At 35.1% G+C, this 64,176-nt stretch overlaps 1 protein-coding gene and 4 long non-coding RNA genes across 7 annotated transcripts; 3 read left to right on the top strand and 2 right to left on the bottom strand.

Moving 5' to 3' along the window:
- Window positions 1-5,319: 5,319 nt before the first annotated feature.
- On the top strand, window positions 5,320-7,762 carry LOC122308844. Its single transcript, XR_006242253.1, has 2 exons — window positions 5,320-5,895; window positions 7,267-7,762. It is a non-coding gene; the product is annotated as an uncharacterized LOC122308844 (long non-coding RNA).
- Window positions 7,763-21,912: 14,150 nt separating this feature from the next.
- On the bottom strand, window positions 21,913-22,642 carry LOC122308846. The gene is made up of 2 exons (XR_006242256.1): window positions 22,318-22,642; window positions 21,913-22,232 (listed from the first exon to the last, which is right to left on the bottom strand). It is a non-coding gene; the product is annotated as an uncharacterized LOC122308846 (long non-coding RNA).
- Window positions 22,643-22,810: 168 nt separating this feature from the next.
- On the top strand, window positions 22,811-31,718 carry LOC122308843 (rust resistance kinase Lr10-like). 3 transcript variants are annotated; one of them, XR_006242252.1, is made up of 7 exons: window positions 22,811-23,811; window positions 25,055-25,102; window positions 26,326-26,361; window positions 28,942-28,986; window positions 29,210-29,239; window positions 29,503-30,649; window positions 31,704-31,718. XR_006242252.1 is itself a non-coding variant. In XM_043122112.1 (7 exons), exons 1-7 carry the CDS (start codon window positions 22,965-22,967, stop codon window positions 30,585-30,587), a joined length of 1,695 nt encoding a protein of 564 aa, XP_042978046.1. In that variant the 5' UTR covers window positions 22,811-22,964; the 3' UTR covers window positions 30,588-30,813. The 3 variants fall into 3 exon arrangements, 2 of the variants coding, with proteins under 2 accessions (XP_042978046.1, XP_042978045.1); XM_043122112.1 differs by lacking the exon at window positions 31,704-31,718 and having other exon boundaries at window positions 22,811-23,170; window positions 23,567-23,811; window positions 29,503-30,813; XM_043122111.1 differs by lacking the exon at window positions 31,704-31,718 and having other exon boundaries at window positions 29,503-30,813.
- A 4,765-nt stretch (window positions 31,719-36,483) lies between these two features.
- Window positions 36,484-38,387, bottom strand: LOC122308848. The gene is made up of 3 exons (XR_006242258.1): window positions 38,159-38,387; window positions 37,811-38,076; window positions 36,484-37,665 (listed from the first exon to the last, which is right to left on the bottom strand). It is a non-coding gene; the product is annotated as an uncharacterized LOC122308848 (long non-coding RNA).
- A 16,138-nt stretch (window positions 38,388-54,525) lies between these two features.
- On the top strand, window positions 54,526-59,675 carry LOC122308847. Its single transcript, XR_006242257.1, has 4 exons — window positions 54,526-54,734; window positions 54,885-54,966; window positions 58,125-58,190; window positions 58,346-59,675. It is a non-coding gene; the product is annotated as an uncharacterized LOC122308847 (long non-coding RNA).
- The last annotated feature ends 4,501 nt before the right edge of the window (window positions 59,676-64,176 follow it).

Raw genomic sequence — 64,176 nt, 5'->3', positions numbered from 1 at the left:
ATTCTCTCTGTTCTCAATGGTCTCAATTCCTCTTTTCACTCTTTTGTGACAACATATATGCTTCTCGCCAAAGAGAAATCTATGTCATTTTCGGATTTCCATGCAGAGTTACTAAACCATGATTTAATGCAAAAATTTCATAATCAGTCTCTCCACTCTGAGGCCGTTCCCTATGCTCTCTACTCGCATAAACCCGGTTCTAAACCAGGTTCTCAGCACAAAAGTAACAAATCTCGTTTCTCAAGAATATCTAAAGGCTCGAGTAATTCTCCTACCCAATTTCGATAGCCATTATCTCACCTACCATCCTCGTCTTCAGCTGCCCATGCTCCATTTGAATCGCATTCACGATCCCGATGTCAGATCTGCAAACGCGAGGGACATCAGGCCTTGGATTGCTTTAATCGCATGAACTACTCCTTCCAGGGACGTCATCCTCCTACTGAATTAGCTGTTATGGTTGCTAAGGCTAATACGACTTATTTAAATCAGCATCAATGGTATGCCGACAATGGTGCTAATATTCATGTTACCTCCGATATTGCTAATCTTACGACTTCTCAACCTTATGAAGGTGATGACTCCATGGGCGTAGGTAACGGGACAGGTTTGCTTATATCTCGTACTGGAAATGCTTCCATTAAAACATCTTCATCTACGCTTGCCTTGAATAATGTTGCTTATTGTCCTAAAGCTTTCGCTCATCTTCTCTCTATCAATAAATTTTGTAACGATAATAATGTTCTTTTTGAACTCACTGGTTCTGATTTTTCTGTGAACGAAATCCTGACGGGGGACACGCTATTGACGGGACCAAGTGATAATGGATTGTACTCGATCAACCTTCGTCAACTATCATCACCAAAACTGCATGCTCTCACAATGATTGTTGGCGTCAAGGCTTCTACCTCCACTTGGCATTGTCACTTGGGACATCCTTCCACAACAATTTTTTATCGTGTCATTTCTAATTTTTCTCTTCCGGTTAGTGATTCAATAAATAAATCGTCCATTTGTGTGTCTTGTCAACTTGGAAAGTCAAAACAGTTGACATTCGCTGATTCTTCAAGAGAATCGACTACTCCTTTGGAACTAATTCATTCTGATGTTTGGTCAACTTCCACTCCTTCTTTGAGTGGTTGTCGCTATTATATAATTTTCATTGATGACTTCACTCATTTTTGTTGGATGTTTCCTATTTCAAATAAATCCGATGTTTACTCTACATTTGTTAAATTCAAGCTTTTAGTGGAAAAACAATTTAATTCCACCATTAAACAATTCCAAAGCGATAATGGTGGTGAATATTGTTCTACCATCTTTAAGCAATTTTCTAAGTGATAATGGAATTTTTCATCGATTATCATGTCCTCATACGTCTCAACAAAACGGCATCGTCGAGAGGAAACATCATCATATTATGGAAATGGGACTTACTCTTCTCGCTCAATCAAGATTATCTAAGAAATTTTGGGTTGATGCGTTCTTAACCGCTACTTATATAATTAATCGCTTACCTACTAAGGTTCTTGATAATTTATCACCTTATGAACGGCTTTTTCATCTCCCTTCTGATTTCACATATTTTCGAGCATTTGGTTGTCAATGTTTTCTGTGCCTTCGTCCTTATACAAATGATAAATTATCATATCATAGCACACCTTGCATTTTCATTGGTTATTGTTCTAATCATAAAGGCTTTCGGTGTTTTGACCCTTCCTCTAGACGTGTTTATATATCTCGCAACGTGATTTTTGACAAAGGAAAGTTTCCAGCTCATGTACAATCCAACGTCACTGATCCTACCAGCTGCGTACACCCTTCAGGTAATTCTCCAAGTTTACTTTTCGCCCCTCCCTCATTTTCTTTTACTTCTTCCCCTGTTTCGTCTAATATTCCAAAGACTTCTTCCCCAAATATCTCGCATGATACTGACTCACCCGATACCCATCTCCACTCTTCTCTCCCATCTCTCAATTCTGACCAAACCGAGACTTAGATTACCTTTCCCCCTTCCACTGCACCTTCTTCTTCTCATCTCCCTGAACCACAAAACAGTGCATCTCCTGAAACCCAAATTGATGGCTCACCTATTCCTATGGCTCCCTCACATCAAGTTACTAGATCCCAAATCGGTCATCTTAAGCCCTGTAGCTTTCCTGATTTTAAGTTATATTCTACTCGTCATCCTCTTCAAGCATTACATGCAGGTGTAGTTATCTCTGAACCTTGTTCCTATGCTCATGTGGCGTCTCAACCCAAATGGCTTGCAGCAATGGAAAGTGAGTTTCAGGCCTTATTAAAGAATGAAACATGGTCATTGTGTTCTCGACCATCTGGTAAAAACGTGGTCCCTTACAAATGGGTCTTTAAGCTCAAGTGGCGACCTGATGGCAGTATTGAACGTCACAAGGCCAGACTAGTTGCTGTTGGTTATCTTCAGAGAAGTGGTATTGATTTTCATGATACATTCAGCCCAATCATCAAACCTGCCACTGTTCGTATGGTTCTTGCACTTGCCGTTTCTTTCAATTGGAAAATTAGGCAACTTGATGTTTCTAATACTTTTCTCCATGGCATTTTAGAAGAAGAGGTCTATATGACTCAACCGAAAGGCTTTGAAGATCCGGTCCATCCTTAGCTTGTTTGTAAACTTCATAAATCTCTCTATGGGTTGAAACAAGCCCCTCGGGCTTGGTTTAATCGACTATCCACGGCTCTTTTGGCATTTGGTTTTCAAAATTCACAAGTTGATCCTTCATTATGTGGATGATATTCTTGTTACCTCAAATGATCAGGCCTTCATTACCTCTCTTATTTCTGAATTACAACTTGAGTTTGCTATGAAGGATCTCGGTCAGTTGACGTATTTCTTGGGTATGGAAGCCACAAGCAATCCTTCAGGATTACATCAACTGCAAACACGGTACATTATTGATCTTTTGGACCATATCGAGCACCTTGTGTCTCAAGGTCCAAACTGTCCAAATATGATGGAGATGCTCTTCAGGATCCTTCTGAATATCGGCAAATGGTGGGGGCTTTACAGTATGTTACTCTCACACGCCCTGACATCTCATACTCAGTGAATCAACTCTGTCAACACAAGCAAGCTCCAACCACGGCTCATTGGATAGCAACCAAACGTGTGCTGCGATACTTGAAGAATACACTTGATTATGATCTTTTCTACAAACCTGGTTCATTTGATATTAATGCCTATTGTGACTCTGATTGGACCGGTGATCCTAATGATAGAAGATCAACATGTGGTTATGGTGTTTACGTTGGACCCAATCCCATCTCTTGGTCGGCTAAGAAACAACCTATGGTGTCTAAATCGAGTACTGAAGCTGAATACCGTTGTTTTGCTCTTGTTACGGCTGAAGTTTATTGGTTGCGCATGCTTTTGTGTGACCTAAAGATTTCCCTTGATTCTGCTCCCGTTGCTTGGTGTGATGATATTAGTACTTTAGCTCTTGCCTCCAATCCAATTTTTCATGCACGATCTAAACATATTGAAGTGGACTATCATTTTGTCCGTGAAAAGGTGGCCAATCGAGATATTATTCTTCAACACGTTCCCAGTTCTCTCCAACCTGCAGATATCTTTACCAAGGGACACACAGCTGATCGGTTCTGTTATCTCCAGGAAAAGCTCTCTATTTTGGATCTCCTTGCTAGTTTACAGGGGAATGATAAGGATAAAGTTCAATCTATAATAAATGATATTGAAACTACGTAACTTACCGAAGATATCGTAGTTTGGTGGTTGACGTTGTTCTCTGTTTTTCACGTTGCTCTGCAACAGTTACCTTTTACACTTAAGTTTAAATTCTTGTAAATCGTATCCTTTGTAAAAACTTTAATTATATATATGAATACGAATGCATACGTCTCTGGTAAGCAATTCAAGAGTTCTTTTAGTTCTTTCAGGCATAAGGTGTACTTATCTTGCTGCTTCGTCCATTCTGACATTACCTAAGCAAAGGAATTATTATAGCCTTCAGCTGGAATGTTGACTAGCGAATCAATTAATTGCTCAACATTAGGGGAACTCATATGAACCTGTAGTTTAAAGTAAGAAATATTCCAGACTCAATCCATAGAAAATATGAGGGGGAACCTAACTTCTCAACGACACCAGTAATCAGGCAATGTTGAGGAAATTTGACAACCAACTCCACCAATGATAAGGTACAAACCTCAAAATATAAGAGTGAAGCCCCATTTCAGCAACTTAAAAACCAGTACAGCAAAGAATGGATGCGAATAGCAAGGAATTTCACTTTTAGAATTTTCCTCATGAATTTTTTTTTTTTTCTCCTCCAACGGGCTTTGAGCTATACATGCAACTACCAGGGAATAATAAATGTGTCAAACAATTCAAAAAAAAATAGCAATGAACTTCTCAATCCCACTATTTGAACAGATTGCATTTGTCTAACAAGAGCAGCAACCAGGTTTCGAATATCTTGAGGCTTACCTAGAGACACAGCCGCTTGATGTTGTTATTTGCCCAATTGCCGAAACTTAAGACATAGAGACAGAGAGAAAGGCGAAGGAGAGGGATCCTCACCTAAGACGTTGCCGTTGAACGATGGCCACAAAGAAGAAGGCGCGCCACCAAGGGGAGCGGACGTTCGGCCTGGGCTCGACTTGAGGGGGGCTTCTGGAGAGAGAGAGAGAGAGAGAGAGAGAGAGAGAGAGAGAGAGAGAGATCGTCAGCGAGAGTAACCTGTATTGGACCGTCGTCGTTGACAATGGCTTTTGGGCGCGGAGGGAAGAGCTTGGGCGCAGAGGGGGAGAGCGAGACGGTTGGGTGCAAAGAAGTGAAAATATTGGGTCCTAGCTTTCTCAAAACTAGAAGTCAGAAGAAGAAAATAAATAAATAAATAAGTCGGTAGTAGACGGATAGTAGAGAGTACAAAGGGTATCATTACCCTTAACTTAAACTATTCTTAATTTAAATTACCCCATTGTTATTTACAAACTATTCTATTATTATTTATAAAATTCTTATCTTATTTTATTTTCTAAACTTTTTCTTAGTTGTTGTCTACATTTTCATCACTATACAACGTTGTTTCACTATTTTTATTATCTATTTTTTTCATTTGTTTTGTTATATGTACTCTTTATTGTTTATATATAAAATAAATAATAAAATCTCTCTTTTTATCAGATTAAATTTTTGAAACAAGTGGTAATTTTATGTGGTAATTTTATGTGATATCGGAGACAAATTTGAACTCTTGTAAAACAGAGTGAGTATATATTCAAAGAGACAGACTGAAAAGGAAAGGAAGACTTGTCAAATATAACACCTCGTGACACATAGAATTTGTTGCTAGTAGGATCAAAGCACTCTGCCCCTTGCCCTCTGCCCTAACCCCTTCCCCTCCATCTCAGTCCCTCACCGCTCCCCCTTTGTCTCTGCCCTAACCCCTCCCCCTCCATCTCAGTCACGATTCTAACCCTCCCATTTGTCTGGTAAGAGTTGATCTTTCGTCCTATCTGTGTAGCAAAATCGGCCCTTCTGAGTTGATCTTCCCCTTCTATCTAAATCTCGAGCCCTCTCTCCCTGACTTGTTTATTTTTTCTCTGTGGCTGATCAATTTTCTAACAGTCTCTTTTTACTCCACTTGGAGAAGTATTTATCGAGAAAAAATAGACCAACGAAGTGTTGTTTGATTTCATTGTCATAATCTCAAATCTCTAAATGTCCTCATAATACCCTCCATTTCTCCTTCTCTCCACTTCACGAGGGCAGCTTTTCGCACCTATAACTGGCTTCTTCTGGATTGCGGACATCACGCTACAACCTGATAGCAGAAGCTTTTTGCAGTTGATCCAATCAATCTGATCCAAACTACCGAGAAGAAAACGAATTTCGTATGTAACTCCCGAAGCCACTCTTCGTCGTCGTCTTCTTCTATTAATTTCTTAAGATTTATTCGACGATTCTTTGAGTTCTGATGTTTTGAGACTAACTTCGATATTTTATTTTCTTTGTTATTAAACCTAGATAGCCTCCGAATTCACTGTCGTAAGAATACGATTATTATTTCTACTGCGTGCTGTGTTTGAAAGTCTATTTCATTGTTATGAAGATCACATTTACTTATGTTGTTCAGCTCCAAAATGCCAAATACTGCTCTCAAAGCACTGGCGAAAAAGTGCCTTTCCTAGTCTCATGCTTTTGATTTCTATTCATTGTGATCACTGATAGTAATCCCTTTGTTCACTTGGAATTGCCGATAATCATATAAATTTGAGGATATGATTAAAAAATCCCCAATTAGTTGTTTTTACTCACAACGCTAGTTTTACAAGTACATTGTTGATGTTATAAGATTTGCATTATTTACTGTTTGATGCTAAATTTTTTAGGGTCTGCATGCAAGAATTAGTTATTAAAACTTTGTTTCTTACTTGAATTGTAGATTCAGGGGAATGGTATGTAGTTCGTTCAATCAACGCCTGAATTTTGGAGAGTAGAAAGTTTTAGTTTATTTAAGATGAACAAGATTGGAAGAGAGAGAAGCCATATATTTGGAATCCCCACCCCTCATTTCCATAGCCAATTAATCAACTGGCACGCCAATTGATCATTAGGTGAATTTCTAAGGGAGGGAAGAAAATTGCTAACTGATTATTATTCGAGACTTTACAACTAGATAAAGAAAAAGGTCAAGCAATCCCATTTTAGATTCTTCAGTCACATTCAGTTGGCTCCATTGAATTTGTTCATATTCCCTTTTACAGTGGGATATTTGGCTACTCCTGGATAATTATGGCGGAACCCATACTTAACCACTTATTTTGAAAGATGCAAATGCAATGATAGGTATTGAACTGAATAACTAAAGCTTTCTTGTAATAATGATTGGTCATATTTTTCCCCATGAATCTGTACTAGAAACTTATATGCTGCCAAGCTCTTCTTTAGTTACTTAATTTATGCTAAAATGTAGAATTGTGTTACATCTTGGAAGGGGAGGGTTTTTCATCCACCATCAGTTTCTATTCTATGTGCTGCAAACATTTTGTCTCTTTACTGGTATATTTAATGCTGTCGTGATTGGTACATTGAATGTTGTGGATTTTCCTTCTTTCTCTCTCACCACTCAGCATTCCCTCCTATAAATGTTACATGATGAGATCTCTTTGATCATTATCAATGGTTATATGGCTAAATGTTATTTCCCTGCTTAATGAACTAAACTCCTAAATTTGTTTTTCCTTCATTGATTATTGTTGTAGAGTCTGAGTTTGGTTCCCATCCTATTGTGGAATAATGGATATAAGTACAATGAACCCTGGACAACTGACTCTCTTTGGATCTGCATTTTGTGTGATGCTTACAATGCACTTCACAATACAGTTATTGTCGCAACATCTCTTTTACTAGAAGAACCCAAAGGAGCAGAAGGCTATTATAATTATAAGTTATCCTTATGGCTCCCATATATGCAATTGACTCATTTTGTGGGTTTGTTAGATATCGAGGGAAGCAAAGCGTTCTTGGTTGAAGAAGGAAAAGCGAAAATTATTGTGTTTGTACTAGGTTATCACAATTGTAATAGTTTTGGCTTGGTTCGGATAAATTGTATGTAAATTTACACGTTGTATGGAGTAAAGCGTTTTTAAATAGATTAATTGTAATTGTACTCCCCTTATGTTTTGGTTATGATGTACAAAAGGGGTATATGTAGGTACATTAAATTAACCTGTATAATGAAAAGTTGAGTTTAACAAACAGCTTGAGCACATGGTTTGATCTCCTGAAATCTGAAGCCACTCTAATTATAACTTATAATTGATCTACACACTTGGTAGTGGTGTTGTGGATCTTAATCTACATGGCTCTTGTGGATCTTCTTGCAACTAATTTTATACGTCAAATTCTTAATAACACAACAGACAGCATATAAAATGCAGCACTAACAACAATATAAGGTCTTGAGTATTGAAAGGTGAGAACTTCCATATAAAGCTTAACAACTTTGATTGGTTCAAACTTAAAGCTTTGAATACAGCTACCTACCATTGTATACTAAAACATATCTTAGACAATAAAGCAAGGATGCAAAGGAAATTGAGCCTTTTCAACCCCGTTGTAGATTAATTAGTACCACAAAAATCTGGCCATGAAGGTGAAGCACCGGAAACATGATGGTCATGAAGGAAATAGCCATATGGAGACAAATATCACCAAAAAAGTTGCCAAATTTCCTCATCATTTTCACACGGAATTAATGTACAATATTCATCTACATAATAGAAAATCATGGTCTTCTCTCTCTCAGTGTATACAGAGATCAGTGCATGCTTAGCAAACACATAGGATGCTAAAGTTACATGAACTAAATATATAGCAAATGAAAATCAACATCCTATCTTTGCTTCCAATCTTGTCAATTTTAGTCAATCTGAAGTTTGTACCACAAAGCCATTCAGAATACTGGGTGGAATGTTTACCAAAGTTCAAGACCATACCTGAAAAATGGCAGAAACAGATACATCAGATATTGAAAGTCAAAATGAGGAAAATATGTCTAATGATAAACTAGAAAAGGAACACAAAAAGGAAAAGCACTTATTGCTAGCTACTTTATTCCTTTTTTTTTTTTTTACGGATTCTCTTTTAGCAATCAAAAGATCATAGAGATGACTTTAGGTGTTGTGATGTGTTTTCCTTTTGCAGACTGGCATTGCTTCTGTTTTGTTAGAAGCCATTGGCTAAATCAGATTTTTTCTGTGTCAAATTGAGTTGATGTTCCTTCTATATATTATACTTTGCAAGAGACTTGTAATCCAAAAAAGCATGCAGTTAGCAGTTCAAATATTCATGCTTTTTTCTAAACATTCTTTAGTCATGGAAGTACTCATAAATAATTTTATTCTTTTTTCTCCCCCCTGAATGCAGGCCCTCAGTTCCCTTTACTTTGATAACTCATCAAACAACCTGTGCAACCAGCAGTGTGTAAGTACCCATGTTTCTTGAAGCATAATCTCTAGATCTATAAATGATGAGAAAAATTGTTCTAGAAATATGGAGAAAGAAACTGCATATTTCCAGAAGACCCCGGACAGGTATGCTTCATTGGATCTCTCACCTCTTTAAAAGCAAGTAGAGGAGGCTTTGCCATTGGAAAGCATCTTATGAACTTAAATTTTCATAAAGAAAAGCATTGAAACAACAAGGTTCTCAGCTTTATAAAACAAAAATATTCATAAAGAAAAGCACACTCCACTTCTTTACTAACCTGTTCAGTGGCATACATAAGAAACATCAAAAGCATTACACCTCAATATAGGACAATTTCACTATCAAGCATGTCAGCCAACTGGCACAGACACTTCTTCTAAGAAGTTGTGACTGTCTGTTTAACAAGACAACACAACCAAAAATCTTTTGAGTATGAATTTCAAAGATTCACGGTAAAACCCTGCCTTAATAATTGTGATAATTTATTTTATGCGGCTTATGGACCAAATAATTCCCTCACCAACCATCTTATCTCATTCATACTTTTAACTATTTTGGACAAGAATATGGAGTGTTGTTCAAAGGCCAAAATAAATAAATATGGTGCTTCCCTACTCAAATAGTGCAATAAAAGTTTGAGACCTGCTACACAACCTCCCCTCCCTCGCAACCTCCGCACACTGCGTCCCAACCCCTCCCCAACGTTTTCTTCTGTACAGATTCATCACACAGGCCGCGGTGTTGCTTCTCACTGCTTGTCTTCCAAATGGAGCCATCCGGGACTGCCGATATTGGTCTTTTATGACCGAAGGGTTTATGATTTTCTCTCCATTCCATTTTCGTTTCCCAACATCCCGTATATTGTGTGTTTTTGTGTTTATTGAATCTGCAGCTTTGTGTTTTTTGGATTTCTGTTTTTTTATATTATAATGGTTGCTGATTTTGGATGAGAAACTTTCATTGTTGGATATGTGTTTTTTGAGTCTTTATTCTTCCCCTGAATAATCTCATTCACTGTGTATAGCTTTATTTCACAGCACATAAACTAGAACTTGTGTTGTGCAAAATTACCGTGGTACTCTACCAGCATAGAGTTCATAGCCAGATAAGATGCATTATTGGCACTCTTTCCGTGCAAATTTCTTGATTTTAACTTTCAACCTTTGGATTAAAAACTAATTTTAATGCATTAGCAGCTAATCTTAAAACAACAAGACTTTGCTCAAAGAATGTGTGTGTGTGTGTGTGTTTGTGTGTGTGTGTGTGTGGGGGGGGGGGGGGGGGGGGGGGCAAGATATTGCTCAAAAAAATAATTAAATAAAAAGCATGAAGTCTTATAAAATTGTCACCAAGGAACATGATTATTTTCATTTTCATTTTGCTTGAAATTGCGGATGTTATTCAACGCTTAGCAAGGGAGATCAATTATATCATGTAGTGTAAAATAGAGAGCATTTTATAATTCTATAGTTAAAATTCATGGGTGCTTTTTATATTTTGTGAAAGTGAGTAGATGAGAATGAAAATTATTTTTTTGGATAAAAATTTGTTAGATATTTTTGGTATTAGATTCTTGGAATGTTATTTTGGTTTTTTGTCACAAAATTAAAGACCAAGTTAGCATTGATACAAATGGTATTAGAAATTATGACATTGATCACAAATATGGAACATAGAAAAATATTCCACCATTAAAGAATGAATAATAATGTGGTTGAAGAGTCACATGGGTAGATTTAATTGATAGATATGAAAGGTTAATATGGGCCGCTCTCAAAATTCGATGGTTTAATTAATTTGAATCCATACTACCTAGTATGTGATGAAGTATGTCCCCGAGTGTGTACGTGCCACTGTGAATTTGCATTACTGTTAGTGTTATATATTAGTAAATATGAGTTTTTTTTTTTTTTTTAAACGGATTGAGGCTACAGATATATACGTAGTTGTTACTGTATGTATTATTGTCATGGCTTTTTTTCCCCCTTTGTTGATACATGTATATACAATGAAGTCTCAACATGCAAAGACACTAGACAGAAGGAAGGAAAAAAACAAAAAAAATGGTGGGTCAATAGCCAATGGTGCATTGAATTCTTAAGAATACTCTTGTCATTCGTCACAGTTCCAACACTAATTTCTTCTGCAAATTGCTGAAAAAGAACACAAACGAACAGATCATTTTCGGAAGTACTCATAGTGTCACAATTCTTAAACAGCATGTCTAGTTGCTTGTACTGTAATCATGAATAAAAAGAAAAACGCTCTGGAACGGTACGGGCTGATTTCAGCCTTTTAACAGCAACCAATATAAGGATGCCATCTGAGCATTACATAAATTAACACCATGAACTTCAGCCCATGTGATTTCTACCTAGAATGAAATACACTGCTAAAGGAAATGTTCTTCCCTTCCCTCTGCCTCTCATAGCCGACGAGTTGTATTGCCGCCACCAGTTCCACGCAGCCAGTTCATCATCGAGCCATCCAAAATGTTACAGGAAGCTGAAGCTCACCTTCTCCACCACCGAGGAATTGCACAATTTCTTTGTCGATCAGCTAATCTTAGGCGCAATAGAATTAGAGGCTATTCAGGATCAAGGAACAACAAAAAACAAAAACCCAGTAGTAAGTCTTCAACAATAAACCACACAAGGATAGGATTGGTCAGAAGTCAGAACTTAGAGAGAGAAAAAAATAGAGAAGAAGATAAAGTTCCACCTCTACGTCCTAACAAAAAAAAAAAAAAAAAAAAAACCAAAACTTGTTAAAATTGGCCTAAAAGTTCGTTGAATGTTAAAGACTAGACGCAATCAGGTCCACCAAACAAGTAAAAACCTAGGAATCCGGCAATCTAATTCACCACCACCTCCATCATCTAACTTTGACTTTGACGGAGAGCTTTTTCTTCTCCTTTTTTGGTGCTTTGTCCTTTTGTCTTTTGCTTGCTTTTTTATTGACTTGGCCGAAAGTTCGTTGAATGTTAAAGACTAGACGCAATCAGGTCCACCAAACAAGTCAAAACCTAGGAATCCGGCAATCTAATTCACCACCACCTCTCATCATCTAACTTTGACTTTGACAGAGAGCTTTTTCTTCTCCTTTTTTGGTGCTTTGTCCTTTTGTCTTTTGCTTGCTTTTTTATTGATTTTGCAGACAGAATATGCCACCTGTTTTTAGATTCTCGTAAACATTAAGCAAATTGCAAAGAGCAAATCTTTTCACCGGTAAGTGTTTTTAATCGTGGATTCGGTGAGAGAAGAGGGTGAGGGGAGGGAAGAACCCACGGCGTCAAGGGTGAGTAAGGAGAGGGGAGGGCTCTGGCTTCGTGAGAGAGAGACGAGAGTGAGTGAGGGGAGGGGAGGGGAGGGAGAACTGGCTTCGAGAGACCAGGGTGGGAGAGAGAACTGGATTTGGTGTGGTGTGGGTGCATCTTAGATGTATTGGGTGGGTTACGTGGCAGGTGTAATTGGTGACTGATTTAAGCTCTTTGATAGATCTACCGGTTAGAAGTTATTCTTTAATAAAAAAAGAGTTTTGCTACATATAAATAAAGTTGCGTATTAATCTGCGTATCAATATTGATTCATTCTAATAATTATACTATTTTTAAAAAATCTATTTTTAATAAAATTTATTTTTTAACTAATCACGTCAAATTAGTGCGTAAATTAGTACGTAATTATATTGTAATTATATTTTTCCATAAAAAAGACCAGCTATTCCAGCCTTCAAACTGCAAAAGTGAAAAGCTATGATACCATCCAAAAATGTATGAGCAATGCTACATACAGTCGTGGAATTGTAAACGCCGCACAATTGCTTTAAAAAAAAAGTGGGATCCACGATTAAAAAGTTAGTTTTTTTTTATGTGGGTTTCATATTAATTCATTTTTTTCAAAGCGACTGCACGTCGTTTGCACAATCACAACTGCAAATATCATTTCTAAAAAAAGTATATATATTATCACACAGACAGAGCACCTATCTATTGAGGATAGTAAAGATGGATGGCATTCAGGTGGCATATCACATCTATCACAGGCTGTTGGCCTATCATAATTACCAGATAGTACGTACGGTTCGGATGAAAAACAATGTCAACCAGATGAACCCTCAATTATGAAAAAAATGATATTTTACAGATCCAGTATTAGTAACAAATAACAATGATCAAGAATGCTAGAACCAGCCACTTGGCTCTCAGCCACAAAATTGTTTGGTCACAACTAACGCTCTATCTAGGACCATTCTACAATATCACAAGGCATGGGAATCTTCACCTTCCACTAGAACCATACCCACAAAGTCAATAGTCTTCAACAATCGACATTATCTCGCATAAGCAAATGGATGCTTCACTATGCCAAAAAGTCCTGAGAGAGTCTGTCAAAAGTACTCCATCCCAATTTTTAATATGGTTCATAGGGGGCCGGGAGGGCGTGTAATCTGGATAGAAAAAATGTGACCGAGTGATTGATCTAATCCAATTTCTGAACAAATAAGTACATGTCGTGTATAAAACGATGCATTAACATGAGCTGATTTCTTTTTGTATTTTCTTCACGTGAATCACACGACAAAGGCAATTGACTCCAACATGATGAGCTGTCGTAGCCGACAAACCAGTCCTAGTACCACCAATAATAATTTTGCATCGTCTCTCACACTACGCGCAATTGACTCCGTCTACCCATGTAATTCTTTTTCTCGTGAACTTCTCTTGAACGCGGGCTTATGTTACTGATTACAGTTTATATGTATTCTTTTCTTCTGGTCACGACTCCTATGAATTATTCTAATATTAAGAATGGATCTAGGTTAATTTTCAAATTCTTCTTTATCTCAATATTTCGAAAAGTACATATATATATACATATATTTCTTTTTTCTTTTTTCTTTTTTTACCGTGGAGCGAATGTGATGGATGTGTAGCCTGTAGAGTCGTGCACGATAGAGTAAATGTCTTGGATATCATTACAGGACATTTTTATAAAGATCCTAATATTTCTTGTACAGACCTCCGCAATGTATTGTCATAAGGATCGGATGTGCAATCCCCATATAATATTGTTCGGAAAAAGTTGGCCCCACCTTTAAGAAGTGACTTTCTCATATATATAAATAAATATTATATATATAACGGTTGATGTGCTATATTTCTCTAATCATACTAGTTAGCATATCACATTTTAAATGTTTCCATTTTGTTGAAATTCTATAAATCCCGGTTTGGCTCTTAAGAATTCTTATCTCAAACTCAAAATTCTCATATCATCATTATAATTTTTTCAAATTATCATACAAAATATAATAAATAATTCAATTTTTTTTAATTTTTTTAAATCCCAAAAAAATAATATTATTAAAATATAATATTTTAATATTTTATCTTAAAAGTCAAAATTCTCATCTTAAAATTCTCACTTACCAAACCATACCGCAACAGATATTGTGATTGAGGATAACAAAATACCATATGAGAAGTAGAAATATTGCTAAACAATAAACAAATACCAACAAATTAAAGCTTTGAAAGTTAGGTAGTTATAAAGTGTAACTATAATTCCAAACAAATCAAAATGGGGACGATAGGTAGTGAAACAATAGCAAGCATTGTTTTCTTTTCATTATTTTGGTGATTTTCTTTCTAGGATGGCATGGCACGTGGCCGCAATCCCGGTATTAATTTGTAATAACATTTTTTATATATAAATGGTGAAACTATGTATCCCAATATTGTCAATATTATCACCAAGTTAATGGACCGCTGGGTGACTGCAAGTTATTTTTGTGTAAAATTGCAAGGTCGTTTTTGGGGTTTAGTCCGTATGGATAAATTGGATATTCCTTACATTTGACACCGATGTAATTTTTTTCTTGATTTGTTGTTTGGAAATTGTAAATATAGTTGTTCTTCCATTACAGCAAGGAATTCTCAATAATGAGAGGCCGTGACCTCGCCCTGTTTTTTATTAAAAAAAAATCTTGAATTCTTTCAAATCATTACTGCTCTTTATTTAAGAGTTGATCTTTTGCTTCCAATTTTTGCTTTCCTCACATTTTCTCCGTAACTGCTCGTATAATATACAATCTCCTTGTATTAATAGCTTGTTTATTAGATTTACTCATTTCTGATTTGCTATTGTGATGTCTATGGAGAATTTGATTCTTTTGCATTGATTTGGCTTTGTTCTTAATTAAATAAAATATAAATTCCACCCCATCCATTTCTTTTATCGTTGCTAATAGTGAAAATCACATCCCTTTGAAGCAAACACATTGTAATAATCATTTTTAAAATAAATCAGACTCTTTGGCCTGTACAAAAATCTATAGTGGCATCGAGCCAATTCAAAGAAATCTTTCTAGGATATGAGGATATTTTGAATGATTCCAATTAATTTAATTGTTAAACATAAAAGCATTTCATATATTTTAATTTTTAACTGTGTTCTTTTCTCATAAGCACCCACGGTTTTATAAGTATTGCAAAAAACTGCATGTATAGAAGGGTAATTTCTATTTAATTTCCATTGTTGCTTCTTTTTTCCAGCCGTGTATATGCATTTGTTTTGTTCTTATTTCAAATAGAACTTTGCTACATACAAACGCAGTTGTGCACTAATCTGTGTACCAATACTGATTTATTGATACTTAAAATTTAAATTAATATTGTTTTCAATCAAATCTACTTTTTGACCAATCACATCACATTGGTGCACAGATTAGTGCACAACTATACTTGCAACTATATTTTTCCTTTCAAATAAACATTATTTCCGTCATTTGTGATTTCTATTTTAATTACTTTTTTTTTTTTTGATTGGTGGTTTCTGTTTTAATTACTTAGATAGTGTCTTTTGTCCAACTTGGAAGTTTAGCTTTCAACTGAAGAAATTTTACAATCAAACATAAATAACATGTATTTAAATACAATCTGGCTATCTCTTAAATCTAAATGAAACAAAGAACACCCACCAAATTGTACCATTTATATTTATTTAGCATACTTCCTATTTTACCTGGTTTATCATATTTTATTTCTATGTTAATAATGCAAAAATTCCAAATTTTTTCCATGCAGGACCATTTGCTCTATTTGCAAGGCATGGCAGCCCAGACTTAAAAAAATAAAAAAAGAATGGATTTTCAACTGACTGCAGACCTAGACCAGTGAAAGCACCAAAGCAACAAAAAATTCAACATCATTTCCATCCATGTAGTAGACGAAACAACATGACTCTGGAATGCATACATATATTTGGTGAGAGGAGTGAGAAATGAATACCGTAGTGTACATTTGGCTAAGTTACTATACATCCACATATTTGATAAGTTACAGTAGAAAATGTCTAGATCTATATAGTGTTGGAAATTTGGACCTCCAAATTCACCTCCCTAGGATCTGCCCTTTGCAGGAATAATAAGAAAAATAGAGAAATAATAACACAAGAAATTTACGTGGAAACTCCAAAATAGGAGAAAAACCACCAGACCCAGAGAAGAAAATTCACTATATGAAAAATTGTTACAATCACACAATTTTTCTCCTTACCACACCCACAAAGCTACTCCACTAGTAAAACTTTAACTTTACACCTCTTCCCCTTTTACAAAAGGCTAATAAAGGAATTTAACTAAAGTCAAAAGTTACTAGATAAACTTTCAACTGGTGCACTTAAACTAAGAGGTTAAACCTCTTATTTATAACTTAGCCTAATGCATATTTGTTTACATCCCACCGGTGTGGAACTAAAAAGTAGCAATTAGTCAACAATCTCCACCTTGCGGTTTTGACTAGTCCCACAGCCAAGTTTCACCTCAATGAAGATTTTCATAGCTTCCATTATCATGTTTCACCATAAAAGCATACCCACTCAAAATAAACTAATTCCAAGCATTTCACTTTGGCCTATGTCGAAAAACAACGTTGCTGAAAATTATGGTGTAACTTCCACGTTTGGCTCTCCTGGAAGTTCATCAGCCATCGATATGAATTTCCACCACACACCCTGCATCAATGCCAAACCAATGCCTGTGTGCAAACTTGTGGACCCGCTAACATTAACACATCCTCTATCATGGCAACTTTGGGAATTAGCGGTATGCCATGAGGATGTACATGTCTCTTTTTAAAGATCAAAATCTTCCATGGAGAGAGACATGACAACATCAGCATCATTTCCAGTATCTCCATTTACTGACTTGGAGCTATTTGCCCAACCTTCTCCAGCTTATGGACAATTTTTCTTGACGTGTCCAGATTGTCCACACTCCCAGCAGACTACTTTCTTCTTCATGGAGTTCTTCATCTTCCCATTTCCAGCTGCTACCATTACTAAGTTCTCAAGTGGAACATTACTTCCACTACTTAGTATTCTCTCTTCATAAAAGATTTTATTGGTAACCTCTGAAAAAATTATTTTCTCCTTCTCATGTATCAAAATAGGCTTCATGTGCTCATAGGAAGGTGGAAGAGACCAGATGAGTCTTAAAGCTTGATTTTCATCATCAATTTTAACTCCAATAGCTTCTAACTCAGCGACAATGCCATTAAGAACGCTTAAATGATCTGAAATAGTTGTACATTCACTCATCCGCAGTGTATGAAACTGCTCTTTTAGGTACACACGATTTGAGACGCCCTTCATCTGATATAACTCTTCAAGTTTTTCCCAGAGTTCTTTTGTCGTAGATATTCAATGCACATTTACAAGAACATTTTTGGCCAAGCATAGACGTATCGCACTTGCTGTTCTCAAATCCAGATCTTCCCAATCTTCATCGCTCATTTTAGATCTGTCATTTCACCAGTCACACTAGTACCACTTCATGTGTTGGTTGCCCTTCAATGTCTTGTGTAATCTTGATTGAATCAAGACATTCTTGACTTGTACTTGCCACAAGCCAAAATTGATTCTCCAATCAAATTTCTCCACCTCAAATTTGACAAGATTTGAAGCCCTACTTCCTGACATTGCTTTGATGAATTTACTGTAGAAATGAATAGTACCTCACTAAGTCAGTTTCCAGGAAAGATTGGAGGGTCACAATGGACACATTTAAAATTTCCAATCTCCTAGACAGAACCTCCTTAGACTGTACGTATCCACACTACCACACCAAAGCTCTACCCTATAAAAAGAACCTAGTGGCTCTGATACCAATTGTTGAAAATTTGGACCTCCAAATTCACCCCCTAGAATCTACCATTTGCAGGAATAATAAGAAAAATAGAGAAATAATAACAACACAAGAAATTTACGTAGAAACTCCAAAACAGGAGAAAAACCACCAGACCCAGAGAAGAAAATTCACTATGTGAAAAATTGTTACAATCGCACAATTTTTCTCCTCACCACACCCACAAAGCTACCCTACTAGTAAAACTTTAACTTTACACCTCTTCTCCTTTTACAAAAGGCTAATAGAGGAATTTAACTAAAGTTAAAAGTTATTAGATAAGCTTTCAACTGGTGCACTTAAACTAAGAGATTAAGCCTCTTATTTATAACTTAGCCTAATGCATATTTGTTTAAATCCCACCGGTGTGGGACTAAAAAGTAGCAATTAGTCAACATATAGACATGTTTAATTTGATGTGGGGTATTTTAAGTGTCTTGTTAACTATAAATTTGATTAAAATTGAATTAACCAAGCCAATGAGAGTGCTTTACAGTCATTTTCAGGGTCCTAAAATATTTGTATATTATATGTTGCTCTTAAGATTTACTTATCAAAAAAAAAAATGTTGCTCTTAAGATTTAAAACTACAACTTATATTTTTATGTGTTGCTGTTTTTATTAGACTTATATCAAGCTATAATCTGTTTTGATATACCTATCTTTTACTTGGTATACAAATAGAATGAAATTGTTATGTATTTCAATCACATTTTCTTTATTAATCACATTTTCTTTATTAGTAAAAAAAAATTATTAACACTAATTTTTCCTCAACTAGGAGAACGTGACGTGCACGATACTGGACCACTAGTTTTATATATGAATAATGTTACATATAATCGTGGAATGTACAAATACAGCGTAATCATTTTGAAAATGAGTGGGGTCTACGATTAAAAAAATTAATTCTTTTAAAAAATTAAAAAATGAGTGAGAATGTTTTATTAAATTTTAAAAAATTAAAGAAAAAAAGTTAAATAAAATAATTTTTAAACTAAGTATTATATTAGAGTTTGTGAAAATAAATAAATAAAATTAAAAGATTTTTTAATATAATTTTATTTTAAAATTTGTCCAAATTGTATTAATTTTTATGTTTGAGTAATGATTAAATAAAAGAATTAAATTTATTAATAAAAAATATTTGGTGTTTGAACAATATTTAATAACAAAGTTATAAAAAAAATTTAAAATTTTAAAAATTTTCATATTTGCGACAGGAGAGCGGTTGAAAGAATATAATCGCGTGATTCTTATCCAATTACTGAATAAGAAAAAAGCTAATCTGCCGCGTAATACATACAGTTCCAGGTTGACCGTTGGTGTAAAAAAAAAAAAGATTTTATGTGTATTGATATATTTTTTTATTTTTTTAAAATATTTAAATATATTAAAGAGACGTGAAAAAAAATAAAAGAAGAGTTGAAAAAGCATCTGGCGTGTATAAAACGAGGCATTAACAGCCAACAGGAGCTGATTTCTTTTTGTATTTTCTTCACGTGAATCGTGAATCACACAACAAAGGTAATTGGCTGCAACATGATAACAGTCGCAGTCTACCTAATTTCGTAGCAAACAAGTTGGCCGACAAACCAGTACTATCAGTAATAATTTTGCATCGTCTCTCACGGTACGCGCAATTGACTCCTTCAGCTCATGCAATTCTTTTTCTTGTCAATAGGACGCGCGCTTATGTTTACTCCCCCTCTTGTACCTACCTGCGTGCAGTTACCCCTATATCTGCATTATGAAACATATCACATGTTTCTCTACAGACGGCCGTGGAAACAACGGCCTCTCTCCAATTTCTGAACAAAAAGGTATGCGTGTATAAAACGATGCATAATTAACAGCTATTTTCTGTTTCGTTTTCGTCTCATTCGAATGATGAATCGGCACGAGAAGGTAAGTGGCTATAATAATATCATGAGTAGTCGCAATCTGTATAATTTCGTAGTAAACAAGTTGGCCAACCAACCACTTTCCTTACCTACCGCACCAGTCGCTAATAATTTCGTTTCCTTAATGGACTAGTATTAAAACGAGATTGGGCCTTGGGCTTAGGGTGGTATTATATATATAGTTTGAATCTTTGATATGACAAATTAAATTAAAAGTTAGTTGAGATGAAATAAATTAAGATGAAAATTAAAAATTAAATAAAATATTGTTCGAATATTATTTTTTTAATATTATTTTTGTTTTAAAATTTGAAAAAATTAAATTATTTATTTAATTTTATGTATGAATTTATAAAAATTATAATAATTAGATAAGATGAGATGAAATGAATTAAAAATATTTGTGAATCCAAATTTAGCTATATTTAACTATTCAATATTCTTATATCTTTCATAGATATATAGTTTTGTCAGGTGTACGTAAGCACGTGGTACATCTCCCACAAAGTCAATAGTCTTCAACAATCGACATCATCTCGTATTAGCAAACATTTCTTGGATGCTTCACCATGCCAAAAAGTCAAAGAGTCTGTCAAAAGTACTCCATCCCAATTTTTAATCTGGTTCATAGAGGGCCGGGAGGGCGTGTAATCTGGGTTGAAAGAATGTGACCGAGTGATTGATCTAATCCAATTTCTGAACAAATATGTACATGGCGTGTATTGAACGATGCATTAACATGAGCTGATTTCTTCTTGTATTTTCTTCACGTGAATCGTGAATCACACGACAAAGGTAATTGACTCCAACATGATGAGCAGTCGCAGTCTAGATAATTTCGTAGCAAACAAGTTGGCCGACAAACCAGTCCTAGTACCACCAATAATAATTTTGCATCGTCTCTCACAGTACGCGCAATTGACTCCGTCAACCCATGCAATTCTTTTTCTCGTGAACTTCTCTTGAACGCGGGCTTATGCCACTGACTACAGCTTCCATGTACTCTTTCCTTTTTGGTCACGACTCCTCCGAATTATTCCAAGGATAATGCTTTGGCTATGGAGCGAATATGATGGATGTGTAGGAGTCGTGCACGGTAAAGCAAATGTCTCGGATATCATGGCCAGGACATTTTTATAAGGATTCTAATATTTCTTGTACAGACCTCCGCAATGTATTGTATCATATGGGTTTGAGCTTTCATGGTACCTAATTTATTCTGATCTCCAACTCGATCTTGGATTAAACCTCTTTTACATCTCAGAATCAATGAACAAAATGATTATATCGACTGGCTTTGGACTTAATTTTCAGATTATGTAAATCACTTTCTATATAAATTAACTGATCACTAACCTTTATTTCTTGTCGGCAATGTACGCAGCTTATTATATATATTGGATTAGGGCTCATTGGTAAGAATTTATCTCTCTCTAAATCTATTTCTCTTCTTTCATCTTTTACCAGATCATTCCTTTAAGCAACCAAACATGATAGTAGTTTAAACTTGCAGATAAGATAAAGATATATACAGAAAATGATTTGTTCACGCATAGGATCGGCTGTGCAATCCCCATGTAATATTGTTTGGAAAAAGTTGGCCCCACCTTTAAAAAGTGACTTTCTCATATATAAATAAATATTATATATATAACGGTTGATGTGTTATATATTTCTAATCATACTAGTTAGCATATCACATTTTAAATGTTTTCATTTTGTTGAAATTCTATCAAGTCCCTTAAAACTTATCACAACAGATATTGTGATTGAGGATATAACAAAATACCACATGAGAAGTAGAAATATTGCTAAACAATAAACAAATACCAACAAATTAAAGCTTTGAATGATGATTTCCTCACTCAACAGGAAGTCACCAAGTTACTAATCGACCGCTTGGTGATTTCCTTGCTGCGCTAAGACAGGACAGCGTCAAGTAAAAATCAAACAAATAAAACTTGAGGTCACTTCTTGCTCCAACTCGATTACACCCATGTAAGGGACTGCGAACAAACATTACCAGTAAGACTTCCTAGTACAAACAGATATACCAACAATCATACTAATTCCAACAAAAAAAAATACCGTATCAGTTGTTCAAAGCTTCGAACATCATTCCAGAACCAGAGACAATATCTCTAGTCCTGTACACAGAAATTGCAGCTTGTACATTTTAACAATCATGGAAACTACAAAACAGGATTCATGGAACACAGTTTTTCAACTTACCCATCAAAGCTTCACAGAAAGATAACGAATGGCTATGGACCAAAGAAGGCCGGCCCCACATATTATGCGGGTAAAGACACCTTTCTAATTGGTACCTTTTTGCCTTCGCGTGCCTGAGAATGGACCACACAAAGCCCTGAAAATTACGGGGGTGAGCGTGTAAACTGGGTTGAAGGAATGTGATCCTGTACCTGAATGTTGAAAGAGTGTGATCGCGTGATTCTTCTCCAATTTCTGAACAAAAAGGTAGGCGTGTATAAAACGATGCATAATTAACAGCTATTTCCTATTTCGTTTTCGTCTTCATTTGAATGATGAATCGGCACGAGAAGGTAAGTGGCTATAATATCATGAGTAGTCGCAATCTGTATAATTTCGTAGTAAACAAGTTGGCCGACAAACCACTTTCCACTACCAATAATAATTAATTTGGACTCATCCCTCACAGTAATCCCAATTGACTCCGTCAACCCATGCAATTCTATTTCTTGTGAACATTAATTCTTGAACGCGGGCTTATGTTTACTCCTCCTCCTGTACCTGAATGTTTGTCTACAGACGTACGCTGTGGAAACTACGACCTCTAGATCTCCCTAATCCTCTCTCTTTCTCTGATCTCCCTCTCTGGCTCTCTCTGTTAATTGTTGATGACAAGAGGAACGACAGCCTTCCCTGCTGGACTCATGGTCCTCCTTATAACTGTTCTGGTCCTAATCCAGCTTCTTCCTCCAGCTTCTAGTCTTAATGATACTCATGATAACTACTCATGTGTTCCTTCTTCCTGTGGCAATATCCCCAACATCAGCTATCCGTTTCGACTGAAAGGGAATCCACCGAACTGCGGAGACAAAAGGTATGAGCTCTCATGTGATGACAACAACCATACGTTGTTATCTTTACATGATGGTAGTAAATACTACGTAAGCCACATCAATTACAACAATTACACAATCCGAATTGTAGACGCAGGTATTCAGGATGATAATTACTCCTTCATCCCTCGTTATTTTCTAAACGAAGGTAATTTCAGTAGGCCGGATTGGGATTCATATACAACATATTATGATGAATCAACAAGCCAGTACCAACAATCCACCAGTCTATTGACAGTTGTGGTTATTGTGAACTGTGAAAAGCCAGTGGCTCCGGGTTTCCCTTTCCATTTCGTCTCGACTTCTACGAATTGTTCTAATATTAATAATGGATCTGGGTCTACTTCCAACTCCTCTTTGTCTCAATATTCCAAAAGGTACATATATCTTGTTGGCAATGGAGTGAAAGCGATGGATGTGAGGGAGTCGTGCACCATAGAGCAAATGTCTCTGACATCGTGGCCAGGACAAATTAATCCTAATATTTCCTGTACTGACCTCCGCAACGTATTCTCACATGGTTTTGAGCTTTCATGGTTCTACCCACTTTATTGTAGAAACTGCAGTGCCTATTGCCACCTCGGTGACGATAATCAAGCTCATTGCGACCCATATAATTGGAGTGAGTAATAAATTTGAGATCTAAATTCTAACGAGATATATCTAGTCATTATATATGTTGGTTTGGCAATTATTGAAGTACTTCTTTCAATTCTGATTAGCACCGTACGTTATTGTGATCTTCGACAATATTTATAGCACTTATGTTTATTAGGACGAAACATTTGAAACATTCTAGGGTTGATTTTCATAGTGATATATTTATTGGTGTTATCAATTTTACTATTTTTAATTTAGTGCTAGCTGATGGATATGTTGATTTTCATGTTAGAATGATTGATGTATATTGCCTAGTAGGTACCCGACATGACAATTACTAATTTAAAGGGATACGTGATAGGGGCCATAATTAATATTTTTATTTGCCGGAGTTCTTCTGATATTTAATTGAAGATTCCAAACGCTAATCATGTTATAATTAATGACCTGATTTTTATAAATTGAAGATGATTGCTTAGTCTACATAGGACTAGAATTACAAAAGGGATTTTATATTATAATGTGTCGGTCAGTTTTCTTTTATATTATAATGTGTTTTTCTAATTATTAAAATTGAACAAAATTTATAAGGAGGGAGTTGATTCAAAATCTGAGATCGCAAGTAAATTCTTTCATCTTTTTCAGTTAGGTAAACATGGTCAGCCAATTATTAATGCATGAGCGAGAACGACAACTACCTAAGCTAGTAATCCTTCGAGTGCATTCTGGGCAGTGAAATTATTGATCTCGTTGAGAATGAAATTGTAAGCAAAGCTAAAAAGAACACTAATTAAAATAAAATTAAAAATCATTGAATCGGTGCTGGTCAATCAAGCATCCGATGCATACAATTTCTTCCACCAAAAACATATTGAAGAAGATAAAATTCAAAGTTCTTCTGTCAGCATTATTTCTCACAAGATTTTCATCTTGGTTCAACTGTGTCTCATTCAAATTCTTGCATTTGAAGTATCTTTATTAGCTCTGGGCTTTTTTTTTTATTAGATTTTAGTCTGTTGTGAGCATTCTTTGAAGTCACAGTCCTATTTTTAGTCTATTAATTTTGATTCCATAGTTGACCAATGCCATATATATGTAGCCCATTGTCAGCTCAATTGCCTTCGACCTATTATTAGCCTTTTGTTGGCTTTGACCTATTATCAATCCATTTTCCACAGTTCTGATTAACTAGCATTGTAATGACTTGATTTTTAATTGAAGATTCCAGACGCTAATGTTATACCATTTTTTGTCAAACCATGCAGGCAGATTTAATTTCGTTAGTTTCTTACGAGGTCTGTCATATATTATAGGTGAGTTTTCTATCTCTATATATAAGATGTTAGATCATGTATAATATAGCATTGATTGGTGATTTGGTGGTAACACAAGCTGGTACGTATAACTTTGTGCATGGGCATCAGTGATCTCATCAAATTGTTGGATTAAACCTTTTTAACATCCGAGAAAAAAATGATTAACAAAATGAAAGGACAATTTTCAAATTTATGAAGAAACTAGCTAAAAAAAATTACTTCGTCTAAAAAGGGCACTACCATGTGACTGATCTTTTGCCATGGAACTACCATGTGATGTCAAGTGATTTATTAAAAATAAATTAAAAATACAAACACAAAAGGAGCAAAGAGACCTAGAATTTCAGTCTTACTCTTTTTATATTTTCAGACACCCAATTTTTGGTTTGAATTTATTTTTTTATATTTTTTATTTTTAATAAATTAATCACGTGACATTACGTGGTAGTGCCCTATTAAGAAAGTCATCTAAACAGTAAGTTTCAGATTAAAGGTTCCTTAGTGTGTAGTAATAACACAAGGTAGCTAGCTAGGTAGGTATAACCTTGTGTGTGGGCATCAGTGATCTCAAACTGTTGAATTAAACTTCTTTTCCACCTAAGAAACAATGATTAATAAAATAAAAGGACAAATTTCAAATTTATTAAATAAGTAGCTTCTCCTCTTTAATGAAAAATTGAAGATTACCTCGATTACGTTTGGATATTGAGTTGAGTTGAGTTGAATTTTTTATAAATAGTAGTTAATTTAAAAAGATGAGTGAGTTTTGTGGGGTCTAAGTAAAATGTATTTATATATTAAGATGGATTTAAATATATTTATATGAAATTAAAAAAGGTTATTAGTCTAGCATGCAAAGAGGTATTGAGTTGAAAAAAATTATGCATCATACATGTAAACAGGTCTTGAGTTAAGTAATGTTAAGTAATTAGAATTATGTGTTTGGACGTTAAGTTATGTTTAAATTTCTTATTAGTTGATTTCTCTGAAAAATTTTCTTTCCAAGTACCCTATTATATATATGTCCCTCACAACAAATTAAGGTTCGGTATTCAATGCATGCTCAAAAGTTGTTTACATTTATTTATTGACAATATAAATGGATCATAAAGCTGTTTATACAGTTTCGTTAAATCTGGACTGTTTCAATTATTTAAATCACTTTTTCAGTTTCTATATAACTTAACTGAACAGTACCTACCTTTATTTCTTTTCTGCAGTTACGCCAGCTTTTTATATTGTATACGGGACCACCGGTAAGAATATTCTGTACCTCTGTCATCTATTTTAAGAAAAACACTAAAGTCACCGCTGGTAGCTCCCACCGGCCCAATTTTTTTTTTTTAATTTTTTCTTTTCTTTAATGATTAAGAAATTTTTTTAATATTATTATAATTTTTTTATATTTTTTAAAATGTTTAAAACTATTAAAAAATGATTTGAAAAAAAAAACAAAAAGACAAAAAAATTTTTTTACCTAACAGTGGCTCCCAGCGGGAGCCATGGGAGCCGGTGCCTGCAGCACCATCTCAGTTTACTTTCATCTTGTAAGCAATGATAACATGCACTGTGCACCATGAATGCATGCATACATATATTGTGTATATATAGAGGGAAATGATAGGGATTTCGCTGGGGATCCGTTCATTTGTCCCGCTCCCTTTTTTTTTTTTGAATTTTTTTTATAGAAAAATTAAGAAAATGTTGTTTAATTATATTGTGAATTTTATTCATTTTTTCAAAATATTTAAAAGTGTTAAAAAAATGATTTAAAAAAATATTTAAAAGTGTTTTTTTTTTTGCTTTTTTCATATCATTTTTTTAACGCTTTTAAATATTTTGAAAAAATGAATAAAATTCACAATATAATTAAATATAATTTTCTTAATTTTTCTGTAAAAAAAAATTCAAAAAAATAAAAAAAGAAAAGGTTAGCATGACAAGTTAACAGGATCCCTCAGCGGATCCCTAGCATTTTCTATATATATATACACACAATATACAGAAAATGATTTCTGCAGGCAAAAAATGTGCAATCTAGAAGCAATAATATATTTAGAAAAAAGTTGGCCCAACTTTAAAAAGTAACTTTCTCATGTGATGACTAAGTTTCTAACATTACTTATATAAATAAAGTATTATATATTTATAATATATATATATATATATATATATATATATACACATATAACTGTTGACGAGTTTTATATCTCCAATCACACAAGCCAACGTGTCACATGTTAATAGCCTTTTCATTCTGATAAAATTCTGTGAAGTCACTGAAAACATCTCACAACAACATATATTTCCATTGAGGATAATAAAATACATTACAAGAAGTAGAATTGCTAAAAACATAAATAAATTCAAACAAAAGCTTTGAAAGGCCCATTATCACACCCCAGCATCTAGGATCAACCCGCTTACTTCCATCTCCAAGTCAACAACCAAATCTCATCCAACCTCATTGGAACATTACAACAACCAAACCATTAATCCACCAAGCAACACAATTCAAACTCCACAAAATTCCTAGAATTGTCCAATCACTCCACAAAACAAGTCGGTCATTGTCTTAACATATAAAGGAAGAGAGTGTATTACTAGCTTTGTGAAAGTGATCGGTTGGATTTGTTGACGGGGAAGTGCAACAAGAATGGAGTGGTGTGGGCGGTTGTGCATGTGGTGCAGCGACCTCTACTGGTCACAATGGCAGTAGCGACCTGTGGAGCAAGGTCTTGGTAGAGGCTATGCATGACAGGTTGCGAGATGATGAGGAGAAGAGAGAGAGAGAGAGAGAGAGAGAGAGAGAGAGCCAAGCTGTGTGTGAGATAGAGGAGAGGTGTGTGGGCGTTGGAACTTGTGACAGCGCGTGAGAGTGCAAGTTTGGCTAGAATGGTGTGACTTTTGTAGTGCAAGTTTGGCTAGAATGGAGTGACTGTTGCACCAAGAAATTAGCAAGAGTTCAAGGACTCAATCTATGGTGGCAGTTTATGAAAATTCGACAACTATGGAAGTGATATAGTGCATGAGTGCAAACCGATGAATATGATTGGTGATGAGCATGAGGGTAGCGACCCATTCAAAGGCTTAGAAAATGCCTTGAGAACGTGTGGTGAACGGAAAAGATTATCAAATAACATGTTGAGTATGAGATTTACCACAAATGAAGGAGAAACGTTACTAAAGACACAAATTGGGGGCTCAAGTACCGTGATAAATAACAAGTTACAAAGGAATTAAGAGAGAAGAACTAATATTTCTCGTGAACATAAATATGACAATATTCTAACAAATCAGATCACGATTCAACGGGAAATTATAACTTGTGCACACATTCGATTAAGAATTTAATGTGTGCCTCGAAATTTAATGGTCTATATATATATACATACACACACACACACTAAGTGCTCCAAAAATACAAGCTCACCAATAATAATCAGCATTCCAAACTAATGAAATCTATATAGATTTTATGCTCACTACCTCTAGCACGCTGTTCTGCATCCTTGTTCTCCACTCATGGTTAGTAATCTCAATCTGAAGAAACGTAACAATCTTAATAAAAGCTTAATTAAGATGCATGATTGAAGGTACTGTAATTTAACCTTTTCATCTTTTCCTGTTTTCCCTCCTACGTACGTTATACATTCCTCTATTGCCCGATTCTGACTAATTAATTAGTAGTACGTACCAATATTGAGCTTCTGTTGAATTTATCTTTAAGATCACAAAAACTTAATTCTTGGTGGATAACCGACACAATTGTTGATTGTTGATTTCAGATGCTGACGCACTGACTTTTTTCTTCTTTTTTTTGGTCAAACCTGCAGGTCGTATCATTCCAATAGTATATTATGAAGATTCCCCATTTTTTTGTGAGTTTTCTATCTCACTTAGAAAGATATGAGACGCATAATGTATAATTGGATGGGTTTTGCTTCGTGGATCTCAAACTGTTGGATTAATATTATACCTTCTTTTTAGATCTCACTAACGATGAATGCATTCTAAGCATGCATGTTTGCACATTTATTTCTTTTACTTTAGTTTTGGCTAAATTATAATGGAGATTAATATTGTTTATAACAACTTTTGCAGTTGTAATGGCAACAATAATTGGATTCCTCGGTAAGAATCTTTATCTCTTGCTTTTTAATCTCATTTAATTGTTTTAGCAAATCGTTCCTTAAACTATGAGACAAGAAAATAGTTAGACGTACATAATATTAAATTGACATTAAATAGAAATGGTACTATTCCTAACCAAAAGAATTTAAAAGGGTGTTAGGCACTCCTAATTAAATATAACACAATGCTGGCAACAAGTAAAGTATTGGTACTGCAACTATAAGATCCCTTTCTTATAATTACTTTTGTGATTTCCTTTCCAGAATGGCGTGTGCCTTTTTGCGTGTTAGGCACTCCATTTGTGATTGCATTTTTGATATATAAATGGCGAAGGAGGCACTTATCCATGTACAATGCTATTGAAGAATTTCTACAAAGCCAAAATAACTTCATGCCAATAAGTTACTCCTTCTCAGAAATTAAGAGGATGACCAAAGGTTTTAAGGAAAAATTGGGTGAAGGAGGATATGGCACAGTATTTAAAGGAACACTTCGAAGTGGATGTCTTGTGGCAGTAAAAATGTTAGGCCAGTCAAACACAAATGGGCAAGATTTTATCAATGAGGTGGCAACTATTGGAAGGATACATCATGTTAATGTGGTGCAACTTATTGGTTATTGCGTTCATGGATCAAAGCGTGCTCTTGTATATGACTTTATGCCCAAAGGATCTCTAAATAAATACATTTTTTCTTCGGAGGAAAGTATCTTCCTAGACAATGAGAAAACATATAATATTGCTCTAGGAGTGGCTCGTGGGATTGAGTATTTGCATCGAGGATGTGACATGCAAATCTTGCATTTCGATATCAAACCTCATAACATCCTTCTAGATGAGAATTTCACCCCTAAGATTTCTGATTTTGGCTTAGCAAAATTGTATTCCATAGAAGACAATACTATTTCTTTGACTGCTGCAAGAGGGACATTGGGTTATATGGCTCCTGAATTGTTCTACAAAAACATTGGAGGTATTTCATACAAAGTGGATGTTTATAGTTTTGGAATGCTCTTGATGGAATTGGTTGGCAAAAGAAAGAACCTGAATGCTTTTGTCGAATATTCAAGCCAGATTTACTTTCCTACCTGGGTGTATGATCAATTCAATGATGGGAAAGATATTGAAATAGAATGTGCTGCTGAAGAGGACAAAGAGATAGTTAGAAAGATGATCATTGTCGCATTATGGTGTATACAAACGAATCCTAGTAATCGTCCTTCTATGAAGAAAGTTGTAGAAATGCTTGAAGGAGAAGTTGAACACTTACAAATACCTTCTAGAGCTCCCCTATCATCCCCAGAAAGAGTGATAAAAGATTGTGATCAAGAAAATTCAAGTCAAGATTAGCTATCAAGTCAAACTTTGCCATCAACTTCTTAAAGGAAAAGCTAGCATCCAAGTCTTGACAGGCATGTGGATAACTGTACTCTTCTCCTATTTGGTAGACTACAAAAGATACTTTTCGTGTTTATAATTGAGTTTTATTTGAAAAGGTTAGGATGCTATTCTCAGTTTGTATCAGACATTTTTTTCCCACTTTGTTATATTGGATTGGACTATATTTGGCACTCAATAGCATTTTAACCAATAAATTAGACACTATAATTCGAGTATCATATTATATCCATACTCTCAAATTACCTGATAATTAATTACTTAAATTGAATTGAAGGCACAACATTGGAGTGTCCAAAACAAAGCAAATTTAAATACCGGAGGGCAGAGAGAAATATTGTAACGTCCTATCTTAGATTTTGGTATCATTTCCAGCTACATATATTTATTTATGTGGTATATTTTAAGTAATTTTGTTTGCATACTGTGTATCACAAAGCAAAAGTGAGAATTCTAAAAAAATAAAGCACTCCAATTCACTAATCTGTCTCGCTACCCACTTTCAAAAATAAATCAAAATGTTTTACTCATAGCCCAATCCGATTATTGAGATTGATCAACAACATTTTGCAAAAGATCAAATAGTTCTACTACTCACTTATTTTTTAACAATTCTATAAATGTTATGACCCTCAACACCTGCTCAATCCTCATATAGTTTGGTGAGTACTCTTTATAGACACACCAACAAATCAGGTATTAATTTTGTCTCAAGTATCGAATTCGTGTTAAAATTTGACATAAAACACCTCATTCCCCATCTTGGAAATATGGATAACTCATAGAAAGTGGGTAGATTATAAAGGTAATCAAACATTTTAAATAGCAAATTGACTATTTAAAATAAAAAGATTATATCTCATATTTCATTAATACAACCTCACTTGCATAGGAGGAATACCAATTCTCACATTAATTAGTAAACGAAATCGAACTTTATAAATATAAGCAAACTTTTGATGTGTTGAAATATAACAAGAAAGTTGAAGGTTAGTTGCCCTGTCATGGGTCATAGTCAGTAGAAAATGAGTAGTGACATATTTTCTTTGTAACATTAAAATTGTGCAGGTGAAGACAGAGGAGATGGTGACTGCGGATTTTGTAGGGAAAGATGCAAGGGAAGTTTCAAGTCACTAATGGCTATGGATCATATGGACCAAAGAAAGCCTTATATGTTATGTGGGTAAAGACACATTTCTAATTGGTACCTTTTTGCCTTCGTGTGCCTGAGAATGGACCAGTACACAAAGAGCTACAAATTATGAGGTAAAAGAAGTTTAAAAATTACTCCTTATATCTCTCATACTTTTCGAAAAGTTAGACTGTATAATATATTGAGAATTATGAGAAATCTTGATCCATTTTCTTACGTTAATGATTGTAATTAGAGAGATGTTTTTCTTCATCATTAATTCATCTCTAGTCACACAGATTGATGTGATTAATATATTTTAATCGATTTTTCATTAAAGTCATTATACTACACAAGGTATAGGATATACCTTGAGTCCTATACCTTGAGTAGAGTATGCCTTTTAAGATATTGGTCATGGACTGCATCTCTGAGGCAGAGACATAGAGAGAGAAGGGCTTTCAAGTATGAGATATTGGTTAGAGTAAGGGAGGCTTGCGTCTCTGATGCTGAAGCTATCACCATTGCTGCTGAGGTTCTTCTAGCAAAGCACTTCCTCTGTTTGATATAGAGTTGGAAAATTGTTGCAGAATAGTTATAAGTTAACCATTTTCATGTTTATATATGTTCAGACTGGTTTCGTTTGTTCAGTCATTTTGGACCCATTTGTGTTAAATTTGAAAGTTTTGTGAGGTTGAATCTGTTACTTTTCTGGGTTGATGTTGGATGTATACTCCTTTAGTAAAAAGAAAAAAAGTAATTTCTGCACAAAGCCTTTCAAAATGATAAAAAGGGGCAGAAGATATTGAGAATTTCAAGTGATTTGAGTAGTAATGTAAGATTCCATTGCCCTTACATTCTATAATCAGCGCTTACATTCTTCTATAAATTCCATACATTCTAATCATAATCTAACTAAAAAAAAATGATGACTTTTTACTCGACCCGAATGGTTTGGATCTGGTCAAATTATTTTGTTGCCCTGAATTTGGATGCAGGACAAGTCGGGTCAGGCCAAAAATTGCTTGGGCGGGCCAATATGCAAGCCTACCCCCAATGTACAAAACCATATTCCTTTATTCGGATGTCATGTTTTGTTGGTCTACAAATGTTATATTTATTATAGATTGTGATATTAAATATGTGAATTTATTGAATGTGGGATATTATATTTTTAGTAAACTATTATCTAAAGAGATGTATTGATTTAGTGGTAGTGATGTGTTGTTTTAAATGAAAGAGTAGGAGTTCGAAATTCCACAAGTGCACTTTGATTTACTTTGTGGAATAAGTCAAGTGTGGGACTTGGACAGACACAATGCTTGGGCTGAACCGGTAAGCTTGAAGAGACATGATGCTTAGGCCAAAGAGGTACCACGCATGGCCACTGTGTAAAAGACTCACTTGGATGAGTGCAATGCTTCAAAATAATTTCAATAGAAATGTTAAATAGGTGTGGTTCGAACTTGGATGAGTGCAATGCTTCAAAATAATTTCAATAGAAATGTTAAATAGGTGTGGTTCGAACCAAGGACCTCCCTTCGGGAGAAAAGTATCTAACCACTTGACCGGGCATGTTCTTTGGTCTTAAAATAAAACAACATGACTTTTAAACTATAACTACCAGTTGAAAAGTCATAAGTTAAGAGTTGTAATTTCACATTATTTCACTTCACCCTCTATAAATAGAGGATGAGAACCACGATTTATTTCTTCAACAACAAATACTCAAACCAAGACAATGCAACTAATATGTTGCACATAAATAAATCGAAAGTAAAAATATATAGATGTATAATTAACTAGGACTTAGCTGTTGTCAAGTTACAGATGAATAGGTAGCTGAGTGGCAAGTTAGAGGAGCATCAAAAGAGGAATACCAAAGATTTGCCAAGGCCCTACTTGATATTTATCGACAAGCAACATTTGGGTGGGCTTACTGGACCCTTAGAAACGTCAACGACCATTAGAGTTTGAAGTGGATGATCAGGAATGGTTATATCAAGCGTTAGTACCATACACACTTGTTAATTTGTAGGGCTTCTTTATTTTTAGTAACTAAAGCTAGCTGTTCTCATATTATGCTGATGATTTACTCACTAATTACTCAAACGTAGGCCCCTCTAATTTATAAGGTCCAATTTGCTTACAGCATTTGACATTTTGTGTACATAATAATAATGGTAGCGGAAAGCAGAAATTACGTGGGAAACGATTTGGGGTCCAAATTTTACTAGTTTCCAAACATAAATTAATATAATTTAAAAGGGCCCGGCCCCCCAATGCTTTGAAGGTCGTGAGAATGAATCACACAATGCCGAGAGAAGCTTTTAGCTGCTTTCAATGATGCGCTTGTTGTCCTCACCTACCATTTACCCCACACATGATGCTTCAGCAACAAAGCAAGTGGAGTTGATAGAAAATGAAGTGGTCGTATATCCTTTTTGAGGACATCATAAAAGTTTTGGCCATGCTCATGTTGGTGGGAAACATCAATGATTGCACAAGAAATTACAATTAAAATTCCTCTCTCTTTTTCAATATTACTCGTCATGATTGACATAATGAGATCGCAACTGAAACCAAACTTGCAATATTTTATTTACTTCACACCATTATTTCCTTCTTTTTAGGATTTCTTTTCAAGGCCAAGTTCGATATTAAAGACTTCTTCACATCATCATAAGCATTTTGCTGGAAAAACTGACAAATAATGATATAGCCTTTTGCTGCAATAAGTGCCAGTGTGTTCATCTTTCTCCGAGTATATGTATTAATCGATCAAAAGATGTGCAAAAATAATTATTTGCAGAAAATAGTCATTTTTACATGAAACCTGCAACATCTTATTTTCTTCACTTTAACATTGCACACGTACAAATCCTGGAGACAGCCAAACATATTTGCAGAATCTCCTACATATATATAAGATATACAGACCCGAAGGAATTCAAAAGATCAGCCTTGCAAACAGATTATCATGCCTGAATTTTAAGCCTGTAGTTTGGATCATATTATATGTTTCCAGCATGAGAAAAAACCAGCAACCATCCTGCTGTAAAATTGGAGATCCGATGCATAGAAATTAGTATTTTATATCCATCTAAAAATCAAACCCAATAGTGTGTAAGCATTGAAGATATTGTTGTGCTAGCTTCTTAAACAAATTGTATTATAATATGCTTGGATTGCTAGATGGGTGCCCAACTATCAACAAATTAAGGTAAGACAGATATTTTGGTTGTGATTTAGTAGGTACTGCATATATATATATATGGCTTGGTCTCACGGGTCATTGTAGGAGAAGCGCGCAACTTGTATATATATATATATATATATACTAGTAAAGCAGCACGTGCGATGCACGTGTGCCCAGTCGATATTTTTCTTAAGTGTAACAATTTAAAAATTTTTCAATTTAACTATAAATAGACAGAATTTTATCTATATTTTAACAATTATTATTTTATTAATTGCTATATAATAAGTGGTGAGGTGCGTGAAGTGATGACACTCTTGTCTGGTTCAATCTTATCCTTGATATAATTGTAATGACAGCCAGTTGGCAACCCAACCTTATCGTATTGCCATTTTTTATTGTCCATGGCCATCATCATCAGCCAGCAAATCACATTTTCTCTTTTTATCATCTTGACCTTGCACAAGGCTGCTAGGCAATCCCAAATCCCTGATTTACTTTATCTCTGTGTGAGTGAATAACCATACTTACTACAAATATAGATTTGGTAAAATTAAAAAAAGGAAGGTTGAATAAATTGGTTGATTGATGTGGCAAGTAGCAGCGAGACTGGATTTGGACTGTTTTGATTACTCATTCGTCACCATATAAAAACCTCCATCAAACTCGTTGCTATGAGACAGTGATACATGAATTATATGTACAAACACATGGGTCCCGTTATTTGGGGCCTCCATAAATTAGTTTGTCATTTTGTAGGGCCAAAAAGGAGACAAGATGGAAATTGTCAACACCTAATAAAGCGTATTGAATTTATGTTTAGTTAAAGTCTTTGAACTTGATTATTGAAAATTTGGAATAGAGATATATATCAGTCAGATCAACTTGAACATGTCGTTTAATTAGTTTAGACATTAAAAATAGAGATGAATTTTTTTGTCAACATTTTTGTACAAACTATCACAAATCAATTACGGCTAAGAGAGATCTAGAGCATTGGTGGGATTAGTTGAGAATCGGTGAGAGTGGATTGTAAAAAAATATTTCCCAACTTTGAGATGGAAACATCGATATTACAAAAAGTTTGATTAAATAGGATTCAGTTGGATAGATCTTATTAAGTAATCATTTTATTAATAATAATAATGGAGTAGGATAGCAAAATGCAAAAAAGGAGAGAAGATGGAAATTGACAACACTTAATAAACCGTATTGAATTTATGTTTAGTTGAAGTCTTTGAACTTGATTATTGAAAATTTAGAATAGAGATATATATGTATAGAAAATTGGAAAATCAAGCAATAACTTCAAAATCATGTGTCTCATACCAACGGAAAGCAAATGTTAATGCTCGTAGGGATAAATGCTCTTAGAGTTACAATGGCCGTTAGCTTTATGGTCAATGATTATAGTGAAAAGCAAGTTCATCTACTTTCTTTGAAAGAAATATGGAAAAGTTTAATATGATGTGGACTGGACATGATATTTATGTAAGTGGAGTAGGATAATTAATTAATTAAGATCAATATTCATATTCTTTATTTTATTATATGATCTCTCAACATATGCTGACTTTAGTAACATAAAGTATTCTTTATTTAATAAAATCAGTCTTTCCTGTGCATTGCACATGTTGAAGACTAATGAGTACATCTTATGGTTGAGACCCCATGCCTCTAAATTTAATCCACTGCCCTGCCCCATTCACATCAGTAGCAGTTTTTTCAACCAAAACAAGTGCAATTCCAATAATCACTCGGAATTCATGTTAAATCATCGTAAGCAAATTGAATTCCATATTTATGTACTATTATTTTCCACAAAAAATAAAAAATTAATCTTGGAAGAGTAACACTTTGCCCTCGTGGTCTAGTTATGAAATGATCAAGCACATGTTGCAGTGATTGCCATAGATTCAGCCATGGGACTTGTGGTAGTAATTTCATCGGTACTGATAGACTTTCTGTCCACTTTGACAAGAAAATCATTGAAGCACTGGTCCAAGGTTATGAAAGTTTCATCAGGGTAGAGAATGCTCCATGCTTTCATTCTGATCACAGCTCTACTTCTGTCACGTGCTCAACAACCAAAAAGGACAGAGATGTTGGTTCACATGCTCGACTACCAATTCACGGGAAATTCTCCTCCAAAATACCTTTACAGCAACACCCATCCACTCTCTCAACCACAATGTCAACTTGCATGCGTGGGCCTACAAAATAAAATAAAAAAATATGATAGTGACGTAATTGAAATAAATTCTTATCACAAAACGTGTGCTTGTGCTTATCTCATCGGACAGGATGTGTTATAGCACCAAGCACCAAAGCCACCTCCGTGGACAAGGACAAAATAGTTAGTGAAGAGTGGGGTCATCTCCATGACTTTCCTCACTTTTATTTTATTTTATGTTTTTTTTTCTTTAGTTCCCAGTTGTCTTCACGAAGCCGCTGGATTTGCTGGTCTTTCACGCTGGAAACAGCATGAGATGGAGGGTATCAGCGAGCCGTCGTGACCCACTCGTACGATACGTAGAGAGGGGATGCTTTGCCTGGGCTCAGAAGACAGAAACGGAGATTCCCTTCCAGTCGGCGACGATCTGGTGCATCGTGGTTACGTCGTGCGAGTACATGGTCTCATAGAGGGCGAGAACCACCCTTTGATTACTGAAATCGGTTTCCTCCAGTTCGTCGAGTCCCTGTCAAGCATCAGAAAAGATTATGCAGAAAATTTAGGAGATAATAAAGAAATTAAAATCACAGAGAGTGGAGGAATCGATTTTGGTGAAGCTGCTTCTCAGTTCTCTCGTTAGAAACCATAGAGAGAAATTCAAATCAGAGTACATGGTCTCATAGAGGGCGAGAACCACCCTTTGATTATTGAAATCGGTTTCCTCCAGTTCGTCGAGTCCCTACCAAGCATCAGAAAAGATTATGCAGGAAATTTAGGAGATAATAAAGAAATTAAAATCACAGAGAGTGGAGGAATCGATTTTGGTGGAGCTGCTTCTCAGTTCTCTCGTTAGAAACCATCGATTTCAGCACTTCATTGCTTGTTGTTTGCAGAGGGAGTGGATCTTGAGGCTTTGGCAAAGAGCTGGGTTCGTGAGCTTCAGAGAGAGAGAGAGAGAGGTTCAGAAAGAAAAAAGTAGAAAGAAAAAAGTAAGCAAAAAGACATGGAGTTGAAATTACCACGATCTTCAAGCCAATCGAAGTGATATTTTCCTTCTTCTGCAAACAAAAATCACAGATCATCAAATTCATAAACAAAATAATAAATAAATTCAAAAACGGAGAGAGAGAGAATAGAGGATGGGTCTGAGTTTAGAGAGAGAACTTGGGAGGAATACGAAGACGAGAATGAAAGATTTGTGTGGTCTGAAATTCTTTTGAATGACACAATCCCACTAAAGACCAAAACAGAAATAAAAGCAAACTGTCCGTAATTTTGGAATGAAGTTAAGGGTAAAATTGAAAATAAAAATATTAGACGAAAATACTGTAGCTCAAGCTATTGGCACTTATTAATATTAAGATATATCTGTAATTCTGAATGTGAATGTGTAGCTGTCTAGCTAGGTATTCGAAGCTCCTAAGCAACCACTTTGCTTAACGTTTTCTCGGCAAATTATTGAGAAGAAACAACTTGCAGCCATATATAATAGACATCTCATTTTCAAGTTGAAAGTCTGTTCACATGCCTGGATTCCAAAGTCTAAGACGTTGTTTGCAATCATTAACTTTGTCAAACTCTCATAAATTATGATAAATAATTAATCTTTTTAAATTTTAAAATAAAAATTATATTAAAAAATTATAATATTTTATTTTAATTTTAAATTTTTATCCCGCCTCATCTTATTTGTAACCAAACGAAAATAAAGCAGTAAACTCGAAGAGACGTCCTAGTCACGAGTTGCTATTTATATTAATTTGGTCGTCATTATCGAGATGGATCAATTGGGGGAGCACCATATCGCCATTAATATTACTTACCGATGTAGCTAATGATTTCAATATATTAGTAAGGCATGTTAGGCTCACATGCTCATCGGTGAATGCTTGGAAAATAAGATGAGATGAAAAATTTATAAATAATAATAAAATAATTTTTAAATAGTAGTAGAATTATTTGAATTATGATATTGTTAAGAAGGAAGGAAGAAGAAGAAATATTGATCTGAATTGATTCATTTCGTATTAAGCTTTACATATAAATAGTTGTACAATGTGCTTATGTAAGGAAATTATACAGAAAAGGAAAGTGGACTAATTGAAATGAAATCCTAAAATTAAGCTAATTACAAAAATCGTGCTAGACGTGATTTTGTGCATGGATGGTAAGATAGCTGTCAATACTCCCCCTCAAGTTGGCGCATAGAGATACTGATTGTCACAATGGAGAGTGAAAGGCTCGGGATGTGGAACACCAAGGTCAGTGAGAATCTGTTTTAACCAAGTAAGTTCACAGGTGGTGACGGCCATAGCAAGATACTCAGCTTCAGTGGAAGAGCGAGAGACTGTATTCTGTTTCTTGGTGCGCCATGAGATCGGACTGGTGCCTAACTAAATAAAATAACCAATGGTGGAACGGCGAGTGATGGGGCAGCTGGCCCAATCAGAGTCTGTATAAGCTGAAACATGGATACTGTTGGATGAAGGAAAGAAGATACCCTAACCCGGACAGCCTTTGATGTAGCACTACAAGAAAAAGCAGCTTTTGCTGCCAAAAACTGAAGGGGCGAGTAAATTTGAGCCGCAACAGTCCATAATTTTTGGAGCCGCGTTTTTGTAGTGGCGCACGCGGAATTCGCCGTCATATATATTTTTTGCAGCAACAATACATATTTTGCGGCGACTTTCTCTCTTCACAAATAATAAAACAGAGTAAAGGCCTAAAATGGCTTTAAATTTTTCCGTGCGGCGATAAAACTACAGAACTATCACTCTATTTTTCTCCCCGCGGTAAACTACAGAAACCCAAAGGCGCCGATACTCTCTCTATATCTTCCACCCATTTTTCCTACAGCTATTGTGAGCCTCCACCACAAATAAATCACTAGCCGTGCCTAGCCACCCTGCCTTCACCACGGAAACTTGGTAAAATCCCCTTCGTCAGTCCATGACGGCCTTCACGTCGAAAATGGTTTGAGAAAACAACGACGTCGTGTGCCGCACGCCGTCGCCTCCTCGCCTAGCCGGTAAGTCTCCTCCATCTCGCTTACACTCAATTCACCGTCCGTCTCTCTCTTTCTCTCTCTAACTTTCACTTAGTCCCTCTCTCTCTATAGGTTGCCCAATCGTGTCCCACCGTCGTGCACGACTTCTCCACTCAGTCCCTATTTCAGCAAGCTATCTCCTCTCCTTTCAAACTGTGTGGTATTTCTCTCCTTCATTCCGTGTCTATCTCTTTCTGTTTTGGGTATATGCATTTATCTAGTTTTTTTTTTTTTTTTTGTGTTCATTTGCAAGTGAAAGGTAAAGTCATTTACATAAAAATATTCAGATAGTAGTTTAAATGGATTGCGAATCTGTTAGAAATTGCTGTGCCTTATCTACATTAGAAACTTTTTGATGCTGAAGGATGGGTTTTGATCAGTTTTTAGATGCTAATTTATAATTAATTTGAAGTTTTGGGAGGTTTGGCGAATGTTGTTTTGGGTGACCAACCAATAGTTAATTTAGTCAATGCTCTATGCCGTATTTCTTAGATGCTTCTCACAACTTTCGTGGTTGCTATGTTTTGACCGCAACCCCAAACAATGACATATATATAGCTATATTAAAATGTGGAATCAGCAACTTTAAGTACTGATTCCAGAGCATGAAAACTAGGAGTGTAAAAAAAAACCGGCAAACCGGAAAACCGGCCCGGACCAAACCGGACCGGACCGGTTGTGCCGGTTTTGGAACGGTTCGGTCCGGAACCGGTTTTCATAAATGAAAAACCGGCCGGAACCGGTCCGGTTTTGGTTTCGATTAGTTTTGGACCGGACCGGACCGGACCGGTACTATTTATATATTAATATTATATATAATATATTTTATATTATATATAATTTTTAATCACAAAAAAAATAATCACATATATACTAATACTAATATTCTAATATAGATTATAGTTATACTCATACTAATATAATTATACTAAATCATCAAAACTAACACTAACATATAGCTATACTAATAGTCTAATATTAATACTATTATATTGTCTAATATATTATATAACTATAACTAATACTAATATATATATACTAATACTAATCGTCTAATATAGGATTATAACAAATTTTTTTTTTTACACTAGATTTCTTATTTTAGTATTTGTTTTATAGCAGTTTTTTATATAGCGAATTTTGTTTATATAACAGATTTTTTTTATAAAGCAGATTTTTTATATCAGAATTTTTTACATAGCAGATTTTTTTTTTTATAAACCAAATTTTTGATAGCAGATTTTTTTTTGCAAAGCAAATTTTTGTAAATGGTAAACAGAATTTTTTAAATCAGTTTTTTCTTTTAAACAGAATTTTTATAAAAAATTTTTATTTTATTAAAACCGGACCAAACCGGACCGGAAACCGGTAAAACCGGAATACCGGTTTAGGAGGAAAATCGGTGCGTAATCGGTTTTGAAAAATGCAAAACCGGTGCCTACCGGTTCGGTCCTAGATTTTGTACAAAACCGGACCGAACCGGACCGGTTACACCCCTAATGAAAACCATAATCTAGATCCCAAATGAAATTTGTACCCTCATCTCCACACGTTTCATGGTCATACACAAGAGAAATAAATAATTAGCTCATCACAAACGGTCAAAGTTGATAATTTACATTGACCAAAAGTACCAGGAACCTAGCTGGTATGTTGTAAACATATCCGTGTGTTTCATCCTACCTTTCAAACATCACATGGATTTGCCTTTTTTTTTTTCTTTTTTTTTTCGCCTAGCAAGTGTTTAACATTTTCCACTCAAATTGCCTAGGTTTCACATATTGCATGCGTTACCAACTTATATTCTAGTCTAAACTTGGTGTTGAATAATAAATGAAAATAGGTAATGTAGCACAGTTTTATTAATTGAATCTTTACATGTGGTGTTCGTTTTAATTTTTATTAGTGTAATATGCCGATGTTGGAATTTTTTGATGCACCAATGAGCCTGCTGGATGCTACATATATGGATTCACTCCCAGGTTTAAATTAATGTATAGCCATGTGGATGCACAATTCCAATGACCCGCAATTATTTTTCATGTGTTTAGTCGCAGTAGATGTTTTTAGGAATTTAAGCAATTGCATGACAATTAGAAACCTGCTAAGATGTATGATGTGAAAGTTAATGAAATGTTCACATTCAAGCTTATTCGTATGAAAACTGGATGGCAATGTACAAGTGCTTAGATGGTAAAATATATGGTGTTTGATTTATATTAAATCTAAAACAAAAGTCCTCAAATACAGGTTTGGTAGAGTTTAAAAATGAGAGGAATTTCAAAGATAAGTCTAATTTGCTATTGGGAAAGATTCAATAGCAAACCTGGTTACGTACATAGCTACTCTTTATAGTTCTTTCTTCTTGATCTTATTAATTTTTTCCTGAGTTAGTGCAGTGTAATTCAGCTTAATATAATTAGATCCTGTTACCACCAAGATGTTAAGAAATTAATAAACACTGCAAAGTATTGCAAAAATTAGTTGTTAAGGTCCTTTCTGTATCTATGTTTCTTTAATTCCATGATTTATATAAAGAATCATCTTCATGCATGGAATGAGAACCTGTTATTAAATTTCTAAATAGACTTGAGGTACCAATATATGCTAATATATGCTATTTCCCTAGCTCTTATTAACTATAATATTGCTCCAAGCTTGTAATTTATTTTTGGCAAATTCCTGAGTCACACGGCCTGCTGATCATCATCGACCCAGCTAGGTAGCTATAAGGCGTTGATCAACATTGAGTGCGTACTGCTATTGGGTTCAATTAAATTAGGTGCATCTTTTCATGTCTAATTTTCTGATCAGCATATTAATGTTATTGAAATGATCATGTTGTGTCTCGATCAGCAATTTTTGATGATTGGTCATTCATTCATGAAACATATACTGGGTAGCTAGATTGGCAAAGAATCAATATTTTAAACATTTAAGTTATGATTGGTGGAGAACCAAAATGGACAAGATGATATACAGGGGAATTGCGATAGAGGTGATTTCAATTAATTGCATATATAATAAATTGATTTGCAAACATACCTGGGTTCAAAACGTGAGCTGTCAAATAACGTTAACATTGCTGCAAAGCATTCCAAAAATAATAATTTGCTCAACTATAGATCTTGTAGTGGCAGCAAAAACAGGGGAAATATTGTGCATGCACAGCATTCCAAAAACCCATAAATTTGCTAAACTATTGGTACTATCCAGCGTTTGGAAAACCCATAGATCTAATTCTGCGACTGGGTTTCTTCATTTATTCACCGCATATCCAACCCAGCAATTGTAAATTTTAGAAAGAAGTGGTTTTAGCATTTCCTGCGCCGTAAACCTCACCGCATGTAGAATCTCTAAAATTACGGCGTCTAGCAATTCACCGTATGAAGAGTCTGAACTTATGGCGTATACGAAGACACCGCAAATGAGAACTCTCTTTCTTACCGCCAGCCCCAAAATCGTCGTAGGAAGAGTTTGAAATTGCGGTGTCTATGAATTCACTGCAAATGGAAACAAAGTTTCTTGCTGCCAGCTCTAAAATCGCCGAATATCTAGATTTTACGGGGTTGCAAAATCGCCGTCAATGACCCAAATTTGCGACGTCTCCTCACCGTAATTGCCCTTCAGACCAATCTGTGAGAGATCGTTACTAGCAACCAGTATGTCATCGACGAAAACAAGAACAAGAACAATGCTGGTGGAAGTGGTGAGAGTGAACAAAGAATGATCTGCTTGAGATGAATGAAAACCTGCATCAAGAAGCACAGAGGTTAGTTAAAAAAATCAGTTTCGGGAAGCTTGTTTGAGGCCATAGAGGGATTTACGGAGGCGACAAACACAAGTCTCCCCCTTAGGACAATATCCGAGTGGTGGGGTCATGTAGACTTCTTCGTCAAGGTCGCCATGCAAGAAGGCATTATTGACGTCGAGCTGATGAATAATCCAATTTTTGGTGGCTGCGACGGCCAATAAGCAGTGGATCGTGGTCATTTTGGCGACCGGGGCAAAGGTCTTATGGTAGTCCAGGCCTTCAATCTGATTGTATCCTTTGGCAACGAGCCGAGCTTTGTATCTCTTGATAGATCCGTCAGCTTTGAGTTTAGTTTTGAAAACCCATTTGCACCCAATGAGTTTCTTACCAGGGGGAGAGGCTCAAGAGTCCAGGTGGAATTGGCCTCTAGAGCACGAAGCTCAGCTGTCATGGCCTCACGCCAGTGAGGATGGCGGATGGCAGTGGTATAGCAAGAAGGTTCAATACATGAGGTAAGAGCAGTCAAATAAGTAATATGTGAGGGAGAAAAACGGGAATATGAAAGAAAAGTAGACAAAGGATGAGCAGTACCTGAAGCCGGTGAAGCAGGCGTAGATGCGGTGGGCTCCGTGTGTAAGGTGGGACAAATTTAGTCGTGAAGATAGGAAGGTCGAGTAATAGTTCGGCGAGGGCAAGGAGCCGGGGGAGAGGGGCTAGGTAAGGACACAGGAATCGGAGAATCAGGAGGGACAAGAGAGTCAGAAGAGGCCGGAGGATCAAGAGTCAGGATAGAGTCAGGGATGGGAAGAGGAATGATAGGAGCGGGAAGAGATGGAAGGTCAGGAAGGTCTTGGAAAGGAAATATGTGTTCGTGAAAGGTGACATCTCGGGAATAGAAGATGGTCTGAGTTTGGAGATTATATAGTTAGTAGGCTTTATGCATGCTTGGATAGCTAAGGAAGACACATTTAATGGCACGAGGAGAAAATTTGTCGCAGTGAGCTCGAAGGGTGTGTGCATAACAAAGACAACCGAAAACACGAAGATGATTATAGTCGGGAATTTTATTGAATAGAATTTCAAAAGGGGATTTATTGTTGAGAATACGGCTAGGGGTGCGATTGATGAGGCAGGCTGCGGTGAGGACACAATCACCCCAATAAGAGAGAGGTAAGTGTGCTTGAAAACGAAAACTACGAGCAACATTAAGAAGGTGTCGGTGTTTACACTCCGCAACACCATTTTGTTGGGGAGTTTCGACATAAGTATGTTCATGAATGATGCCATGTGTGTGTAGGTAGGTTTGAAATTGATGAGAAATAAATTCTTGTCCATTATCAGTTCTAATAATTTTGACAGTAGTGTTAAACTGGTTTTGGACAAGGGAAAAAAATGCGTTAAATGAGTGTATGCCTCAGATTTAAAACGCATAAGATAAATCCATGTGGTGCGAGAAAAATCGTCAACAATGGTGAGAAAATAATGAGCGCCACATAATGAGGCTGTGTGATAACCACCCCAAATATCACAAAAAATGCAATTAAAACGAGAATCATTTTTATTTGCATAATTAGAAAAAGATAATCTTGTGTGTTTAGAACGAGCACAAACATCACATTCAGAAAGAGTACAAGGAGAATTAAAAATATTGGGAATAGTAAAATTAGAGGGATGACCTAGACGTTGATGCCATAAGGTCTTATTTGCAGGAGACGGAGCAGCAAAAATGACGGGAGAGGTAGGTCGATACACATAGAGCCCATTGCATAAATCACTCGTTCCAATCAGCTTCATCGATAGAGAGTCCTGAAATAAACAAGAATTAGAGGAAAAAGTTACAAGGCAAGAATTATGAAGGCAATTTGGAAAACCGAAAGTAAATTGAAGGAGAAAAGGGGAACATAAAAAACATTTTGTAATATGAGGGAAGGGGAGAGTCGGCAAGAACCCAGCCCTTCGGCTGGAATATCTTGGCCGTTTGGGAGCCGAATGTGATGGGCAGTAGCAAGAGGCTGGAAATCGGAAAGGGCTTCACGTTGGTGGCAGATGTGGTGGCTTGCACCGTTGTCTACCACCCAATGGAGGTGCCGATTGAAGCTGAAATCAGAGGGGGAGAAGAGATTACCAGCAAAGGAAGCAGGGGATGGGTCGATCGGTGTGGCCGACGGTGCTAGGAGGTTGAGCAGCTTCTGATAGAGCTCCGAAGGAAGGGAAACCAGATTTGCAGTGGAGGAAGAGGAGAGGCCAACGGTATTTGCAGTGGATGGAGGTGGGCCAAGGATGGATGATTTCGGTTTGGTGGTGCGAGGCTCTCAGCCTGGAGGGTATCCGATGATGGTCCAGCAACGGTCACGGGTGTGGCCATCTTTGCCGCATGCAGTGCATTTCAGAGGAGGTCTTGGGCGGGCTGAGGTGCGGATAGACATTGCCATGGTTTCGGAAGAAGTGGGTTGAAGGTGGAGGAGCGCCGTTGTTGCTCTTCTTGAAACAGAATGGAAAAGACTTTGCCGAGAGAGGGAAGCGGGTCCATGGCCAGAATTTGGGTGCGAAGATGAGCAAAGGAGTCGTTGAGTCCAAAAAGAAATTGGAAAACTTGTTCATCATCAGCCTGTCGTTACATTTCTTTGAGGTCAGTGGTAGTTTGTAGGTGACTAAGTTCATCCCATAGCTGTTTTATTTGGTTGAAATAATCATGAACATAGTTGGTGGATTGGTGCAGGGAGGAGAGAGCTCGTTTGAGGTGGTATATACGGGCATTGTTGCCATGGCAAAAACGAGAAGAAAGGTCAAGCCAAACAGCACGGGGATCGGTATGATATTCAAGGGAATTGGCAAGGGAATGGCTGATGGAGTTGAGGATCCAGGTAAGGACCATATCCTTGGTTTGGTTCCACTTAGTATATTCGGGTTTGGTGGGTTCAGGAGGGATGAGAGTGCCATCGATAAAGCCAAGTTTATTCTTGGCATTGAGGGCTCGGGTCATAGCCTTTTGCCATTTGGGGTAGTTGTCTCCTGTGAGAAGGTTATTGACTAGAATTAAGCTAGGAGAATCAGAGGGATGAAGAAGATAAGAGGAGGGAATGGGTGGGGTGTGGGTCTCGGCCATGACAAAAAAAAAAGACTGGATCATTTCTTTAGGCTGATACCATGTTAAGAAGGAAGGAAGAAGGAGAAATATTGATCTGAATTGATTCATTTCATATTAAGCTTTACATATAAATAGTTGTACAATGTGCTTATGTAATGAAATTATACAGAAAAGGAAAGTGGACTAATTGAAATGAAGTCCTAAAATTAAGCTAATTACAAAAATCGTGCTAGACGTGATTTTGTGCATGGATGGTAAGATAGCTGTCAATAGATATTTTATAAAGTTTTGAGAAATAAAAGAGAAAAAATTGAATAAAAATATTATAAAGTTAAAATATAATTTTTTAATATAATTTTTATTTTAAAATTTGAAAAAGTTGAATTATTTTTTATATTTTGTTTCGGAATTTGAAAATTTTGTAATGATTAGGTAATGATTATATATAAAAAAGTTAAAAATTTAAATTTGAAAAGTGTATGTTTGAGTGGTGTTTAGATGTTGACATGTGATGAGATGAGATAAGATAAGATGAAACTATCTCAACATCCAAAACCTCGCCAGTGTTTTTGCCTCTGTTCTCACCATGACTAGTTGTTTCACTTATTTCTCTCCTACTATCCCCTTTGGTGCTAAATATGTTACTTATTTCTAGCAAGTTTCTAATTCTTTATTTTGTTTTAGGGACTTCAAAACTTAGATTGGGGCCATTCAGCCACCATTTTTCATTTTAAATTTTATTATATTTTTCTTTGTATGTTATTGTTTGAAGAAATTATAGTTGCAATCGTGAGTGTGCAAACGTCGTACAATCATTTTGAAAAAAATGAATAAATACCAGACCCGCATGAAAAGAAATTAATTTTTTAATAATAGACCTCATTCTTTTTTAAAGCGACTATACAACGCTTACTCACTACATATATGTAGCATTATTAAAAAAAAAAAAAAAATAGAATGAACACATGTATACCTCATAGTGGTGGGTGATTCTTTATTTTCCACTTTCGGTGTCTCTTTTTGCCTTTCTAAGACAAACAGAGAAACAAAGGTTAGTGAACTTTATGAAAGAATATATAATAATGCTATAACCTTATTTTGTAGGGCTAGAAGAATGCGTTAGGACGCTTAATTTAGCTGATGAATGAATATACTTCCTCCACAATATTAATTGAACCATATCTAATGAAAAGTAAGCCCCAAAGGATATGAATTCCATGATTAAAGCTAGTAAAAATTATGCTTACAAAATCTCGATCTTTTGGAATCACGCAAATCTGCATATATTCCCTTCTTCGATTCTTATGTTCCTCATGTACGTTCTCAATGAACCAAAATCTTCTGTACTCTTCTCCTCAAAGTGGATGGATCGATTTTGTTAATTAAAGGATCATGAGTTGCTTTCTATATATAATTTCAAGCTTATTATGTATAAATCTATTTATCTATAGCTCAAAGTTGAATTAAAACATTCATAAAAAAGTTCAAAGATATTAATACTTTTTGTACTACTAATGCCATAAGATTCTACATTAATAATATAAATAATGCTCTATACAGTTTTAAAATATAAATAAAATAAGGTTTATTAATAAAAAAATAATTTTCTTATACGATTATGTGAGAGTGTACGGAGTCTATAAATCTTAAAACTACTAATATTATTTCTTTATATTTAATAAATTAATTAAAAATCATCTTTTAACTAGAATTAATTCTGGCCGCCGTGTGTATTTTGTTTGCCTATACTCAAGTTTCTAAGCTCTATCGAGTTGACACTTGAAACTGAAAATAATTAACTAGGAATTAAATGATTGGTCAATAGTTAATACTGATAGTGAAACAAAAGTGAACAGAAAATCAAGAGAGCAGCCGTTAAAGTCTAAAGTGACGAGAACTTCATTTGAGGGACCACTACTTTTAGCCGACATTGATATTGAGAAGTGAGTGAGAGGTGATCAGAAATTTATATGGATTTCTTTAACCTTGATCTTCTTAAATAAGTCTCTACATATGGAAGAATTCTACTGTATATAGTTATTTTTTTTTTGAATTTTTTTATATTTTATTAATATAATTAATTATTTTATATTAAAAAAATAATTCAATCAATCATATTAGTAGAGTATATAAAAAATAAATAAAAATGATTGTATATAAAATTTTTGTATATCAAATCTAGTGACCGGGAGGTAAAAATGTGTTGCCAAACATGTTTTTAAAAACAAAATATTTTTAACAATTTAGCATAATTAATTAAGAAAGCCAATTTAAAACATCAATTATAAAACAAGTTTCAACAGTATGATCACAAGTCTTTTACTTGAAAAAGCTTTTTTTAGGTTAATCCAATTTTGTCATTTACTTGCCAAAAAAAAAAAGAAAAAATCATTATTTTCATCTGGCAATTCTGAAAATTTCGAAAATTCCAAACAGGTTGGAATGCAAGTTGGCAGACCAGGGGCTGGAACCCAATATAAATGATGGAAAATACTATTCCTATGTAAAGTTTTTACCAAAAATTTATACCGAATTGCATTTTATTTATTTATTTATTTATTTGTTTAATGATTAAGAAAATATTTTAAATGAATTTGTGAATTTTTTTAATTTTTAAAAAATATTTAAATACTTAAAAAAAAAAACCCTTGATCGGTGACGATTCTAAATGATTCATGCAGACAGTGAGGCAAAACCCTAAGAACGACCCATCACGCAGCCAGTCAAGCAACCAGCGGCCCAGCGTTCTAAAACTATAGACGTTAGCTTTATATGAAATGCCTCTAATATTTTTGTAAGAGCGTTGCTATTCATAACTCCTTACATCACATATAACATAATTTTTTATTTTTTTTTATTTTTTTATTTTTTATTTTTTTTTTTTAATTTTATTTAGTTTTATTCTTCTTAAAATAATTGAATTATTCTACTAATCATCTATATACTACACATTTAGTAAGAGAAAAAAATTAAAAAAATAATAAAAATAGTAGTGTACGTGTGGTGTATGAGACTTATGAATATAATTTTTCTTTTTGTAAAGCATTTCTGGAGCTGTGTATCCAAAGGTTCCTCTTGCACGAGTCAAATGAACAATACTATCTTCCACGGGTATAATTTTGCCAAGCCAAAATTCAAAATCTTGGGGGCCAAATTTTAATATCAAAATGTAAAATTTACATGTCACATTCTCAATGTAAATACACAATCCCGTGAGCTAGTCCTATAGCAATATCATATATTTTTTCATAGTTAAGGATATTTGCCTTTGATGAAAAAATGTGTTTGTTAAGATCGAGATGATCCCTTGGGCATGAACATATATAAGGGTACGCTTTGAACAATGAATACAAAAACCGATGAGTTGCACTTTGTTCATGAGATGAATCCTACCAATAGTCGTTACTTCATTGATAAAAAATTTATCCATTTGCTTTGAACTGGACTAACATCTTTACTGTCACAAGATGTCTACTTCAAAGTGTTCTTTTAATTGATACTATGCCATATATATCCTCCTTCACCCAATTTTTTTCTAAATCCTTTGGTCATCTTCTTAATTTCAAGAAAAAGTTGACATGAGGTTATTTTGATTTTGTAGAAATTCTTCAACAGTCTCGTAAATGGAGAAGTGTCTCCTTGGCCATTTATACATAAAAAATGCAATCAGAAATGGATTGCCTAATAGACAGATTGGCACATGCCATTCTGGAAAGGAAATCACCCAAGGATAACTTTTTGCCTTGAAGAAGCATAAGCCTTATTGTGAGAGATGTATTACTCACCCCATAAACTGTTTGGCCAGAGCCACTACAACAAAATTGCCTTTTAGGGCGAAATTCTCCGATTCGAAAATTTGTTTCTTCATATTATATTGTTAACTCCTCTAAGTGGGCCACCTTGGCCACAACGACCAAAATTAGCTTAAGAAACTATATATAATATATATATCAAAGATAGAAGTTTGAATAGTCAAGTATATCTTCTAGTTTTAATCTATATATGTAATACCAGGACCTAAGCCAAAGCCCAACATGGTTTTAATACTAGCTTTATAAGAAAAAAAAATTAGTAGCGGCAATTGCAGCTATATTTGAATGTTAAGGTAAGTTAAGTTGTAAATATTAATATTTTGTGAGTTCTATTAAGATAGATTTAATTTTTTTAAGTTGATATGAGTTTAATTTTTTAAGTTGAAATGTATTAAATAGGTTGAGATAAGTTTAACTTATTTTTGAATAGTTAAAAAAGTAGTCAATCTATAAATGATTAGTTTGAAATAAGTTGAGGTGAATTGAGTTCGATTCAAAAACCAAACACAACCTTAAGTGAAGCGGTGGGTTTAGTTTCATTTCTTTCAACGAAAGAGCAGCCATTACCATTCTAGATCTTTTTTCTCTATTTTCTTACCCTGTACATTACAAGTCTTACCTATTTTCTTTGAAAAAATTGGACAAATTTAGAACCCACATGAAAAAATTTTATTTTTTAATAATAGACCTTTTTTTTAAATGATTGCGAAAAATTTACATATCCTAAAATTGTATCTTACATTACTCTATATACAATAATTAACTGATTAAAATAAATCAATTATAACTCTATTAATAAATAATATAGATACGTATACATAATATTGAAAATATAGTAATATATATAACATATACATATATACACGTATGTAGATAGGTTAAAATTGCATTTAGATATTGAGATGATTTCAAATTATTTGAGTTGATGTCTGAATAGTAATATTTTGTGAGTTCCATTAACATATGTTTGAATATAAATAGATTTAGATTTGTATTTAAATTAATTATACAAGTTGAGATGAATTAAACATTTTTATGTGAAGTTAAAAAAATATTAAATTTTATTAATAATTAATTTAAAATAAATTGAGATGAATTTGTGTTCCAATGATAACTAACATAAATCTAAATAAAAGTGAACACACTTCAAAAAAATAAAAATACAATAATATTAAAAAAGAGAAAAAGCCACCGGGGGATGAGGCCCACGAGCGAATACGACATGTAGCCAATAAGAAAAGAAAAAAGGAGTAGTCCAATAGAAGAATGACAAATCATCCCCCTACGACTTTTATTTCATTGCGCCAGCTAGCTGTGTCGTCACTCGTCACGCATCTCTCTTGTAAATTAATCGCACGGAAGGTTACGAGTTACAGTTCTTATGAGTTATGAGTTAACTATTTTATTTTGGCAAGCATTTTTTAGCTTTACCTGCTGATGGTGTTTAGAATGACCGAACCTTGTAACTAGCTTTATTTGCATCTGAAAGCTTTTATGTTTTAGTTGAGTTGGAATATAAATGTAACTTCAGGGATATGATTTTGGTTTTTGCTTTCTGTGTTGTGGTGGAGTGTAAGGTGCACTAGGGATGAAATCATGTGAGTTTTCCTATGTGGTTCCGACTTAATTGTCGGTTTAGACAGAGAAGTTTAAATTGAAACTTCAGTTCGGCAACAGTCTAAAGTCCGGTGGGATATTTAAGAATGTGGTGGTAGATCGGAAGAGTTAATTGTAATATATGCGCATTTATATCATTGAATATCTTGAAATTACAAAACATCTCTTTCTAGAATATTCTAACATTACACGATAATCTAAAGACTAAAATGATTTTAAAAAACCAAATAGATCCGATAATTTATACATAATCACTTGTGTTAGGGGCATGAAAATGGTTCAAGCTTTGCAATTATTTGTCGAAACATTTCTGCATTCTTATAGCATTTTGAAGAGAAGTAGTTTTTATTTTTGGTGTGCTTATGATTGATTTTGAGTTGTAAAAATATAATGTATTGATTACGTCTTGCTTTTTTTTTTTTTATAGGTAAACGTTGAAGTGAGAGTTGAAATCTCTTAAACGGGAAAGGATATGATATATCTTTCTTGGTGAAGTGATGGAGTAGTTTGGGATTAGAGCTATCGACTATTTATGTTGATAAAGAGAGTTTCGCTGGTAGTATGCATGTGATTGAAAATGCCTGAATGGTTAAGGATGACCTCTGTTAAGATCACGCTAACCCTTGTAACTCCAGCCCTTCTGGGAAAGGGTTTCTACAAGCAAGATTTCACGTGTGCTCCAAAGGGGCTAATTTTGACAAAAGCATGTAAAGAGGTGCTCGGCTTCAATGCTCACAACTATTTTTGCAACTATTTTCACAAGTCTATTTTAAATGGCAAGCGGTTATAAAAATCTGAATTACAAATAATAAAAAACTTTGATATATTAAATGGTGAGTGGTTTTCTCATCATTACAGTTGAAGCAAATCGTAATCCTGTTACCAAACTTTACCCAACAATTGGGACCAGAAATTTAAAAAAAGAACAAAAATCATAAATCACACGCAAGCCACTTGAAAATATCACTGATGGAGAAACCTAAAATAAACTTTTCTGGAATTTCATTAAGGAACAAATAAAATTTGTATAATTTCATCCACTTGGTACATAAACTTCCCACTTAGTAGGATCCAAGTAGTCCCATTTTCTGGATAAACAAGATTCTAATCATGCACAAGGCTACAAGATTCTAATTATGAACAAGTCTCATCATTGCTCATCATTGCCAACTTTAATCCTGTTGAACTCCTATGCCTAATATCTAATTAGGCAGCAGGATCCAACTTTAATCCTGCTGCCTAATCCTTTTGTTCCAATCTTTCTAGTCATCTACTATCTAAAGATTGTAGGTTTCACACTCTAGCCTCAAGAAGAAAGGCTTTCTCCAGTCCACTAAGAACACGGTAGAGCTACCCGTAAAGGAGCACATAAATTCCAATTACTAATATCTGTGGATTTGTAAAACAAATAACAAGTTAACCACAAAATATTATATAAAAACAGTTGATAAGAATCTTGTACTGACTTCTCAAAAGCCATGTCCAATTTCTCACATAGAATTGAAAATCAAGGTTAAATATTAACCAACAACAGTGCACAACCTGAATGCACAGAAAACAGTCAGTGAATTGAAAAACAATTAGATTCTGAAACAGTCATTAACTTCGGCCACTCCAATTTCTGAATGCACAATAGATATGTACAAAAAAACAGTCAAGAGCCTGAAAATGCAAAACAGTCACCTTTCACTAATCGGGACAACCATTTTACTAAAAAAAAGCATTACGAAACCATTATGAATGACACATTCATCATCAAAGCCTCATTATATATGTGATTATTTGGTGTCGCTTGAATTCATTTGAATACCTTGCTGAAAAAATAAAAAAATAAATAAACAGGGCATTGATAAGGATAAAGTTCAATCTATAATAACTGATATTAAAACTACGTAACTTACCAAAGATATCGTAGTTTGGTGGTTGACGTGGTTCTCTGTTTTTCACGTTGTTCTGCAGCAGTTACCTTCTACACTTAAGTTTAAATTCTTGTAAATCGTATCCTTTGTAACAACTTTAATTATATATATGAATACGAATGCATACGTCTCTGGTAAGCAATTCAAGAGTTAGTTATTAAAACTTTGTTTCTTACTTGAATTGTAGATTCAGGGGAATGGTATGTAGTTCGTTCAATCAACGCCTGAATTTTGGAGAGTAGAAAGTTTTAGTTTATTTAAGATGAACAAGATTGGAAGAGAGAGAAGCCATATATTTGGAATCCCCGCCCCTCATTTCCATAGCCAATTAATCAACTGGCATGCCAATTGATCATTAGGTGAATTTCTAAGGGAGGGAAGAAAATTGCTAACTGATTATTATTCGAGACTTTACAACTAGATAAAGAAAGAGGTCAAGCAATCCCATTTTAGATTCTTCAGTCATAGTCAGTTGGCTCCATTGAATTTGTTCATATTCCCTTTTACAGTGGGATATTTGGCTGCTCCTGGATAATTGTGGCGGAACCCATACTTAACCACTTATTTTGAAAGATGCAAATGCAATGATAGGTATTGAACTGAATAACTAGAGCTTTCTTGTAATAATGATTGGTCATATTTTTCCCCATGAATCTGTACTAGAAACTTATCTGCTGCCAAGCTCTTCTTTAGTTACTTAAGTTATGCTAAAATGTAGAATTGTATTACATCTTGGAAGGGGAGGGCTTTTCATCCACCATCAGTGGCTATTATATGTGCTGCAAACATTTTGTCTCTTTACTGGTATACGTAATGCTGTCGTGATTGGTACATTGAATGTTGTGGATTTTCCTTCTTTCTCTCTCACCACTCGGCATTCCCTCCTATAAATGTTACATGATGAGATCTCTTTGATTATTATCAATGGTTATATGGCTGAATGTTATTTCCCTGCTTAATGAACTAAACTCCTAAATTTGTTTTTCCTTTGTTGATTATTGTTGTAGAGTCTGAGTTTGGTTCTCATCCTATTGTGGAATAATGGATATAAGTACAATGAACCCTGGACAACTGACTCTCTTTGGATCTGCATTTTGTGTGATGCTTACAATGCACTTCACAATACAGTTATTGTCGCAACATCTCTTTTACTAGAAGAACCCAAAGGAGCATAAGGCTATTATAATTATAAGTTATCCTTATGGCTCCCATATATGCAATTGACTCATTTTGTGGGTTTGTTAGATATCCAGGGAAGCAAAGCGTTCTTGGTTGAAGAAGGAAAAGCGAAAATTATTTTGTTTGTACTAGGTTATCCCAATTGTAATAGTTTTGGCTTGGTTCGGATAAATTATATGTAAATTTACACGTTGTATGGAGTAAAGTGTTTTTAAAGAGATTAATTGTAATTGTACTCCCCTTATGTTTTGGTTATGATGTACAAAATGGGTATATGTAGGTACATTAAATTAACCTATATAATGAAAAGTTGAGTTAACAAACAACTTGAGCACATGGTTTGATCTCCTGAAATCTGAAGCCACTCAAATTATAATTTATAATTGATCTACACACTTGGTAGTGGAGTTGTGGATCTTAATCTACATGGCTCTTGTGGGTCTTCTTGCAGCTGATTTTATACGTCAAATTCTTAATAACACAACAGACAACATATAAAATGCAGCACTAACAACAATATAAGGTCTTGAGTATTGAAAGGTGAGAACTTCCATAGAAAGCTTAACAACTTTGATTGGTTCAAACTTAAAGCTTTGAATACAGCTACTGGCCATTGTATACTAAAACATTTCTTAGACAATAAAGCAAGGATGCAAAGGAAATTGAGCCTTTTCATCCCCGTTGTAGATTAATTAGTACCACAAAAATCTGGCCATGAAGGTGAAGCACCAGAAACATGTCCAGATTTTCCGTCATGATGATCATGAAGGAAACAGCCATATGGAGACAAATATCACCAAAAAAGTTGCCAAATTTCCTCATCATTTTCACACGAAATTAACGTACAATATTCATCTACATAATAGAAAATCATGGTCTTCTCTCTCTCAATGTATACAGAGATCAGTGCATGCTTAGCAAACACATAGGGTGCTAAAGTTACATGAACTAAATATGTAGCAAATGAAAATCAACATCCTATCTTTGCTTCCAATCTTGTCAATTTTAGTCAATCTGAAGTTTGCACCACAAAGCCATTCAAAATACAGGGTGGAATGTTTACCAAAGTTCAAGACCATACCTGAAAAATGGCAGAAACAGATAGATCAGATATTGAAACTCATAATGAGAAAAATCTATCTAATGATAAAGGGAGACGCTTGTGGCCGGTCGGGTGTGATATTAATTTTTACACCAACGAATGGGGTGCTGTCACATATTGGTTTCAGTGGATGAGAAAATAGGCCTGCATGTATCTGACCACATTTTTTTCTATTCTCATTTCCACTTCTATCCAACGCTTCGGCTTCTCTCTCTCTCTCTCTCTCTGTGTAAAATAAAGCACTGTGTTCTACTGCTCCCACCCCCATCACGACCTGCTCCCCTCGTCGGGGTTCAAGTACGAAATCCGGTGATTTTTACCAATTTCTATGTGAATTCTGTTCCAGACACCCATCAGGCTCTCTTCCTTTTGCTGAAGAAGCAGGGGTTGAGCTCTGCATAACGGCTCCGATTCCAGCAATGGGTTGGGTTGAAAGCGTGGTGGTAGGCATTAGTGTCAGGGTCCGATGGGGGTGAGCTAGTGTTTGGGAAAGGCCTACTCGAATTTCTTGGATTTCTTTAAAGATGTTTGGGATGATGGGATTCTGAGAGGCCTTCTTAACTGGCATGGAAGCAAATTAAAAGAAGGGGAAGAACTCTTGCATCTGGACGTGAACTAGAGAGATATAAGGAAAAGTATGAGAACAATGGCTACTCCTATGTATATACCAAGCACAACCCACAAATGAAGACCAAAAAAAGACGTACACTTTGAGAGTTAATCGTTGAAAAATAGATAGCTAATCATGGTTCCTCTGGTTCTTCTCACTCCTCTTTAACTTACTATCAAATCGGTTACTTTTGAAAGACAACCATAGAAATGAAGCAGAAGCATAAGGACAAAGAAGGGGGACAAAGTGAGTGTGTCATGGTATTAAATGAGTCAAATTGGAAAAATGGACTGCACAATGCACAAGTGAGGGGTTTGGAAGCTCCCGCAGAGAAGCTGGCATGATGGGATTTCTAGAATACATAAACTCCCACTAATATATATATATATATTAGTGGGAGAGAAAGGAGCGCAATCAACATGAGAAAGAGCAGAGGCCACGAGAAAGAGAAGAGAGAGAGGGAAAGGGGAGAGGAGAGAAAGAAGAGAATCGGGAGGGGAGAGAAGAATTGGGATACAGGAGGGGCGCTGGGTAGAGTAGAGAAAGGGCAAGGGAAATCATAGCCTGCTGTAAGACCCATTATAAGATAAATAAATCTCATATTTGTTAAGACCCATTATAAGATAAATAAATCTCATATTTGTTAAGATTCTATTGGATAGTGTAAATAAATGTATTACACCCGACCGGCTATGAGGTTTTCCCAATGATAAAGTAGAAAAGGAACACAAAAAGGAAAAGCACTTATTGCTAGCTACTTTATTCCTTTTTTTTTTTTTTTTTTTAACGGATTCTCTTTTAGCCATCAAAAGATCATAGAGATGACTTTAGGTGTTGTGATGTGTTTTCCTTTTGCAGACTGACATTGCTTCTGTTTTGTTAGAAGCCATTGGCTAAATCAGATTTTTTCTAGGTCAAATTGAGGTGATGTTCCTTGTATATATTATGCTCTGCAAGAGACTTGTAATCCAAAAAAGCATGCAGTTATCAGTTCAAATATTCATGCTTTTTTCTAAACATTCTTTAGTCATGGAAGTACTCATAAATAATTTTATTCTTTTTTCTCCCCCTGAATGCAGGCCCTCAGTTCCCCTTACTTTGATAACACATCAAACAACCGGCACAACCAGCAGTGTGTAAGTACCCATGTTTCTTGAAGCATAATCTCTAGATCTATAAATGATGAGAAAAATTGTTCTAGAAATATGGAGAAAGAAACTGCATATTACCTGAAGACCCTGGACAGGTATGCTTTATTGGATCTCTCACCTCTTTAAATGCAAGTAGAGGAGGCTTTGCCATTGGAAAGCATCTTATGAACTTAAATATTCATAAAGAAAAGCATTGAAACAACAAGGTTCTCAGCTTTATAAAACAAAAATATTCATAAAAAAAAGCATGCTCCACTTCTTCACTAACCTGTTCAGTGGCATACATAAGAAACATCAAAAGCATTACACCTCAATATAGGACAATTTCACTATCAAGCATGTCAGCCAACTGGCACAGACACTTCTTCTAAGAAGTTGTGACTGTCTGTTTAACAAGACAACACAACCAAAAATCTTTTGAGTATGAATTTCAAAGATTCACGGTAAAACCCTGCCTTAATAATTGTGATAATTTATTTTATGCGGCTTATGGACCAAATAATTCCCTCACCAACCATCTTACCTCATTCATTCAATTCTGTACTTTTAATTATTTTGGACAAGATTATGGAGTGTTGTTCAAAGGCCAAAATAAAGAAATATGGTGCTTCCCTACTCAAATAGTGCAATAAAAGTTTGAGACCTGCTACATAACCTCCCCTCCCTCGCAACCTCCGCACACTGCGTCCCAACCCCTCCCCAGCGTTCTCTTCTGTACAGATTCATCACACAGGCCGCGGTGTTTCTTCTCACTGCTTGTCTTCCAAATGGAACCGTCCGGGACTGCCGATATTGGTCTTTTATGACCGAAGGGTTTATGGTTTTCTCTCCATTCCATTTTCGTTTCCCAACATTCCATATATTGTGTGTTTTTGTGTTTATTGAATCTGCAGCTTTGTGTTTTTTGGATCTGTGTTATTTTGTATTATAATGGTTGCTGATTTTGGGTGAGAAACTGTCATTGTTAGATATGTGTTTTTTGAGTCTTTCTTCTTCCCCTGAATAATCTCATTCACTGTGTATAGCTTTATTTCACAGCACATAAACTAGAACTTGTGTTGTGCAAAATTACCGTGGTACTCTACCAACATAGAGTTCATAGCCAGATAAGATGCATTATTGGCACTCTTTCCGTGCAAATTTCTTGACTTTAGCTTTCAACCTTTGGATTAAAAACTAATTTTAATGCATTAGCAGCTAATCTTAAAACAACAAGACTTTGCTCAAAGAATATATATATATATATATATATGTGTGTGTGTGTGTGTGTGTGTGTGTGGGGCAAGATATTGCTCAGAAAAATAATTAAATAAAAAGCATGAATTCTTATAAAATTGTCACCAAGGAACATGATTATTTTCATTTTCATTTTGCTTGAAATTGCGGATGTTATTCAACGCTTAGCAAGGGAGATGAATTATATCATGTAGTGTAAAATAGAGAGCATTTTATAATTCTATAGTTAAAATTCATGGGTGCTTTTTATATTTTGTGAAAGTGAGTAGATGAGAATGAAAATTATTTTTTTGGATACAAATTTGTTAGATTCTTGGAATGTTATTTTGGTTTTTTGTCACAAAATTAAAGACCAAGTTAGCATTTATACAAATGGTACGAGAAATTATGACATTGATCACAAATATGGAACATAGAAAAATATTCCACCATTAAAGAATGAATAATAATGTGGTTGAAGAGTCACATGGTTAGATTTAATTGATAGATATGAAAGGTTAATATGGGCCGCTCTCAAAATTCGATGGTTTAATTAATTTGAATCCATACTACCTAGTATGTGATGAAGTATGTCCCCGAGTGTGTACGTGCCACTGTGAATTTGCATTACTGTTAGTGTTATATATTAGTAAATATGAGTTTTTTTTTTTTTTTAACGGATTGAGGCTACAGATATATACGTAGTTGTTACTGTATGTATTATTGTCATGGCTTTTTTTCCCCCTTTGTTGATACATGTATATACAATGAAGTTTCAACATGCAAAGACACTAGAAGTCTAGAAATTCAAATGCCTGCTTTCCAACGAGAGGTGTTGATGCTCACTTGATAATGCATATTCTATGGAACTATGTCACTGCAGCTGACAAATTTGAAGTTGAATAATTTTGAGATGTTTGAATTTGTAGTGTAATCTGTATTATTGTATCCAACCTTGGTTTAATTATTTTGATTTTACGAATAGAGGGATGTGAATGCATGGTTTTAAGAATATGAGTTCGAGAATTATTTGCCACTACAAATTTCCAGTTGATGAGTGTAGTTTTGAATGTTAGTGATGGATGTAATTTTTCTTGTACAAGTTTTGGAATACTTCCACAGATTTGATGAATGTAATTTTTCTTGTAATGTATTTGCTTATGCTAGGTGCTGAAAATGATTGAATACATGTGGACATTGAGACTATATTGTATCCTGCAAAGCAAAAACTAGAGAGTATGCAATACATATATTGTCTCAACTCCTCACACACCTCTCCGTTCCTGCTGATTCCTCTTTAGTCTCTCTTTAATTAAAGAATATGCAATACATATTATATTGTCGCTCTTTCTTTTTATGAGCAATTATTGTAGGTACTAGATTCTAGTACTTAAGTTAAAACCACTAGGGATCAAAAAAAAAAAAAAAAAATTAGTCACTTTGTAGCAATGGGGACAATGCTACAGCCTACTTGGGGGGGGGGGGGAATTTAGTTTTCAGACACATTTAAGACCGCATTCAGTTTTCTTCCTTTCCTTTATGTCCTTGAAAGTGTTGAGATTGAGTTAGTAGAAGAACACCCCTGTCTCTGAACTTATTGCGCTTTAGACCAAATTGCTGAGGACATAGAACAGTTAAACTTCAATTATACTCAGAAGTTAGGTCAAAAGGGGAGCTTATCCAGTTTGTTTAGTTGTTTAAACCAAGGGGTTGCAATTAAAATCTTGCTGCGCACACACACACACATACCCAGAGTTAGAAAGACTCCAGTGTGCCATTACTTGTTGATTTACATTCCAGTTGTATGAGACTTCAATGAACCATATCCTAATGGCTTAGGAAGAAATCTGAGTGAATCAACTAAGAAAAGGGAAAAGCCAGGGATCAGAAAAAAAAAAAAAAAAAAAAAAAAAAATTGATAGATTCATACATAATTTTGTGTATTGGAAAAGACTGCCTATTGCCGAGGCCCTCCACAAGAAGAGGTGCCTTTCAAAGTGTAATAGTGTGAAAGCCAACAATACAATGGTTTTGACTTGAAGTAAGACCTTGTGGTCATCTCAAACTTTCTGCAGTGATTGATACTTCAAATGTCCCCTGGTGGTCGATTCTAAAATTCTGACCCTAGTCTCATGCACTGAAAGAAGCAATATTTTACTATACTTACCCCGTTTGGTTGACTAACTAAACAGTGTATAAATCTCTTGTTGGCACTAAATTTCTGGTCAATTTACTTCTAGTGTTCTTAAGCCTCAGTAAGTTTCAATCTTGGCCTGAGTTCTTGGGTTTAGTTGAGAAGCTCCTTCATCTTTGCTCTAAACCAGTTAATTTGCTAGGGATTAGCAAAAAGTCAGTTGGGGGTGTGATAACTGGATAAATATGTTGTTTTTAATACTCTTAACTAGTGAGATTAGTGAACATTATTTGTTAAAATTAAGAGTATTAATCAAATGATATGTGCTAGCCCTCCCTAACATGAAAAATGACCATTTACACCTTAAAGCAATAAATTTTCGTGTATATAAGCCTGAGTACTACTTTCTTCAATTAAATAGGTTGGCTGGTCAAACCCATGAGCAGTGGCCCAACACAGGAGTGAACTGATCTGTAAGTGACTCAAGCCCACAAAGCCCATGAGAGGAACCTTAAGTTGAGAAAGCCACGGGAATAACTTACAGCACCTAAGGGTTTTGGGACCACAGGCAGCAGAGGAATGGGGCGGCTATGCACGATGGAAAAGCTGAAATCCGTGGCAAGGAGAGAGGATTCTGAGTATAAAAGGAAGAGGAACCTTCGAGAATGGTCATTCGGGTTTTTCCATTTCATTTCTCTTGTGATTTCTCACTGTTTTTGTTGGAGACAGTTTGTTTTGCTGAACCTTTTTTAGGGTTTTTGCATTTTAATCTTTTGCTTGTTTTGATGAAGATGTTTGGCTAAATTTACAGCCTGGGTTGCGGTGAAACTGCTCTTTATGTTCTATCACTTGCTAGATTCTCTATGGTTTTGATTGTTCACCTCACTTGGTCTGAAATCAATTTCTAATGAGGAAAATATGATGAATTCTCTTGCTCTTAATCTTGTTTTGCTGTAGATACAAGGCACAACAGAACCTTGAATTAATCAAGGAGTATATCAGCCGAGTGTTAAATTTATCTTGGTGGAAGCTTAGTGAGTGTTTTCTATTATCGGTTTTGGCATAACTATGCTGAATTCTTATTTCGGATACTCTATGTTATTAGCTCCTTGATTGAGTTAGTGAGTAGAGATTAAAGCTGAGGGAACCAAGTAAGTGATAAACATCAAGGAGTTTTAAAAGCCGCAACCCAGGTGTTTGCTCTTTTGATCAACCCTGTTAGTTAAACTAATGATCAACAACTCTGTTTTAGAACCACACCATTTTTCAGAAGTCAGGTTTTATTTTGTATGATTTAATCCCTGTTTTAGAGCAAAATCGGTGCCCTGAAAACAGCCACAAATCCACCATATATTCACTTGATTACAAACCCTTCACTGGGTGGAGTCTTTCTTTTTCTTTTCCAACTTGTTTTCAAAATAAAAGTTATTAAAAATTCAAACAAAAATCACAGGATGTTTCTTTTGTAACATCATAGTTTTCCATTAAGCTTTCTCAAGCATGTTGCTGGAATCACACTTGTCCCTGTGGAAAATGACCTTGGGACTTCCTTATTATTACAACTAAACCACTTCTACACTTGGGAGTGATAATCTGGACTGAGTCAAAGTTACAGTAGAAAATGTCTAGATATATATAGTGTTGGGAATTTGGACCTCCAAATTCACTCCCCTAGGATCTACCCTTTGCAGGAATAACAAGAAAAATAGAGAAATAATAACAACATAAGAAATTTACGTGGAAACTCCAAAACAGGAGAAAAACCACCAGACCCAGACAAGAAAATTCACTATGTGAAAAATTGTCACAATCACACAATTTTTCTCCTCACCACACCCACAAAACTACACCACTAGTAAAAATTTAACTTTACACCTATTCCCATTTTACAAAAGGCTAATAGAGGAATTTAACTAAAGTCAAAAGTTACTAGATAAGCTTTCAACTGATGCACTTAAACTAAGAGGTTAAGCCTCTTATTTATAACTTAGCCTAATGCATATTTGTTTACATCCCACCGGTGTGGAACTAAAAAGTAGCAATTAGTCAACAATCTCCACCTTGCGGTTTTGACTGGTCCCACAGCCAAGCTTCACTTCAATGAAAATCTTTATAGCTTCCATTATCATGCTTCACCATAAAAGCATACCCACTCAGAATAAACCAATTCAAAGCATTTCACTTCGGCCCATGTCGAAAAACAACATTGCTGAAAATTATGGTGTAACTTCCACGTTTGGCTCTCCTGGAAGTTCATCAGCCATCGATATGAATTTCCACCACACACCCTGCATCAATGCCAAACCAATGCTTGTGTGCAAACTTGTGGATCCGCTAACATTAACACATCCTCTATCATGGCAACTTTGGGAATTAGCGACATGCCATAAGGATGTACATGTCTATTTTT

Source organism: Carya illinoinensis, chromosome 5 (assembly GCF_018687715.1).
Source record: "Carya illinoinensis cultivar Pawnee chromosome 5, C.illinoinensisPawnee_v1, whole genome shotgun sequence".
Taxonomy (NCBI): Eukaryota; Viridiplantae; Streptophyta; class Magnoliopsida; order Fagales; family Juglandaceae; genus Carya; species Carya illinoinensis.
Note: the sequence above shows the minus strand (reverse complement) of the source record. Positions and strands in the feature narration are given on the sequence as shown.

What these genes read in the sequence shown, in the direction of transcription:
- LOC122308843 (XM_043122111.1), top strand. Translation starts at nt 22,965, where the DNA reads ATGACAAGAGGAACGACAGCCTTCCCTGCTGGACTCATGGTCCTCCTT. An exon ending in AGGTCTGTCATATATTATAG is followed by an intron (nt 25,103 to 26,325) that starts GTGAGTTTTCTA and finishes TCTTTTCTGCAG; the next exon opens with TTACGCCAGCTTTTTATATT. An exon ending in AACAATAATTGGATTCCTCG is followed by an intron (nt 29,240 to 29,502) that starts GTAAGAATCTTT and finishes TTTCCTTTCCAG; the next exon opens with AATGGCGTGTGCCTTTTTGC.